We start from the raw sequence: 72,089 nt of genomic DNA, 5'->3' as shown, positions 1-72,089 counted from the left end.
TTTGTATCTCGTCTCCTGTGGGTTATTCCAGTATTGCTGTGTTGTTGTCTGCTTTCTCTATATTAGGAAGGGATCGGTTTTCCAAAGTCACCCGAAGGACAACGAAAGAGGAGTGGAGGGAGGAGGAGGAGGGTGCGCTGAGGTGAAGTGCAGAGGAAATTGAAGCAAAGGGAGGATAATACAGGCTGAGTAAAGGAGGATGAGAAAACATAATTCCATATTTATAGCACCAGCTGCAGTAGTAGTTTCTTTTGAAAGGTAAAAGATTCAGTTCAATTCAAGTCAACATTATTATTATATTATTATTATGATGGTGCATTCCAAACAAAGAAACATTAGACAAAACAAAACATTCATAGTGAACCCGGAAGTCAAATATTGCAGTATTAACCGTTTGAGATGCATGGGAGCACAGCATGTAGCCTAGTGCTATAGCTATTAAATAACTGGTGGCTATTAAAGCAATAAGGCCCAAGAGGCCATATAGTTTACAGTGACTTCTCTTGCTATGCTTGTTTTACGCTTTATATATAAGTTGATCAATTGTGTTGATTGATTGTGGTCAGCGAGACTAGACTCATCCTGTAAAGTCCTGTGAGACATGCGTGTGAATTAGTGCTATACTAAGAAACTTGACTTGACTTGAATCGCTATTATCAATCGATCACGGAGGGTAGAAAAACAGACATTTATTGATCCAGCCACCTGTAACCGACTCTCTCTGACTGAATCTATACACGTCTGTATAGAACCACAGTGAATGAAAGTGAGATGGAGAGAGAGAGAGAGAGAAAGAGAGAGAGAGAGAGAGAGATAGAGAAGGATAGAGTACTCCAGCACCCCCCTCAGTTGTGTGTGATGGACTAATCCTTCTGCAACCCCTGGTGTGGACAAACTAATGCTTCATAATCCATGCAACTCCATATCAACACTGCACAGCTGCAATGGCACAGCAGCATGATATGGAGAGGCAAAGTGACCGCCTACTTCCTGCTTCAGCACTGTACCAGGAAGTACACACAAAGTGTATGTGTGTGATTAAGAATGTACAGAGACAGACAGGGGCACGGTGGCGCAGTTTCAGCGCCATCGCCTCACAGCAAGAAGGCCCTGGGTTCGATTCCCGCCTGGGATGCTGTGTGCGTGCTGAGGGTGTGTCCCCGTTCCCATGTCCTCGTGCCTACGGCCTCAGGTGGGGTCGTCAGAAGGGCCTGTCTGTGTGGAGTTTGCATGTTCTCCTCGTGCTCCCCTGGGGTTTCTCCAGATAGGAACCCCCCTGCTTGTCATTAGTGTTTCTCAAAATTAAAAACCCCAAATCAGAACTTCCTGATTATCTGTGGGATAATCTCCATGAAAAATACGCTACTCTTTTCTAGATTCTAAAAATCTCCATTCCATCTCAGAAACCTGATAGGCTATAGCAACGGGCAGATCGGTGAGTATAGTCCTTGTGAGTCATACCCTCACACTTTTATTTCAGGTTTCTATAAAAGCATGATTACACCCTTGTTTCCCACTATAGACACTGTTGCTGTGGTGACCGAGTGTGTCATTGAGTGCAGGGGCGGGTCCTGTGGTGAGGGAGAGTGATGTGCTGCGCAGGGCCTAAAGTGATCTTTCTGTTCTCTTTGACAATCCTGTTGTGCAGCTGCTGTTCTGTGCAGAATGGAACTTACCGCTGAGCCTTGTGGAGGTTGTCATGGAGTTAATAATCACCTTATTTCTTTGGTCTTGCCCATTGGTTGATTCTGCTGGCAATCAAACATGCATGCCCTTCTTTTGGCTAGTTTTAAGGCCATGTTCACACTAGGAGGCCAAATCTGATTTGTGACCTTTAGTGACCTGTTAATGACTTTATCCAGATTGGTTTTATGAGTCTGGACGCTCCAAGTCTGATTTGTGTCACTTGTCCCAAACCACATATGGAGGTCGTTTCCAATCTGCTTCAAATGTGCTTTTGACTGATGTGACTTGAGTGCGGACGCACAGATCCACCAAATCTGATTTGAACGTGACTCGCAACTCGTCATCAATACGCTTCTGCGCAGGAAAACCACGTCACCAAAGTACTGACGCCTACGTCGTTACCATAGCAACCCATGCAGATAGGCTGTTTAGGTCTGGACACACAGACGGTAATATTGTAAAGTAACGTATTACTTTCAAATGAAAGTAACTAGTAATATGTAATTACATTTTGAATGTAATTTGCCCAACACTGGCGTGGAGGAGTTAGTCTGTAATAATCAGTGTTGGGCAAGTTACTTTCAAAATGTAATATACTGCATATTACTAGTTACTTTCATTTGAAAGTAATAAGTTACTTTACAATATTACTTTAGGTGTAGAGTAACTCGTTACTTATTACACTACTTTTACCAAAACAACAGCAGCAGTAGAATGACATCGCTGCACCAGAACATCCCGAAAAATAATTTCAACCACCTTGAAGTCAGTGTAAACAATCCAAAATTCTAAATGTTATTATTTTCCTTTGTTATTGTCATCTATAGTGGTTATTTGCATAAAAACACATAGTTTGATTAGGAAATGATTGTATCTTTTTTAAATATGTGCTTTAATTTAATAAAATGTAACTTAATTTGTAACTTGAGTTACTTGACAAAGTAACTGGTATAATATTACTGAAATCCTATAAGTAATAAGTTTAGTAGTAATAAGTAGGCTTCAAGATTCAAGATTGAATCTTGAATCTTGAATATTACTGAGTTACTGCTAAAAGTAATATATTACATGTAATATGTTACTTTTGTAATGAGTTACCCCCAACACTGGTAATAATGAGTCATACCCTCACACATTGCTACCTTTATTTCAGCTTTCCATAAAAGCACGATAAAGTGACGCACGCAGTGTCCCACGATAGAAGCGGTTGCTGTGGTGACTGATTGTGCCTGAGTGTGCCTGAGTGTGCCTGAGTGTGCCTGAGTGTGCCCTGTGAGTGTAAGATGGTCCTGGTGAGGAACAGTGCTGCTCTGGTGCTCCAAGGTGATGTTGCCTTTGACAGTCCCTCTTGAGCATCTATAGGCCTAACTGTGCAGAACGAAACTGAGGCTACTGCTGAGCCCTGTGGACGTGTTGTGGGTTTCATTCAGTGAAAGATCTGTGATGGAAGGAGCTCCACTTGATAAACTCAATGACATAGCAGTGCTCAACACACACTCTACGCTGTACCATTTAGATGAGGTCAGTACATCTCTTCTTTTAACATCTAAATGGGGCTTCTGTATGGACGCTCGCCCTGGATTATTACAAGGGATTATCCCATCACATCCTATGTATGTGAACCACTACATGAAATTTAGGTGGAAGAGAGCTATGGCTTTGAGCTGATGTAGCTGCTAGCTAGCACCCTCTGCTGGCCATGTTGGAAGTCTGCAGCTGATTGCATTCTAAACAAATCTCAACAGATTTGAATAGCATTTTTTTCCCTGTGCCGTTTTTGACTGGGAACTGATCATTTCATAGGCTACATCTGGCTTTTATTAGATATAGTCAGCTGTAAAAGCTAATATCAGTACTTGCTAGTAGTTGAATGTTAGCATTGCTTAAAACATAGTAGTCATTTAGACTGATGCAGTGTCAAATGTCATAATCAACCAACCTCATCCATATAAGTACATCCGTCCAACATTGACGGCATGATTAGTGATTGGAAATACTTGATTGAACAAATGATACAACTCAGGTGTTTGACACTTACAGAGGAAAGATGGCAATCAAAATCAAATTCAGCTTTTCTTTATACTTGCTCCATTCTCCAAATCCTCATTCCCAGCAACATCTGCAGCTCTATCTAGTGTTAACTATTAGGCGTCACACCTCAAATGAGCCATGAGAGCCAAAGTCACACCCTCTTCTGTTCTGGCTTAATAGGCATACGAACCAAGGGATTTCATCCACCATTTATTTTCCATAAACATGTGGTAAAATGCTTATAAAATATTTTTACTTGGTCAAACCAAGCGATTCGGCTATATTTAGCATCAGGAGAGACCATAGAACATTTCACTCGGACCAAAACTTAAAAAGTAGCGGATAGAAACAATAAGTCCGAGTGAAATGTTATTATAGGCTATAGTTGAATAGGATTTTATTGAGCATTTCACACAGAGAAAATGACACAAATCAATGCAATTCAATGTGTATTTCCCCTCTAGCAACCAGCATTTGACTGACACAGCTACTCTGCCTTGGCTATAGTGTCTTCTTGGGCGACAGCTTTTTGCTTCTGCACAAACAAGTCTGACCAGGAAGCAGAATCAGATAATCATCACATTTCTGGGAGACGTGCGTTAGCTCTGTCAGGTTGCATGCCGTTTGGCTGAGTTCCTGATGTGCTGACCTATATTAAACCCAGTGTTGGGGGTAAGTCATTACAAAAGTAACATATTACATGGAATATATTACTTTTAGCAGTAACTCAGTAATATAACTTATTACTTATAGGATTTCAGTAATATTATACCAGTTACTTTGTCAAGTAACTCAAGTTACAAATTGAGTTTTTTTTTTTTTTAAATCAAAGCACATTATTTAAATAAAGATACAATCATTTCCTAATCAAACTGTGTGTTTCTATGCAAATAAGTAACCACTATAGATGACCATAACAAAGGAAAAGGATAACATTTAGAATTTTGGATTGTTTACACTGACTTCAAGGCGGTTGAAATTATTTTTCGGGATGGTTCCGGGGCGGCGATCTCATTCTGCTACTGCTGTTGTTTTGGTGAAAGTAATGCAAAAGTAGTGTAATAAGTAACAAGTTACTCTACACAGACAGTAATATTATAAAGTAACTTATTACTTTCAAATAAAAGTAACTAGTAATGTGTAGTATATTACATTTTGAAAGTAAGTTGCCTAACACTGATTAAACCCTCTATTCAAGAGAGATAGTAGGTTTTTGTCTGCAGTGGAAACAAGAATAGCCTACTAACCACTAAAACTACAAAACTAGGCTCATTTGGCTACTATTAACCACACCCACAAACTTTGATAAAATTGTCATGTCAACAGTTTATTTTTTGAGACAGGGGGCGCGGTGACCGTTTCAACTTGACAACAGAAACATTCTAAATGGAGCCTATAGATTAATTTCGATAAATTATATAGATACATTTCGCCTATAGATACACAGATGTTAGGAACATTAGTTATCAGACAACAAATCATCATTATTGTGTCAAAATCACCTCAATAAACCTTACCAATGTGGAGTCACAACATTCCTGAAACCAGTTTCCGTCATGTGACAGACATCCAGGTGTCTGCTGCCTAAACCTACAGTGTGTCTGTTCATATTACGAAAGATTGCTGTGAGGTAGTGTGAGGGAAAAATTATTGATTGATTGCCCCACCCTGATCTCTGCTGTGAAATTAGCTCATAGAAGTTCCATCTGATACCCAGTACATTTCGAGATCAGGGTGGGGAGGGCACCCTATTATCACTATAGACAGTGTGAAGATGAGAGCTTGGGCTCTCTTGACTCATTATGGATCAACAAAGCATTTAGACATTTTACCATGACATTAGAATGCAGCATTATAGAAATGCATATAATTAAATTCAACTTGTATGTCTGATCACTGTAAATGAGTTGATTTGGTGGAAAATCAAAGAGAAAGGGCCTGGCTATTTGCTGGGTTAGGATGTAAATGAGTTGATTTAGTGGAAAATCAAAGAGAAAGGGCCTGGCTATTTGCTGGGTTAGGACGTTGCATAGATCCAGATTTCATTGCGGTGAGAAATGAAGATATTCATGGGATTCTCGTAGCCGGCCCCGATGTACCGGTGCGGCTCAAAGGATTTCCCAGCTTGAGCCAAGGCCTCACGGAGCTTATTCGCAGTGTTCCTGCCACGGTCATGGTTTGGAAGACCACCAAAGATGCTGAAGAAGATAAAATGAGACAAGAAAAACATTATTATAATAATAATATATATATATATTGGCATTTGAGCACGTTTATCTCCCCAGCCATTGCTCCGATCGCCTCCAAAATTTGACAAACACTTTTCAGGCGTCTGGTTTTTAGGCCTTTACACTCACAGAGCCATTGTGACATCATCAACATCCCTTCCCTGCTTCCCACTGATGATGTCACCGATGATGTAATCAGTAATGCCACTCGAGCAATTGTGATGTCATCAGTGAGATGTCATCAGTGATGTCACTTAAGCAAGTTTGCTGCTGAGTTTCACCTGTCTGATTTTGGGGGCAGATCTCTGCTTTGTTAAGATCAACAGTCATGGTCAACCCAGACATACCTGAGGCCTTTTGACTGAGGGCCTGGTATGACCTGGAGGGCTACGGTCTAAACAGCCAATCCCTGACAGAGACGAACGAGGTCAGCGGGCAGCAGAGGCAAGGGTCAACTGGAAAACACTGAGCGATGTTAAGGATGATGTCATAACCACTGATGATGTCATGTCATGCCCCACAATCGTCAAGTGATGTCATACCCACTGATGATGTGGATAACGTGGTATGAGTTGACATGTTTTGTCACACAACCCCAAAAAAGTGCACTCATCGCACATCATCTCCAGAGTCTCCTCCCTAGAAATCGAGTGCCCACTAGCTGCTACATGAAACTGCAGCTAACAGCAGCTAGGGCAGCATCTAGCTAGCAGCTGTGGTTGTAGTCCGGTCGAAAGAAAATAGTTCCTAGATGAAACTGCTCACAAGGTCTGTGGATTATCTTGGGGTAACCGGGTCATGATTTCGGCTGTTGAGTTTTTCAACAAGCCGAGTGCCATCCAGTTCCATTGTATTGGAGAGAAAGCAGACATCTCTTGGGCCAATATATCCAAAACTCGGCAACTAACACAAAACAATCTAGATGGATAAATAGCACTAAAGTTGAGAGGAAAAAATATGTATTTAGAATTTTAGGGTGAGCTGTCCCTATAAGCATAAGCCTGATCAAGATGGATTTAAGAGAATGAAAAACATAATGTAGTAGCCTAAGCTATATACATTCAATCAGGTGGGTAAACGTTTTTGACTGGTAGTGTATATATCTTAAATAAAATTCCCATGTATGTATTCATTAGATTGTAAACTGCTATGCTATAACAATTCTATACAAATAAAATGTATGATTATTATAATAAATCCAAACGGAAGGTTACCTGGATAGACAACAATTTTAAATAGTCCTTGCTAACCTGACGTAGACAGTGGCAGCAGGGATGAATTGCAGTGTGACGTGGGGGTCGGCGTCGGGGTCAGCGTCGGGGTCAGCGTCGGGTTCAGCGTCCGTGGGCAGTGTCAGTGTGTCAGGAGGGACAAACCAAGACATGAACACGCTCTTCTCAGAGCCATCGTCGCCCTCCGTGATGTTGATCACTGCAGGCCACGTGGTGGTGGGGATCTCATGACCTGCAACAGGCAACAAGGGCAACAACATCTACTAGACACATTTCAAGGCAATGTGGACTGGCAATATTGTGGCAACCTGGCAATCTTTCATTCTTATTTCATGAGAACAAGTTAGCCACTGCTGGCAAACTTGAATGGCAAAGAAGGAACTCTTGTGTATCTTTGTTTGATCTTTAGTGAAGTGACTGAGGTTATCATGGGATCTGAGATATTCTCAGCAGCATTCGTGACAACATGTCAATTACATCAATAAAAAGTCTTGTTCAAAGACAGAATGTGGGGAAAAAACTTCAATCTTTAGAATAATGTACAAGTACATGAGGACTTGATAATAAACATTAAAATGCAGGGATTTTCTCACGAGTCAAGATGAATAACACAAACTAAAGTGAAAGTATTGTGACTTAATAAGTGATACCACATTCTCCCTTTAGTTGGTTTACAATAGCACATTTACTGCACTATACTGTACATTACAGATTAGATCTTGACAGTATTATCTAACTATTGTATTGTATTGTATGATGTCCACATCTGTCCGATTTCAGATCCTACATACCAGCTTCCGTCTGTCTCTCGCAATAATCCTTCAGCCTGTAGTAGCCCTCCATCAAATCACTTCTCGCAGTACTCGAGAGCTTGGTGGAAATCCAGTAGCTGCCAACGTACAAACGCTCCTCAAACTCCTGTAGAAAATGGGGGAAACCAAACTTTTTTTTTTTTTTTTTTTTTTTTTTTTTTTTTTTTACAAATATTCTATAAAACAGGTAGACGTCCTACATTATGTGAAAATTGCATTGGGCTGGTAGAAACCTATAAAAATTGTGAAGAGGGAAAAAAAAGTACATTTGAATCGATAAACCTACCGGGCTGTTCTGAATCACTGCAAACTCAGGACAGCCACGTTCATGGCAAAATGCTGGTGCATCCCAGCCTCGCACCTGTGTGGAAAATGTCACCAGGACCAGAGCTGCAAAAGGCAACATGATGATCACCACCGGGTGTAGTGTACCCAGTCCTCCTTGGCTCTCCAAAGTGACAGCACAGTTACTATCCTGTGGGTTTCATATACTGTAGACGGGAATGTCTCCTCCCACATGACTAGTTCACCAGGTAGACGCAGACACTCCCACACTGCTGTTCACCTTGAGCAGGCAAGAGGAGTGATTTCACTTCCTCCCTAAGTCACAGTGTGGCAGAAAGTCAAACGTACATAATTGTGTTTGGAATAGAAACACATAAAGAAATCCCACTTTGTTCATGAAAGGTTAAGGGGTGAAATGCAAGTGATAGATGTAACACAGTCAGAATTGAACATCATTTACCTGAATGGCTGGATCAAATGTTCCAGCCCATGGCCTCAAGTGTCAACTGGAAAAACCAGTCTAAAAGTATGTTTTTTTTTACACACGCACACACACGCACACATGCACGCACGCACGCGCACACACACACACACACACACACACACACACACATGCACGCACGCACGCACACACACACACACACACACGCACACACACACATGCACGCACACACACACACACACACACACACACACACACACACACACACACACACATGCACGCACACACACACATGCACCCACGCACTACAGGCAATGATAGGCCATGCAGGGAGATTATCTGGCAAGTCTGGCAAGTCTGGCAAGTCTGGCACTAACCGCCATGCCAACAACAAGCAAAGCAGATAGGTTGACCAAGACCAATCAGATAGGACGAACGTGACTACGTCATTTGCATAACTGCATGTACAATACAGTAGCCTACTGTGGGAAGAACTCAGGATCTTCTGTTATGCTGTATAACGTGCTTATCTGTGTGTGTTTAATCTGTTTGAAGGAAGTAGGCCCGCACACCAGAACGTTTCAATCAGCCAGTGATTTTCATCAGGTTCATACAATGTGTTCAAGTAGACTCCTTTTTATAGGAGCTGGTTCTCAGTCGACACCAGGTGCAACCAGTTGGTTTGATTGAGTTGCCTGGATTGGATGATGAGTTAATGAGTTAATCAAGAGGAACGATACATTGTTCATATTTACAATCAGAGCATATGACGGGGGCACGGTGGCTCAGTGGTAGAGCTGTCGCCTCACAGTCAGAAGGTCCTGAGTTCGATTCTCGCCTGGGACACTGTGGGCGCTGTGGTTGTGTTCCCCCCCATATCTTCAGTGCCTACTGCCCAGGTGGGGTATCTCGTCGTAAGGGCCTTTCTGTCTGTGTGGAGTTTGCATGTTCTCCCCGTGCTCCCCCAGGGGGTTCCTCCGTATATAACTCCCCCACTAAAAAAAAAAAAACATGCAGAAGATCAGATCGTCATCGTCATCCGACCAGTGACGACAACATCCGAAGTTGGTCCCCGGGCGCTGTACGAGAAAGCGACCACTGCTCCTGGCCTGCCCCCTGGAGGAAAGGACAAGCCTGGATGGGTCAAATGCAGAGGACATATTTCACCGGCCACCATCAGCATGAGTGTGTGTAGTGGCCGCATGCATGTGTTGTAGTGTGTGTTCGTGTGACAATAAAGACGGGCTGCCGTCTGAAAATCGTTTTTTTATATGAAATACCATGATACATCTTACACATCCTGTATAAGACATAAAACAGCAAATGAACAAATAAACAAGTGAAAAAATAAACAGTAGGATCTTCATATCAATCAGTACTGGAATAATGTTTAATCTGTTCACAACTTATAATGTTGTGATATACAATGACTACAAGTAAGCCTACTTCAAGCATGGGAACAAAGACAGAACCAATCTATTCAGAAACTGATGTATTTGCTGTCCCGCCCACTGCTGTCTTGCGTATTGTATTTTAAATGTACCATTGCGGTGTTGTTTACTGTTTGTGTGTAAACCCAGTATGCGAGTTTGGAAGAAAATGTCCGTCAAACTCGAAAAATAAATTCATTTTAGATTAACTATATCGTTTTTATTGATTTACAATACATAAACAGCATTTGCCACACCTATAACTATGCATCAATATCAAACAATATACTCTCAACCTGTTGCTATAGCATACAGCTTCAGCTGTTATTGACCTCTCTAGGTTAGCCGATAGCAGGGGCGGACTGGGATTATAATTCAGGCCGGGCATTATATACCAAGCAGGCCAGGCCTATACGGGCCGACGCGCGTGCCGTTTTTGGGCCGTTTGAAGCCCAATTTGGGTCGTTTGAAGCCAGATTTGGGCCGTTTGAAGCCCAATTTGGGTAGTTTGAAGCCAGATTTGGGCCGTTTGAAGCCCAATTTGGGCCGTTTGAAGCCAGATTTGGGCCGTTTGAAGCCCAATTTGGGCCGAGTCCAATTTTACAATGAGATGCACCCACTTTAACCCTGAATAAAGTAATAAAACCACTAGTAAACCAGTAGGCGGCGCCTGGCCTGCTGTTCAGTGAGTGGCCTGACTGGGGGCACAAAAAAAAAAAAAAAAAAAAATTGCAGGCCAGGCCAAGCCTGGCCGATAGCATCGCTAGCTGTTGAGCATCTTTTTCTTGACTTGCTATACAATAGTTCTGTAACTGTGAGGAATATGTTCTAATCGTATAACAGCTAGTTCATGTTACTTATCTTTTTTTCATTTCACATTAAAATAGGAATATTAGGCATTAGGCAATGAAACAGACTGGCATGATGTGGTTTATTGGCCTTTGTTCAATCACTTTGGGGGGGGGGGGTGGCATAACAAAAACAAGACAAATTTAGCGATGTTATAATGTACATTATACAGACTGGTGAGACAGACAGGTCATAACATCCTTTCATTCAGGCAGCAGAGATCCAGATCTCATTGTGGTGAGTATGGAAGATGTCCATGAGACTGTCGTACACAGCACCAGTGTATCTGTGGTCCTCAAAGGGTTTCCCAGCCTGAACCAAGGCCGCGCGGAGCTGCTTCATGTTCTCCTGGCCAAGAGCATGGCTTACAAAACCCTTGAAGATCCTATATAGAAGATAGAGTTAGTTGTTATTTAGATGTTGAAAGACAGCATGTGAAAAACACAGCATGAGTTGTGTCTCCTCTCCTACTACTCTCAATCTACTTTTGCATTTGATGGAAATCAATGCTTTGCTGTAACTCGAGTGCATGGATGTGCCAGTGGGAAACAAACCCCCAATCCTAGGTATGTAAACATGTACTTTAGTGTACTTTAGTAGTGTATATAAAAAAGAAGAAGTTCCCACATTACTATGTCTTCATTAGTTTGCAAACCCTGTTATACTATAAATAAAAAATGCTATACTGTACAAATAAAATGTGTGAGTATTATAATAAATCCAAACTTAGGGTCATATATATATATATATATATATATATATATATATATATATATATATATATATATATATATATATATATATATATATATATATATATATATATATATATATATACATATATACATACATACATACATACATACATATATACATATACACACACACACACACACACACACACACACACACACACACACATACATACCGTTTATATATTATATATATACATACATACATACATATATACATACATACATATATACATATATATACACACACACACACACACACACACACACACACATATATATATATTATATATGTATATATATATATATATATATATATATATATATATATATATATACACACACACACACACACGCACACACATATATATATATGTATATATATATATATATATATATATATATATACACACACACACACACACACACACACACACACACACACACACACACACACACACACACACACACACACACACACACACACACACACACGTGTGGTAGGATAAAAATAGCTGCTGCTAACCTGACGTAGACAGTGGCAGCAGGAATGAATTGCAGTGTGACGTGCGGGTCGGTGTCCGTGGGCAGTGATGTGCCAGGAGGAACAAACCAAAGCATGGACATGCTCGTCTCAGAGCCATCGTCTGCGTCTGTGATGTTCATCAGAGCAGGCCACGTGCTTTTGGGGATCTTATGACCTGGAAGAGGCAACAATGGCAACATTTTTTTGTGAGTGCTGCTGCAATGCATTAAGGTCTGAGATATTCTCAGCAGCATTCTTGTACGTTCATTAATATTTAATTAATTTAATAAAGACCTGCGTCTTGTTCAAAGACAGGATGTAAAATAAAAAAGCTTCGATCTAATGTGTAAAAGTAGGCTACGTATGAGGACTTGAGGTATACTAAACATTAAAGCAGGTATTTTCACACAAACTAAAGTGAAAGTATTATGACTTATATGACTTATGTGAGTATTATCGCTGATACCACAATCTGCCTTTACTTGGTTTACAATAGCACATTTACTGCACTATACTGTACATGACTACAGATTAGATCTTAACAGTATTATCAACAGGGTTGCGGGAGTAACGGACAGTGTTGGGGGTAACACATTATTACAAAGTAAGGCATTACTGTAATCACATTACATTTCTCGGTAATGAGTAGTGTCGTAGGTAGTACAGTACAGTACTGTAAGTGCTTTTCCCATGCACTCGATTGCACAACACAACAGCTGACTGTAAAAAATGCTAAGTGCTAGAATGTATGTCCTGGAGGGACGGGGGGAGGAGTGATGGAGGGTTAGGTTTAGGCATGAGGAGTGGCGATTGGTCGGTTCAGGCCAAGGCATCTCGCAAACGCAAAAGTAATTTAATGAGTATTGTAATGAATTACTTTCAACAGGGAGTAATTAAGTAAAGTAAGGGATTACTTTTTCTAAAGTAATGTGTAATAGGCTACATGACTTTTTTGAGTAAAGACACCCAACACTGGTAATGGAATACATCAGGGGTGCCCAATACGTCGATCGCGATCGACCGGTCGATCGCGAAGGTAGTGTGGTCGATCGCATGGCATTGAGGGGAGATTTTTTTTTTTTTTTTTTTTTTTTTACTGTTTTTCCACTGTTTCCACTGTTTTTCCACTGTTTTTCCACTGTTTCCACTGTCTTTCCACTGTTTTTCCACTGTTTCCACTGTTTTTCCACTGTTTTTCCACTGTTCCACTGTTTTCCACTGTATACTCAGTGTATATATATATATAAATAAATATGTTTGGTAGATCACTTTGACTTGGTCATTTTAAAAGTAGCTCCCAAGCTGAAAAAGTGTGGGCACCCCTGGAATACATGCATTCAGAATGTGAGTAACTTACATTGGTGGTATTCTGAATAGTTACTATTACTGTACTGTTAGTTACTTCAAAATATATTACTTTAAGGGATTACTCTATTTGTTTTGTTTTATTTTCTCTAAAATCCATATGAGGCACGCATTTCTGTAGTGGAATACACTTTAAAAGTAACCCTCCCAACAGTGGTTATCAATGCAAACTGTTGTCCGATTCAGATGCTGATACATACTCTCGCTGTAAGCCTTCAGTCTGTGGTATCCATCCATTAAATCACTTTCCGCAGTAGGACTCGGGAGCTTGGTGGAAATCCAGTAGCCGCCAACGTACGAACGCTCCTCAAACTCCTGTAGAAAATGAGGGGGGGGGGGGGGGGGGTAAATCTACAAATATTCTAGAAAAGGAGTGCACCTACACTATGTGAGAATTGTATTGAGCCGGTAGAAGCCTATACAAATGGTAAAAAAAAAAAAAAAAAAAAAAAGCAACATTACAACACTAGCTTGGTCATCAAAAAATATGAGTACAATTGAATCGATAAACCTACCGGGCTGTTCTGAATCACTGTGAACTCAGGACAGTCATATTTATGGCAAAATGTAGGTGCATCCCAGCCTCGCACCTGTGTGGAAAATGTCACCAGGACCAGAGCTGCAAAAGGCAACATGATGATCAGACCTGGTCCTCCTTGGGTCTCCAAAGTGACACCGCAGTTACAGTCCTGTGGGTTTAATATAGACAAGAACGTCACCTCCCACATGCCTAGTTCCCGTAGACACAGACAGGATCAGGGATTTCACTTCCTCTTAGTGACAGTGGCAGAAAGTCAAACATGAAATCTCACTTTGTTAATGTTAGAGAATGGAATTTTAACCACTCCTCCATCCGCTATATGATAATTATAACAGCTTAGATAAACCAAATGAATGAAACCATGAGCCAGGAACTGTATTATAGAAGTATATTAAAAACCATACATTCTCCTATACACTGTGTGATAGAAGAGACTGAATCTCAATGTACACATTCTGATATGTCATACAGAATCCAAATATTCAGTAAATGACTGACAGTTGACATATGCTTTATAGTGTAAGGCAGGACAGAGAGAAACAGAGAGAGGAGGCGGGGGATAAATGTGTGCGTGCTGCTCCAGTCTGACAGGGAGACTGTTATCAATTGTTATGGTACACGACGCACTGCCCAAGGTTTCAGCAAAGGGAGAAGGCCTCAATGCCACTGGGTGAATATGTGTGAGATGTCGTCATGTTAAAGGAACACTCTGCCCATTTTCAACCAGCTTTGTATCATTAGAACATCAGTAGTATATCAGAAAACTGTAAACTGTTTTGAAGTCTGTCATTTCATTTGACAGTTATTGAGTGTTAAAGTGTGGACCAGTGACATCACTGGTCCACACTAACTCAAATTAATAACTCATTAACTCAAATCAACTCTCAATAACTGTCAAACTAGATGAATGATGAATAGTTTGACAGTTATTGAGAGTTGATTTGAGTTAATGAGTTATTCATTTGAGTTAGTGTGGACCAGTGATGTCACTGGTCCACACTTTAACACTCAATAACTGTCAAATGAAATGACAGACTTCAAAACCGTTTACAGTTTTCTGATATACTACTGATGTTCTAATGATACAAAGCTGGTTGAAAATGGGCAGAGTGTTCCTTTAACTTACATGGAACTTATATTTTTCTCCAACAGTTAATGAAAAGATGGAGGAGAAATATGTGATAGATGTATTGAATGGAGTCAAAATTCAACAGCATTTACCTGAATGGCTGGTTCAAATGTTCAAGCAATTGCATCAAGGGTCTACTCTGTCTGCAGGGGTGTCCAAACTTTTTTGAATGGGGGCCAGATTAGATCATGTGAAAATACATGGGGGCCAGCTGCTTCTCGCATCATATAGGCTATTAAAAAAATCACATACAATTACAAGGATTTTACCGTTTCAGATTTCAGTGGAAAACTATTAGAATTCCCAGCGCTCCTGAAAGTGGCGGCCCTCGCTGTCAAATGTACGCTTCTTTGCTGTGGCCGTGTCTGCCACCCAGTGGGAAACGTCTGTTGTTCGTTTGTTGTGCCCCTGGGCCGGATTTTGGACATGCCTGGTCTACTGGAAAAGCCAGTCTAAAAGTATGTTTTCACACACACACACACACACACACACACACACACACACACACACACACACACGCACACGCACACGCACACACACACACAGACGCACACACACACACACACACAGACACACACACACACACACACACACACACACACACACACACACACACACACACACACACAGACACACACACACAGACACAGACACACACAGACACAGACACACACACACAGACACACAGACACACACACACACACACACACACACAGACACACGCACACACACACACACACACACTACAGAGATAATCATTAAGCTACTGCTATCGCCATGCCAACCACAAAGCAGATAGGAGGAAGGCCAACACGGTATGACGAGCATGCATACGTACATTGGCATAAGAGCATGTACTGTGGGAAGATGTGTGTCAGATGTACTCAGGATGTGAGAGAACACACACAAGTATTTTTGTTATGAAATGGCTGCAGGGTTATTGTAGTTTTACAATGTTCAGATGTCTTTTTTTATTTATTAAATTTGATATCACTTTCTGTTTCGTTTCAGTTCGTTTTCAAACGGCGTTTGCTAGTTTAACTGGAGGTTTCTTTTGTTTATTTTTATTTTTTCAATGACCATGCCTGGATGAAGTGTGTATGGACTGCCTTACAGTAGCTGACAAAACTGTCTTTGGATGTGAAATAGATATCAGTGTATTGATGATCATCATCATCATCATCATCATCAACCTTTATTTAATCAGGCAAGTTCATTAAGAACAAATTCTTATACTTGATATAATACTTGATAAAGTATTGTGATCAGGGCCTATTCACATTCTTTGTCTACCTCACTCACACCCAGTAATAGAACTGGCAAAACACTTAAACTGACAAGAAATGAGGTTCATTTTTATTTAATAGTTTTAGAGGCAGCTTTTTAGTTTCCAGTTAATCATTAGGTGTCGTACTTTTTGTTACCTGTAAGTCTTGTCAGCTACTTCTGAGTAATATCCCCATATGCACAATCTAAACGCATCGTTTGACAGCATGATTGTTCCCTTAACTTAGTAATACTGATTGATTGCACATTGATAGGCAAGGAAACACACTGAAATGTTGGATTTATTGTTACTTGTCACACACGCACACACATTTTAATACCTTTATTTGTGTTCACATTTAGACAAAAAACCCTTGAACACAAACAATAATAGATGCACAAACAATGGGAAATCTCATAATGACAAATGTATCTAGTCTGAAATCTATGGCTAAAGGAAACGGCACCTCCTCCAAATATGGCGACTGCCAATTATTGCAGAAATGGAGCAGAATTTGGCCATGAGAATTGGCTCTTGGTCTGGGCAGTCCTGCCCTCTGCAGGCCACTTACAACCAGCCTATGGACATTACCAAGGCTTCCAAATATGAATACAAGCAATTTACAATTGTACCGAAGCTGTAGAATAGCATCCTTGAGCAGTTGGTACTTCAAAACATAGGTGATAAAAGATTATTCCAGACTGGAATCAGAAGCACACCCCACTTCCAAAATGGTGGCCTCTCTACTGTCCTCATTGACGACGACAACATCAGGTGTATTAGCTGTCACATTTGAAAATATGTCATATTCAGTATTACACAGTTTGAACATGCAGTTGAAACATGGGAGTGTTTATAGATTTCAACAGAGGATGGAACAGACCTTATGTCTTTAACTAACAGGTCAACAATTCTGTCATGTCTTGCAATGTACATTCCCTTATATACAAAGCAACCATTCAGAATAATCATATAATAATAATGATAATTCAATGACTGGATTATGATCATCGTGCAGACAATGAGGAGAAAAAGTGTTAGGATACCAGACAGAGATTGAGCCTGGATGGGAGGACTTGTAATCTGGTTTTAACTGTAAAAATGACCTCATCAACTGCATGATTCTTAAGTATTGAGTGTGAAACATTGATTCTTTTCTTCACATGATTCTTTTTTTTTTTTTTTTTTTTAATGTTTTTTTCCCGATTTTTTATCCCATTTTTATCCCCCGTTTAGTGCTCATTTGAATTACTCAATCCTGGTTGCTACTCCATCCTCTGCCGATCTGGGGAGAGCCGAGACTGATTCCATGCATCCTCCGAGACATGGGCAGTCAAGTCAGCCGCTTCTTTTCACCTGCCCGAGGAAGCTTCACCGGTAGGACATAGCACATGGGAGGTTCACGCTATTCCAACCAGTTCCCCTCCCTCTGAACAGGCGCCCTTAACGATCAGAGGAGGAACCATATAAGCAACCAGGATGTTGCATGTTTTTGTGAAGGGGGTTCCTATATGAAGGAGACCCCCGGGAGGCACGGGGAGAACATGCAAACTCCACACAGAAAGGCCATTTTGCCAACCCCCACCCGGGTGGTGGGCACTCGAGGACATGCGGACGGGCACGCATTCCTTCAGTGTTCACATCGGCCCAGGTGGGAATCGAACCCACGACCTTCGAGCTGTGAGGCGATAGTGCTTACCACTGCACCACCGTACCTCCCCAACTGCATGATTCTTAAGTATTGAGTGTGAAACATTATGATCTGCAGCAGGGAGGCAAGCAAGCTTTCCCTGTCATTTTAAACCAGTCCAATGTCGTTGTCTCTGTTGTTGTAAAGGGACCTTCGTGTACTAGCTGGTGCTAGATGGTGTCGAGTGTCAATAACAGTAGCCCTTACTGAGGGCCGGCCACACACACACACTGCAAAATGCATTATTTAGATTGAGTCTTAAAATGTTGTCTTACTTGAGGCAAGAGACTAATCTGACAGACTCACCAGTAGCGAGCACACTCAATCCGACGAGGAAAAACTCAGGTGCAAGTCAAAAACAAACTATTTAGAAGAGAGAAAAACACACATTCACACAAAAACATGACGCAAATCAACCATAACCATTCCTTTCCGCTCCATTTCACCCTGAGTGACTCTTCGCGGATTTCACTCTCATTTTCAAAGGTTTCTGTCTGAACAAACAAGACTTAAAAGTAATTTGATATCAGAAAAGTCAGAGCCATCAGAATACATTTTCTGCAACACTCAGTGATACTTTCATACATTCACTACTGGCTGGCTTTGATGCCTTCATTGTTGTCACCGTCTTCATCATGTTTCACCACCAATATGATGGGATTTGCAGCTTGCCACAATACATCTGCCAACAATTTGGGCTTTAATTGTATTATTTTTTCATAGTAGAATAAGTCTGGCAGTAGCCTACAGTATGGAAAGGGACACGTTATAGGTCCTACCGGTGTGGTGGGGAAAGTGTCTTTACTTTGTTACATAGGCCTACCTTATGAAAAAGTCATTGGGCTATAAAATTAACTTTCCCCAACATGAGAATACTTTTGCACTACCCATTTTCAACGACTGCATCATGCGGTCTCCACAAGACGCTGCAGGATGTTCACCATTTTCTCATTTTACGTTTACAAAAAGAAAAGAAAGAAAAACAAAAGTAACCTAATTCTAATTTTCAATCTAGGCTACTACTACGATGAGGACTCACAACTCCATCTTTATCCCTATACCAGCATTTGCGTGTGTATCCCTTTAAGACTGAGAACCGCGTGACGCGGTCTTATAGGGATACACACACAAATGCTGCATCAGGTATGAATGGGTTAAATGAACCCTCACTGCCAACCACTTTCATGTGCACGATGAGGAGGCACAAAAATACACGTTTTGAAATCGCCTGTTTTACCGCAATTGTGATTTAATCGTACTGTTCAGTGTTCAGCTGCTGGTAAATCCAATTGAGTGTGATGTGTTCTGCTGAATATGAGGGTGGATTAGTGTTTAGTCCAATACATTTTCTTTTTGCAGCAAAATCAAGCAATTGTGATTGAATCGTATCGTGAGTGATGTTCTCAGTATCTCTGTCTCACATCATGCAACTCTGGTTCCTTCCCTTTCAGCCCCCGCCTGTTAAACACCAGCAAGACATTTCACAGCTTTTGCATATCACCTTACAATCAGCTTACTCACAGAAAACTAGTGTTAGCAAAAGCTTTATTAAACAAACAGTCAAGCCCTTAGTCAACAAATCAGCGAGAACAGAGAAAGGAGTGATGGAGGACTAAAACAACAGAATTAAGCTGATAATAATAGACACGTTTTTTTTGTCATGTAGTATAATACAGTACACATATATGTGTTTACTATTCATTTGTATCTTCTTGTATCAAGAGGTAACGTAACAGGTGGAGAACTACTAGAAAAACGGAATGTGGGGAAATGTTTACTGTCCTCTAGTGGGTTGTGTAAATTTGAGTTAAAGATTGTCAATACTAGGAGATATGTCACCGCAGGCTCCGCCCAATTGCGCCAACTGTAAGAAATGGTACTGGCAGTCTCCTATGGTCATGTGGTCACCTCTCCCCTGAAGTATAGGTGGATTATGACATGATGGGCCCCTCCCTCACAGTGCACATACACCAATTTAGGCCAGAATAATAACTAAGACTCTGGGCCGGATTATCCATATATCACACCGGGCGAGTGCCCAGGTGCACCAGCCAATTTGCCTTGTATCTTCAATACTAAAATAATATATGAATAATATATGAATGAGAATCGCGATCACATTTGAATGTGTCCAGTTCAAGCATTTTGTGTGGTGAGAGAAAACCTGTTCACATGGGGGAACTTCGGGAAGGTAGGCTGAAAACTACTTCCCCAAGTCTAGTCTACAGCTATCTTGTGGAGGTCTCTCGCCCACAGTTAACAGGCGCAGGGCTTAAGAAAAGCCTGACTGTGGTGAACACACTTGAGCCTCTTCTAAACATGAAGTCTATGATTCTACTGAAAGACAATAAATGATAACATAAAATTATTGCCCAGCTTAATGGGTGCGTTCGTAAATGTCACTCCGAGCGCACTCTGGCACAAACTGGACTGTTGGTAAATTGGGAGCGCTGTTGGAATACAGCGTTCAGTTATTCAGAGCACTACACTCTCGTAGTGGCAGAGCAGCACTCTCAGCATTGCGTCTGAGCAGACAGAGCGCTGGAAGAGAAGAGAAGGGGGCAGAGGAGTTGAGAGCAGATAAGAGTGAGCCGTTTGTATGTGTAGCAGTTAGATAACTGCTAGCCAGTAGCCAATGTTTCAAAAACTAATGACCCGTTCGCTCTGCGTCTTTGAACAGCCGCAGTCTCATTTTAGTGAAGAGCGTCAGATTGGATTTACGAACTAAGTGACCTGAAACTGATTAAAATGAAAGTGACATGTGGATGTGAGTTTATTGCTCTGTTACTACTGAACAGTTTAGCTCTGCAGCTTCACCTGCTGCTGCTGCTCTTCTCACCACAACACTTATGCCTTTTGAGATGATGATGCAGGCGAAAACTTCTCCCACAAACACTGCAACTGAACGGCTTCTCGCCTGTGTGGACTCTCATGTGTGTCTTTAAGGTTTGTTTCAGACTAAAACTTTGACCACAGTCCGAGCAACTAAATGGTTTGTCGCCTGTGTGGACTCTCATGTGTGTCTTCAAGTGTTCTTTCCGACTAAAACTTTGACCACAGTCCGAGCAACTAAATGGTTTGTCGCCTGTGTGGACTCTCATGTGTCTCTTCAAGTGTTCTTTCCGACTAAAACTTTGACCACAGTCCGAGCAACTAAATGGTTTGTCGCCTGTGTGGACTCTCATGTGTGTCTTCAAGTGTCCTTCCCGACTAAAACTTTTCGCACAGTCTGAGCAACTGAACTGCTTCTCGCCTTTGTGGACTCTCATGTGTCTCTTCAACTCTATTTTTTTACCAAATCTTTTTTCACAGTCCGAGCAACTAAATCGTTTCTCACCCGTGTGGACTCTCATGTGTGTCTGCAGACCTCCCTTGGTGTCAAATCTTTTACCACACGCTGAGCCACTAAAGACTTCCTTCCCAGTATAAGATCTCTTACGACTTATACGAACTTCATTGTTTTCAAGTGACTCTAAACCAGACTGAGGTTGCCCAGACTCCTTCCAATCATCACCGTCTTTAGTCTCAGGGTCAGAAGAGTCTGCAGTCTTGCCAGCACTGGTTGCTTGTAGATGACTAGGTGGATCTAAGTTCCTGGCTGGTTCTTCTGATACTCCACAGACCTCTCCATCAGCTTCTGTTTTCATTTGTTCAGTTGAGCTGCTGGCTAGAGGCTCGGCGTCAATGTCCTCATCACTTTGGCTTTTATGAAGCAGTGAGGACTGAGGTTTCTCTTCATCATCTTCACTCTTTACAGGGACAGCAGTGAATGGGGACTTGGTGATATGGGTCTCGTCCAGCCCTTGAAGCTGCTCTCCCTCCTGACTGGTACAGACTTCCTCCTCCTGTTCCTCTTTAATGTGTGTGGGCTCTGGGTCCTCCTGTTCCTCTTTAATGTGTGGGGGCTCTGGGTCCTCCTGTTCCTCTTTAACGTGTGGGGGCTCTGGGTTCTCCTGGTGCAGACTGGGGCTGACCTCCTGCTGCTCAGAGGAAACCTCTTCTTTACTGACATACAGCTTCTTGAGGTCTGGAGGTACAAATGAAATACAGACATATTCACATTAAGGAAAACTAACTCAACATGTTGTCACCATGACTTCATAATGTTAATGGTAAAATTATCGAGGGGTACCAACTTAGGACTTGCACAGTGATAAGAGTGAATGGGAACTCGGTGAGATCAGCCTCCTGCGGCCCTTGAAGCTGCTCTCCCTCCTGACTGGTACCGACTTCCTCCTGTTCCTCTTGAATGTCTGGGGGCTCTGGGTCCTCCTGTTCCTCTTTAATATGTGGGGGCTCTGGGTCCTCCTGTTCCTCTTTAATATGTGGGGGCTCTGGGCCCTCCTGTTCCTCTTGAATGTGTGGGGGCTCTGGGTCCTCCTGGTGCAGATTGGAGCTCCAATCCTGCTGCTCAGAGGGAACCTCTTCTTTATAGACCAACAGCTGCTGGACATCTGGAGGTAAGACTGAAATACACACATGCAGGCGTACACACGCACACACACACAAAAAGCTTAATTCATGGTAGGACACTTGACATTTTTGATGTGTCTCTCGACGGAAATAAACGAGTCACGCGCCATTTTTAATTTATACTTCAGCGACAGGTTTCAGTTGTCTCCACGGTAACAGCGAGACGGCCCCACCCCCAGCAAAAGTGTCCCCTCCTCGGCTTTACTCCGTGGCCATCCGAGGGGCAACAGTTTGTTTTCCTCTGAGTTCAAATCACTATAAAAACATCTTGCGTGGGACGGGTCCCCTAAATAAATAAAAAAGTAGAATAGCCACGGACCCTCGTATCTGTATATCACCGCATCGGGTTTGACAGACAGCGGCTCGCCTCGCTCTTTTCAGAGAATCGTTCCCACTCCTCCAGACCTCCGGCCACACGGGGAGTCCTCTCCGTTTCCCTGCGGAAAGCAGCTGCTGGCTGCCCGGCAGGTTGGCTGCCACACTGCCACACCTAACAGAACTGTCTCTCTAGCCAGGCACAGTGCACAACGAAATATGACGGTGTCCGCGACATAACATTCTCGAGAGAGACAGTTTCAAGTGTCGAGAGAGGCAGCATCAATTGGGCTTAAAATGATGCACAACCAAGACCTAAACTACCACCTGCATGCTGACAATACTCAAATACATCCATAGCACACCTGATATTGCAGCTGCAACGGCAACACTCAACTGTCTGCAGCATCAAATCCTGGATTCAGAGCAGCTTTTTGAAACTAAACGCAGACAAAACAAGAAATAATCCTCATCGGCTCCAAGTCCACATACAGACACACAGAGCACTAAATGATGATGTCATCAGTGAGTGATGTCATCAGTGATCAAGTCACACCAGATGATGTCATCATTGTTCGAGTGACTTTGCATCATCATTAGGTAATTAGGGCAATCATTAGCTAATTAGGGCAATTAATCGGCCCACCTAATATAGAAGAGACAGTGTTGGCTTGAGAGACTAACAGGAAGCGTAAACACAATCGGAACCGATTGTATTTACACTTCCTGTGGCAGAGCTTATCTCTGCAGCCTGCTTCCAGTGAGTCACACTAGCTTTGACCAGAGAGACGATATCTGGTTTGAGCAGGTAAAACAGCCTGCGTTTTGAACAGGAAGTCGTAACACAAACTGGTCCTGTGGAGGGTCCCCCTCCTGAAAATACATTCAAAACAAACAGGTAAACTACTGGACAGACCCTCCACAGGACCATACATTGATTGACACTAACTTATACATCGGGAACTAGGTTTTGTCAGTAAAGTTTTTGAATGTCTGAAAAATTCACAGTGGCCATTTTGTGTGGAAAAGGCATGGGTAAACACAGGTGCAAGCAAAACACTAATGAGGGTTTCCAACTTCCATGATTGGAAGAAATTTCACAGAAATACGAGGGATCAGCCGAGCAGCATTTTGGTAAACAAACCCCGTCACTGGGTGGCAACGGCAATGGAACCCTATGGAGCGTGAGTTTGAGCGTCTGACTCTAGCCGGCTGACCGTGTTTACAATTTAAAAACTGCGACAGTTCACACAACTTTAACACGACATGCATATATTATACATCAAACTCTTGAGCTAATTCTGCTCTCACTCAGAATGTCAAACTCAAAATATAAGCAATGTGATGTATAGTTTTTGAGATATTAACGTTTGTTTGGCACAACTCATAGTAGTTAACTGCCGCGGGGCTACGCATTTTGGGGTGGCAAGTGACGTCACGCTGATTCGTCTTATATCACACAATGTGTATGAGTAATGTGAAAATAACATTCACATTTCACCAACCTGCTCTGTCTAAGGGCACTTTAGGATTTAAAAGAGCATCCAGCAGCTTTCGTTGTCGGTCGTTCTCCTTTTTTAAAGCAGAAGCTTCCTCCTCGTACTCTGCTATTGTTCTTTCAATCAGCCCAGATATCTCTTCAGCAGCTGCAGTTAGTCGCTGCTTCACCGCTGCTCTCAGCTTCTGGACTTTAGACATGTTCACACAAGTGACAGGAAGTGAGTCCATAAGATCCAGCTTCTTCTTCTTCTTCTTCCTCGTCTCCATCTTTAGCCTATGAAACATACAAGTGCAGTTTAGTTTGCAGGTGTTTCTCCCCTTTGTCAGTTTACACAGGGCTCCAGACTCACTTTTTCAAATGGTGGCACAATCAAAAACATTTGGTGGCGCAACATTCTGCTGTGGCACATTTAAGATACTATTTTGCTACGAACTGCAGTGGCCTATATTTGTATATTTGTTACTACAAAAGTGCATGAAAATGCTTTGAAAGCAGAAATACGATGCCACCTTCATTTCAAAATAAAGTTATAGTTTTTCGTTCATACATAAGAACAAGTCAATGTGTAAACAGTATACAGCAGGGGTCTTCAAAGTCTGAGCCTGTAGGCCTCCCCTCAGACAAAGCTAGGACCCCTCCCACACACACACACACACACACGCACGCACTGACGCGCACGCGCACACACACACACACACACACACACACACACACACACACAGGGTAAACACAGGTGCAAGCAAAACACTAATGAGGGTTTCAAACTTCCATGATTGGAATTTGGAAACCCTCATTAGTGTGTTGCTTGCACCTGTGTTTATTCTGCCTTTTCGACACAAAATGGCCCCCGTGAAAAGGGTTATAATCTGATTTCCGCGTTTACATGCACTCATACAGTGAGTAGGCTACATAAACTCACCTCAAGTGTGTGAATGGACATTTACTGCAAATTATGAATAAAACTGATGATTCAGCAGAAAGCTGTGTATTGTTTTTTTCATAAACTGATAACGGCCTTTATAAAGGATATCGGGTTGCTGTATACATGACACGTGTAATCAGGCAACTCTAGAAATCCAGTTAATAATAATAATCGGTTTATGTGCAATAATGTAGGCATGCTAGTTATAACCGATTCAAGCTATTTCTTATTTCCACTGATAAACTGTGCCCCTCGTCGGCACTACTATTACAAGGCCACGTTGTCACTTGTATGCTCACTTTTATCAGCTGAAACTACAAATATTCAGGACAAGTTGTCATATCACAAAACCCCGAGTTTGACTGATGGAGAGGTCCGCACCTGCGCAGCGCACCACGGTGAGGTGCAGAACAAGACAATATTTAGACTTACTTGACACCGTGCAGCAAAAATGTCGCTACCGCGGAGCTATAGCTAACCTTCTGTGACTGTGTGTGAACTGAACTTAGATAACATCAGGTGTTTCGACTGACATGCGCGCAAGTAAAGTAACGATAAGTGAGCCCCACTGTAGGCCGATAACGTTAGCTAGCTATGCTAACTGAACAATGTTTTGTATGAGATGAAACGAGACCAATTAATGTGAACAGCCATTCAAGATAGTTCGCCACAGTCGACTCTTCTGTCGGTTAATCCATGTTGTACTCTGTATGTGATATGTAGGATATGTGCTTAAAGACTCACGGCTTGTTGTCGGACGAGATGTTGCATTTGGTTCGGAACAGCTCGTTGTTACGCCGGTCTAAGCTAGTCTCACGTGGTCAGACTCTGGCTGCCTGCGACCAAAGATGATGCGAGACGTCTGAGCCACGCCCACGCAGGATGCTCACAGCTCAACCATGTCATGTGACAGCCAATTGCCAAAAAGGGAGCAGCACCTTACGACACCTGAATTACAATTCGGTAGATATGCTGAAAAATCTTGTTTACATTGCAGTGGTTCTCAAAGTGGAGTCCGGGGACCCCCCAGGTGTCCTTGAGGAGGGAGGGGAGAGCAGGGGGTCCCCAGGAGGAAAAAGTGGAGTAATTTATTTTCACTATAATTCTATTCGAACCACAAGTTACACAATGACAGAATTCGAGTTTCATGCACTTTCTGTATTAAGATATAAAAGCAAAAATCTTTTCAGATATCTTTTCAGATGCTGGACAGCCTTGGCTTGTAGGCTACTGCTTTGCATATTGTACATCATAGGCTACTTGGTGGCCATGTTCAAAGAGAATAGATAGGTTATTGATATATTATATATTGAAAATTCCACAAAGCATATGTTTGGGTATCCTACATGGTGGTACAATGTGTTTTCACCAGGAGTTGCAATCTGATGTGGTGGATCTTCTCATTACTCAGTGTTACTGATGTGGGCAGTGACACACACACACACACACACACACACACACACACACACACACACACACACACACACACACACACACACACACACACACACACACACACACACACACACACACACACACACACACACACACACACAGATACACAGGTCGCTCTGTTTATTAATCATATGTTTATGTTTGATTATGTAAATCCATGTTAATCGTCACCAACCAAATCAGTGCACTTAAATTATGACGGAATTATTTGATTTGCCAAAATCATCTTTAGTTCTAAAATGTTTGCCATATTGTTTGCAGGCCCTCCCAGGTTCCTGCTCAATCCAGCGGCAGTCTCAGAGGATCACATGGTCCAGTTCGGCTTCCTGGGCATTCTCATGCCCGTGGCCATCCGCACCAAGAAGCCCCTTGCCTGGACCTACATCTGGCACCTTGGGTGTGGAAGCAGCTGTGCTCCATCCCTGACCTCGTGGAGGTGGACCTGCTCACCTACCCGTCCCTACAGAGCATCCTTCACCTGGAAAACAGCGGCATCACAGAGGATAATTTCCCTGTGGTGAGATACTGTGTGAACTGGATTATTGCAGAGTTCTTTAGTTTTGTTGTACATTTTCATACTAAGATGAAAGGTATTTTAACTATCTACTGTATTTCATTGTGTGTTCCTCAGCCTCTCTCTTCCTTTCATGTCTACTCTCTCCCCCTTTCCCCACACTTTATCGGTTTCCCTCTTAAGATGATCCCACTGGACTCGTTTGTGGCCAACAGCACCGATGGAAAGCTGGTGCCGGTGGTTCCTGGAGGTGAAAACATCTCCCTGACCTTTGCCAACTGGACTGAATACGTGGAGAGGGCTCTGCAATACAGACTGCATGAGATGGACTCACAGGTTTCAAGGATTAATTGCTAAGGAGCATTATGTGTATTTATCAGGCCTGCCAACCTGCAGGCATGTTGCATAGTGTCCCATAGTGAGATATCTCACGCCTAATCAGAGACCTGGGTTTCCTTTGTATATGTATATATATATATATATATATATATATATATATATATATATATATATATATATATATATATATATATATATATATATATATATATATATATATATATATATATATATATATATATACATTAGTAGTTACTAGTAGTTGCATTAGTAGTTACTGGGAAAGTAAGTTACAGCACCACACTGTATCATAGTCACAATATTCTTGTCCGTATCTTTCACCACAGTGAAATTCTCACACCATGCCCATGCAGGGGAAATGCTTCTGCAATTGTGGGTGTCAGCTTGTCACAGCCAAAAATGAGCATTTCTGCTGCAGCAAGCATAAAACCATATAGCAAAACATCAAAACAAACAATATACCACAGATACACAGTTTACATAGACAAGTATCCAACATACTTTAACCCCCCATCAGCGTTCCATGCAAATCAGCCATGAGCAGTTTGAGCTTCAGTTTGTGTGTTCTTTTTTTCTTGGCAAACGTTTATACAAAATTATTTTTTCATCTTCCTTTTTTCCAAACTTGTTAGAATCAGAATCAGAAAGACATCTACAGTAATGCAACGTCAGCACCACTCAGCTGTGCCGGTTATTTCATGTGTTTGTTTAACATGGCACTGCTTCCTGTTTGGAGAGTACTCGAAGGTCCAAACACCGCCCGGCAAAGTTGCTCCCCATTTTAAATGTGACCTGTATGCGGATAAGTTATCTGGATGTTATTTGGATAAGGAAACATGCATGTTAATGCAAGGTGTAAACGCACAGTGATCAGGATGTGATCAGATCTGCCTGACCACATCTGGAGGGAGTCTGGCTCACATTGTGTCCAGGTCCACCATTCTCCAGATAACTTATCTGGATTCAGGTCACATTTAAAAACCAGGTGTAAATGGGGTGTTAGTGTAAAAACTAATCAAACGATAGGTCTTTAAGCCACTAAATCTGGACTGCTCTGTATTTATTTTCTCAGAATTGGAATGCGTGTTCCATCATCAGATTCACTCCCAGATTGCGTTCTGGCCCCATGAGACCCAGTTAGCCTAGATAGTCTCCCGGTAGTCCCGATCAGGTCCCAATGGCCAGTCTCTGGCGATGTGTAGGCTACATTATTTTAAATGATGGCTGTTATAAACATCACAAACCATGCATCCCATTGAAAGAGAAAACCTTTCCACAAGCATCAACTGGACCAGATCGTTCCAGTAAACAGGTTTTCTCTTCCCTCACAAAATGCTTGAACTGGACAATTCCCCCCCGCCCTTTTTTTATCAAAGGTTAATTTTGGCCACGTATGCATTCTGAGAGTAGGCCTAATATATAAAGAAAAGAATCAAGAAAATATGACAAAGGTATAATTGTGGTTTGAATTTGTGGTGGCCCCACAACGAGGCAAATTGGCTGGTGCCCCTGGGGCACTCGCCCGATGCGATATAATCTAATAGCCTGCTGATCAGATGATGGCTCTGTCACATTTTCCGGTGTGTCATTGCGACCTGTACAGTATGTATACTGGCTGTAAACAATAATAATAATAATAAACAATAAAGGCTAATCTAATCTAATCTAATCTAATCTAATCTAATCTAATCTAATCTAATCTACGGTAATCTAATTGTTTAAGAGTTGTATCACATGGAAAGTGACTGGCTGTCCATCACCGCTTTGACAGTAAATGGGTGGGTTCCACACATGGGAAATATGAGTCCCTCCCACAACAGTTAAATACAGTAGCCTAGTCAAGACTGCATCTAGTTAAAGTAATACATTCTCCAGGAAGAGACTGCTAGCAGATGAAAGTAAGTGGCAAGGATCAAATAACTATAGATTGGGGTGGGGATAGAATCATACAGAACTGAGTATTTTAATAATATACGTTATGGTACAACTTATCATGTGTTGTTTGTTTCCTAGTCTAACGTATTATGGTAGTTCTCTTCCCGGTGTTTAGTGGCAGGAGCGAAAAAATTAAAAGGACACCTTCCTGCACGACATGGGGCTCCAGCGCGCAAAAAGCTACGATGCATCATGTATGATAAAATCGTCTTTCGATCTTTTAAATAGTCTTGATCTCTTTAGTTGTTTAAATGCAGTAATGTGAAATGTCACTGTGGTTAGGCTTAAGGTTAATTCTAAAGCATTTTCTTTTCCATTTTCCACCCTTCACAAACAGAAAACGATAAATACATTATGATTTCTGTTCTGTATTACCCACAACATATTGGACTTCATACTTCTTACTTTCTCAATAATGTGAACATAAAATGGTGGAAAAGGCAAGTCTTTCTTAGAGGACTGACTTTAAAGGAACAGTTCACCCAAAATCGAAAATTCTGTTTGTCATCATATAGGCCAGGCCCCCAAAGTGGGGGTCGGGACCCCCCGGGGGACGCGGGACACCACTAGGTTGGTCGGGAGATGATTTCCAGAATGTGTTAAATTGGCCTAAAGAATGTGTGAACTACAAAATGTGTGAAATACAATTGATAAACGATTAAAAAGAGCACATTTTAACCATAATTGTTACGTTTTGTTTGTTTTGTTTACGAAATTCTCATGTTGTGCACACAAACGTTTGCATGCTTCAATCACCTCCGGGGATAGTGCGTGCATGTGTGCGTGTGTGTGTGTGTGTCTTGTGATGCCTCCTAGTGGTAGAATTTTAGAATTTTCATATGGACTGGGAGCCAGTTGCACCTGACCAAGGTTAGGTTGCTGGACTTAAAAAAGGTAGGAAATTGGCAGGGGCTTGGGGCAAAATTCCCATGAAAAAAATCTAAAATTGCTCTTTGAGTTGGGATGACGGGGGCTTTTAAGTATTAAAGGGTTTGATACTTTCTGTATTTTAATGTTTTTCTATATTTGCAAAGTACAACTTGAAAATGGCCAGCTAGGCAATCGGTAGCCTACCTGCTAGCATTATTTACCTCAGTGACAGACAGCGTAAGCTAGCTGGCCAGCTTAACCTCGCATCACCAGGCTCTGGTACCCATTACCTAAGGTGCTTCATCTGGTGGTCTTTCTGCTTTGTCCCCTAAGGATGGTTTCATATGGTGTTAGTTCATTGTATTTTTGTAGCTACATAGCTAGATAACGCGGCGCATCACATTTATTTATGTTACTATGACGCCCTGTTTTCAGAGCAGAATTGTTTTTTTGGACTCATCGTTGTTGTTGTGAGAAACATGGCAGTGCCATTGCCAGTTAATACTCTCCATTACTCCAGGCCAGAGCAATTTAGAGAGAGAGTGGCGTCAGCGGAGGACCAAAATGTGTGACTCATTAGCCAATGAACAGCCAGGAAGGGGTCTCGCGCTACTTTTGAATGCTAAAATAAAGCTGATCATGTACAATTTGATTAAAAAAAAAACTTTCAAAGTACAACGCAAACTGTCCATTTTGCTGCATCTCGACAGTGCTGCTTAATCCAGAACCTTACTTCCTGGAACTCTTGAGAGTAAAAAACTGGTCCATTGGAGGGAATGGAGATGTCGCGACTCTTCTATATACATGGCTCTGCTCCAGGCATTTTGGTAACACAGTACCACAGCCCAACTCTCCTCAACATGTAATGCATAGTGAAGTGACATCTATTCTGTCTGTGTTATCTGTTGCAGGCAGCTGGGGTGGTTGGCCTCCTGGTGTTTCAAAACCCAACCCGTCCATACCCGATTCTGAATCAGTAGTAGCAGCCCTATGGCCCTATTCAGGGGGACAATCAGGGATTTTCCTGGCGCTGATCCACAGAAAGATGCACAGGTCCTGAGGAAGGCCATGAAGGGCATTGGTCAGTGCTTTGAAACACATCTGAAAACACACAGAAGTTCATCAGTCTTTGCTATTTGTTAGGTCAAAGCAGAATGAACTGCATGCACTTCACTTTCTGCACCGGAGTTATCTCAATGAAATTAACACTGCACTGGACGTAGTCTAAGTGGGAACATGTGTTGTTTTTCAGGTTGTATGTCTGTGTAACTTAAGGGTATTTGGTGATATTTTTATAAGCAATGGGAAATGAGGGCTTATTTTTGATCTATGAACCATCATGTTTGATATTGTGCAGGAACGGATGAACAAGCCATCCTTGACTTACTGGGGAGTCGCTCCAACAAGCAGCGTTTGCAGATAATCAGTTCCTTCAATACCGCCTATGGGAGGGTAAGAATCACCATCATGCTTATTGCTAAGTTTATGCTGCCGTGTGTGTGTGTGTGTGTGTGTGTGTGTGTGTGTCTGTCTGTCTGTGTCTGTCTGTCTGTCTATCTAGTCTTCTAGCTATAAAAGGGAGCATCTGTGCAAAGTTTCAATTTTTGTCCAACTGATCAGTGATGTCATAAGGGAACACACACACACACACACAAGGAGGCATTGTGACATCACTGATGATGTCATCAGTGATGTCATAAGACTGATGATGTCATCAGTGATGTCATATGGGGCACACACACACACATACACTGATGATGTCATCAGTGGTGTCATATGGGGGCACACGCACACACAAGGAGGCAAGCAGACGAGCTGCGGGCGAGGCCGCACAGCGGCTGAGCTGCGTATGCGAGTTGCAGGGCCCGCTCGGTGAGCGAGCCCACGTGGTGGGCGAGCCTAGGTCCTAGTATTATAGTTCCGGCCGAGCAATTTGATTGGACAAGAGGGATCCTAGCCGTGCTGATATTCGTAAGCTTACTCTGGAGTTACTTCCAGTGTTGTTGCTACGCAACGCGGGGGATACGAGGCTCGCTCTCTTATGGGTTACGCCCACTGACGCCAAACTCAAAAAACCTGAAAAAAGAAAATGTGTATTTCTTTAAAAAATATTCTTACAATCGTGGGCGCCATGTTGAAATGACGTCAAATGACGCGCTGGGAGCAACTGGGGGTTGAGAAATCATACATTATTTGAATGGTAAATGGTAAATGGCCTGCATTTACAGTATATAGCGCTTTTATCCAAAGCGCTTTACAATCAGTAGGTACATTCACCCATTCATACACGGATGCTGTTTGGCCTTTACTTGCTCCCACTGGGTCTGCTCATTAGTAGTTTTAATATCACTTACCATCTGTATGCGGATGACATCCAGCTCCACTTCTCATTTAAACCCAAGGAGGCGAAACAACTATCTCGCCTCCTAGATTGCATTAGCGCCATTAGTGCCTGGTTGGCGGAAAATTTCTTACAGCTAAATGCTGACAAAACCGAGGTCCTGATCATCGCCCCAGATAATGTTGTCCCTGTGATCCTTCAGAGCATTGGCACTCTCTCATCTTCAGTCCGGTCGAATCTGCGTAACTTAGGTGTAATTTTTGATCAATCTATGTCATTTGACCATCATATAAAACAACTCTCAAAATCATGTTTCTTCCACTTACGTAGTATAAGTAAACTCCGATCTTTAGTCTCCACGACAGAACTGGAGATGCTTATTCATGCATTTATTTCATCACGTATAGACTATTGTAATGCCCTGTTCCCCTCACTTAGTAAATCTGCCCTCGGCCGCTTGCAAGCAATTCAGAATGCTTCAGCAAGACTCCTCACAAGATCGAATAAATACTCTCACATTACACCCCTTCTGAAATCACTCCACTGGCTCCCTGTTCCATTTAGGTATCAGTTCAAAATTCTCACACTCACCTACAGAGCACTCCATGGTCAGGCTCCAGCTTACCTGGCTGATCTACTCATTCCCCACTCTTCTGTTCGCTCCCTCAGGTCAATTAATCTTCACCTCCTGTCTGTCCCACACACCCGCCTCGTGACCCGTGGTGACAGAGCTTTTGCCGCTGTTGCCCCTAAATTGTGGAACTCTCTGCCGCCTGCTATTAGGTCTGCCCACTCTGTTGACTCTTTCAAGGCCCAGATTAAAACTTACCTGTTCAAACAGGCCTTCACCTGACTCCCTGTGTAGTGCACACTCTGTCGTGCACTTATGTGTACTTTCGCCCCATGCACTAAGCACTTATTACTGTATTTTGATTATTGTGTTCTTGCCATATCTTGTTTGCATTATTTTTAGCTGTGTATTGCTTTCCATTTGTGTGGCTTAGTGCCTTTTTACTCTTATTTTTTATGTCTATCTATGCACATGTAAAGCACTTTGTGACTTTTGTCTGTGAAAAGCGCTGTATAAATAAATTTACTATGGCGGCAGGCTACCACGCAGGGTGCTTACATACCATCGGGAGCAATTTGGGGTTCAGTATCTTGCCCAAGGACACTTCGACATGCAGACTGGAGGAGGCGGGAACCGAACCACCGACCTCTTTCATCCAAAGCGATTAGTGGACAACCCGCTCTACCTCCTGAGCTACAGCCGCCCCTTGTTTGCTGTCAAAAGGGTGTAACTGCACATACGCCCTTTTGACACCTAGCAAAACCCCACTTTTGACACTGACCAAGCCTTGTGGGTAGAGGATTCTAACAGCACTTAGCTCAGCTCAAAATGCATGCTGACATACAGTAATTAATGCTAGCATGATGGCAGCATGATCACATAATTGCCTACTATCCTATATTCTAATTTGATTTTTGTTAGTAGCAACTGTCAATTTGCCACTTCCCAGTTCTAAACGAATGCAGCATTAGACAACAGCATCACTCCCTCTCTTGTGATATTGCTTAATTATATAATAGCAGTAAACTTAATAACTTAATGACTTTGAACCAAGTGTGTAGAATGGCCCATGTTGTGTGAGTGTGTGTTTAGTGTGAGACTGCTCTGGTGGACTCAAGACAGACAGTTGTGTCATCTGAACAGAAGAGTGACTGATGACCGTCGTGTAGTGTGATTGTATAGCTCACTGCAAAGACAGTAAAAGTAGAGTTTGTTTGCTGTCAAAAGGGTGTAACTGCACGTACGCCCTTTTGACACCTAGCAAAACCCCACTTTTGACACTGACCAAGCCTTGTGGGTAGAGGATTCTAACAGCACTTAGCTCAGCTCAAAATGCATGCTGACATAAGTAATGCTAGCATGATGGCAGCATGATCACATAATTGCCTACTATCCTATATTCTAATTCATATTCTAGGTCAATATTAGATGAATGTATGGGGCGTCCGGGTAGTGCCGTGGTAGATTCCCTGCCTACCAACATGAGGGCCTCTCTGTTACTGCGTAGCCAGAAATGAAATTGCAGATGGCTGAATAAAAGTGGATGGGCCACACAATTGATTCCATAATTGACATAATTATTGCTGTTGCCTCACAGCAAGAAGGTTCCCGGGTTCGAACCCCGGTCCGTCCCAGGTCCTTCCTGTGTGGAGTTTGCATGTTCTCCCCGTGTTCGTGTTCGTGTGGGTTTTCTCCGGGTGCTCCGGTTTCCTCCCACCACCTAAAGACATGTATGTTAGGGTTAAGACTCCTGTCAGTGCCCCTGACCAAGGCAATGGCAAAGGAACTGGAGTTGGTCCCCGGGCGCTGCACTGTGGCTGCCCACTGCTCCTAGTTCTAGGAAGGTTCCCAGTAGAGGATGGGTCAAATGCAGAGGATGAATTTCCCCATGGGGATAAATAAAGGATAACTTAACTTAACTTAATAATTGACATTACTTACGTCAAATGCACGAGCGTGTGCAGAATAAGGTGAGAGTCCAACCAAAGAAAGTGATTGAAATCAGTGTTTACATCACACAATTTTACACGTGTTAACCCACCCACCCCTCCCTACCAGACACCAACTCTTGTCTTTTTTAGGACAGGGGATCTTTAGGATGAGAGAGCAGGTCAACAGTATATGCCATATCGAAGTAGTAAATGTCATCTGAAAGCTGGGAACCTGAATTTCTTTTAACAATCTGTTTATTGGAAACTGTATGGAACAGTGGATTTTCACTGGAAACAGTGATGTCTGCGTGACCGGTGGAGGCTACGCAGCTATCGGCCACTATCGGAGCCAAGTTCAGCCGATAACGATAGTTTGTAAAACGTCCTATCGCCGCCGATTAATCGGACAAATGGATTAATTGGTCGACCTCTACTTCAGAGAGCTTGGTTGGTGCAATTGGGGAGTTGTATGAATCCATTATAGGTTGAGATCAGAAAGAGAACTTTAATAAGACATATCCCCGGTTCTCTGATAACATAGTGAGGTATCTCAGCACACTCTCCTCTTTGCCTTGAGCGAGGAAGACACATGCTTGAGAATGCCATTCCTATGGGCTGCAGTTGTTTATAAAGGTGGGCTATCCTGTCTCTGCTGTGATTGGTCTGTCTTTGACAGACGGGGTGTCATTGGAGCTTCTGTGGTTTGATCGCTAGAGGGCGCTCTTCTATAGGCTGAGATACCTCGCTGTGTTTGTTTCAGTATGTTTTCAGAGAACCAGGGATATATGCAAATAACCGAAAGTTTTGAAGTATTCCAAGCATGTGTTGTTTCTTCTTCCAGGATCTGGTTAAGGACCTGTATTCAGAACTGTCTGGGAACTTCAGGAAGGTGGTCATGGCCTTGATGAAGACCCCAACTGAGCTTGATGCCTACGAGCTCAAAACCGCCACAAAGGTTAACGCTCACCAAGAAAACCTGGCAACAATTTTCTGTATATCTTTCTTTTCAATGTGAAATTGCTTATAATCCACATTATTACATATTTTTGGGACATAAAAAGATCATTTGCTGAGAAATGTTACGAGGCAGATGAAGCATTTTGTCATTTGCTGTACCGGTATTTCAAAGCTCCTCCTTTTCTTTTCTTGTTTGTATTTACATGATCTGTTGTATATTTGCATGAACATTCACCTCAAAATAGAAATGTTTTGACTATAAATCTGAAGTAGAGGGCTTGAACTAATCTGTTTTGTCCTCCTAACAGGGAGCAGGAACCGACGATGCCTGCCTAATAGAGATCCTGGCTTCTCGCTCCAACGCGGAAATCAAGCAGATTAACCAGGTTTACCAAACAGGTGAGACGCCCCCAGGCTAGAACTACTGCTCTCCTTTATCACAGTGTATCAGACCCCTGTGCTGAAAGATTAACGTGTTTTTTTTTTTCTTCAAAAACTTTTTTTCATCACTATTGTGTCATTACAGAGTACAAGAAGTCTCTGGTGGATGACATCCTTGGGGACACCTCCGGCCACTTCCAGACGCTCATGATGACACTTGCCCAGGTCAAGATACAACCCTTAGTTCCCGTATACCTAACGTCTATTACCAATTGCATACAGATAGAAATATTTCTCTTTGTACTTTTAGGGTAATCGTGACGAAGAAGAAAATGTGGACGTCTCTTCAGTCAAGCAAGATGCTCAGGTAAAGTCTGCTCCATTCTCATTCATAATGACAGCATGACAATGTATCCCCAATTCTTACATTGCATATTACCTGATTACCTTTTGACTGTAGAGATATTTAGTTGTGTGTACATATCGATGTTCTCTTTGTAGTCCCTCTATAATGCTGGAGAGAACAAGGTGGGGACTGATGAGTCCAAGTTCAATGCTATTCTGTGTGCCAGGAGCAAGCCCCATCTCAGAGCAGGTACACAAACACATGATCATAAGCAACATGATAATCGGTTCAGCATTCATTCATAAACATCTGAGAAAATAACTGAGAATCTGACCACAAATACCAGTGCAAATACTATTTTGGCTGTAGGTGTTTGTAACTGACAACTTGTGTGTGCCGTGTAGTGTTTCTTGAGTACCAGCAGATGTATGGCAAGGATATTGAGAAGATTATCAGCAGCGAGATGTCCGGGGACCTGGAGAGTGGCATGTTGGCAGTGGGTAAGAATCTGCACACACATACTTACATACCCAGGAGACCACACCTAGTATACACATACAGGTCTGGTCTTCAAAGGGCGACACCCATGTATTGGTAACAGTGTTGCGGGTAACTCATGACAAAAGTAACATATTACATGTAATATATTACTTTTAAGCAGTAACTGAGTAATACAACTTATTACCAATATGATTTCAGTAATATTATTATACCAGTAATTCTGACAAGTAAGACAAGTTAAAAAAAAGTTTTTTTATCAAACCACATAAATAAAGATACAATTATTTCCTAATCAAATTGTGTGTTTTTATGCAAATAACCATAGATGACAATAACAAAGGAAAAGGATAACATTTAGAATTTTGGACCGTTTACACAGACCTCAAGGTGGTTTAACTTCTTTTTCGGGATGGTTCTGGGGCGGCGATTTCATTCTGCTACTGCAGTTACTTTGGTGAAAGTAATGCAAAAGTAGTGTAATAAGTAATGAGTTACTCTACACAGACAGTAATATTGTAAAGTAACTTATTACTTTCAAATGAAGGGAACTAGTAATACTGTATATAGTATATTACATTTTGAAAGTAACTTGCCCAACACTGATTGGTAAGAGCTAGGTGCAGATATTTACTACATGACAAGTGCAGAGGCTCGTCTACGTCTGTCTGATAACAATAACCCATTAACTAGGATGATGACACTATACTGTAACAGCCTCCCGGAATCATTATGGAATTTTATACCACACAATATTGATTTAGGTGGCTTGATGTTCCTAATTGAGAGGCAAAGTGAACGTCACTTCCTGCTTCAGCGCTGTACCAGAAATGTTCTTCCTCAATTTATTTTCCCATAGATTTAGTAAAATGCTTGTAAAAATAGTGTTACTAGGTCAAACTTAACGTTTCAGCTATATTTAGAATGGGGAGAGACCATAGAACATTTCACTCAGACCAAAACTTAAAAAAAACATTGAAAAAATATTTTCTTTAAACTTCTTTTTTTTTTTACGTTTTGGTCCGAGTGAAATGTTAAGCGATCTCTCCTGTTTCTAAATATATCTGAACCGTTTCCCATAAAGTGAATCAACTCACTCATATTATTTATAAAACCGGGGTTATATAAATAACCTTAGCTACGTTTTCTCTGTTTCAGTTAAGTGTATTCGGAATGTCGCTGCCTTCTTTGCTGAGAGGCTCTACAAGGCCATGAAGGTGAGACACACCCATCTTGTTTAGATCGATAATATTCCATTTCCATACATTATGTACTCTTTGTGTCACCCTTACTGTGTGTGTGTGTGTGTGTGTGTGTGTCTCAGGAACCCACGGACAGCGCCCTGATCCGGATCATGGTCACCCGCTCTGAGGTTGACCTGTTGGATGTCCGCCAGGAATATGTGAAAAACTACGGCAAGTCGCTTCACACGGACATCTCTGTAAGTGTCTCCATCCCATACACCACCTGAATAACCAGAGCACCACGGATGGATCGATGGGTGGGAGGGAGGGACAATCGGTTGCTGATGCTTGTGTTTTATTGGCAGGCCCAGGGAGACACGTCAGGGGACTATAAGAAACTGCTACTGAAGATCTGTGGAGGCCTTGACTGAAAAGGAAGCAGAACATCTGCTACATCATTGAAATCTCCCACAAATATATGTTTATGGGCTGACCTACATGTATACTAAACAACACAATCTGCAAAACTGTATGATGTGCCACTGCTCTCAATGCAATGCTTAGCCTATCTAGTAAGAACTTCATATGACCACTTTCTTTTTTTCTGTGAGGTGAAGATACAGTACAGTACATGCCCTAATAAGATTAGATTTATAAGAGTACATTTGGATTTAAGAACTATATATTTTTATTAGAAGTATATCTGAATTGTGCAGATGTTATATCTAAAGTCATGAGATTGTTTATCTGCCAGTCAGTTAATTTTCTAATGTTAAGCAATACTGAATAAAACATGAGATGTCAGAATACCTGATAGCCAAGTACCAAAGTAACAAAGTCAGTTAGATTCTTAGATTTCATTATACTTGTGCTGTATTCGCGGATGGGTTTCATTTGAATCTACATTTATTTGTATGTGTGTATGTATATATATATATCTAATATATATATATATATATACTGTATATATATATATATATATGTATATTCGTATACATTCGTATATGCCAGTCAGTGTAACATGCAACCTCAAGCGTCCTGACATTTCATAAATTGTTGGTGCTTTTATCGTCAGGTGTATCAGAAAATAAATATTGGCAATCCACATTGGGAGTATTTCTGCTCCAGCACATGTGAAAATTAGCCTGGTAAACCAGCCAGTCACGTGAACTCACACTTCATTTCATTCTACCAGAACCATGTGAGTTCACGTGACCGGCTGGTTTACCAGGCTATGCGAAAATTATAGAGTAAGACAACTCTAACTGGACAAGAAACAATAAACCATCTCTTATAATATATTTAGACTCAAATGTCAAATTCATAGGAGGTACGGTGGTGCAGTGGTAAGCACTATCGCCTCACAGCTCGAAGGTCGTGGGTTCGATTCCCACCTGGGACGAGGTGAACGCTGAAGGAATGCGTGCCCGTCAAATTCATAGTCATGTCTATTAAATGCCTTTAGTGGTTCACAGACAAGCTAAGCATAAGAGCAATAAAATGGTTGTCATCATAAAGCATATTAGCAGCTTTGAGGTGCAATATATCCTGCATCATGACAGCTATGAAAAGATGAGGTCTTGCCAGTGGATCCAAGTTTGCAGAGGGCAGCGAGCCTTTTTGATGTTTCCTACTGACAACACCCTGAGCGAGCTATATCTCAGGAAGTAAAGCTCATAACTCAAACTTTATACTGTACTGTAATATAAAAATAATAGAAACAGCAACTTTGCCACTCAGTTCATGCATAAATGCTCATAATGTACATGGTTCACTATGCTATATCAATGAACATACAATACAAATTTTGTTAGACATAAAATACATTTATTTAGGCCACATAACAGAAAGTGGTCTCCTTCATTCTCCCGTGGTAACAACTATATAAAAAGTCTCACAGGTATTGGCACACCCCATCAATATAGGATGAATCAGTGTGACATCACAACAAAATGCACTTCCGGGTGGCACTGCAGCAGTTAACTAGTATGAGTTGTGCCAAACAAACGTTAATATCTCAAAAACTTAGGGTTAAAGCTGAATTGAGTGTCGAGCTTAAAGTATATGAAGGAGCATTTTTAGAGTTCAAAAGAGTTGAAATTGTAACATTGGAAGAAAAAAAAACATTTCAAATGCTGTATTCATTAATTTGTTTCAGATCTGATTTTCAGACTTTACATTTGTCAATAATTTGGACTAGAACTTTGTAAAACAAAAACTTGTATAACAATATGATTCTACTGAAAGACAATAAATGATAACATTGTATTATTGCCCAGCTTGATATTATGGGTGCATTCGTAAATGTCACTCCCGAGCGCCCAGAGCGCACTCTGGCACAAACTGGACCGTTCGTAAATTGGGAGCGCTGTTGGAATACAGCGTTCGGTTATTCAGACTGAGCACTACACCCTCGGGGTGGCAAAGCGCACTCTCAGCACTCCGTCTGAAGGAGCAGCAGAGTGCCAAGAGCAGATGAACTGCTAAAATGGTCAAACAAACAACACAGAGGAAGAGAAGGCAGGAGAGGAGCTGAGAGCAGATAAGAAAGAGTGAGCTGTTTGTATGTGTAGCAGTTAGATAACTGCTAGCCAGTAGCCAATGTTTCTAAAACTAATGACCCGTTCGCTCTGCGTCTTTGAACAGCCGCAGTCTCATTTTAGTGAAGAGCGTCAGATTGGATTTACGAACTAAGTGACCTGAAACTGATTAAAATGAAAGTGACATGGGGATGTGAGTTTATTGCTCTGTTACTGCTGAACAGTTCAGCTCTGCAGCTTCACCTGCTGCTGCTGCTCTTCTCACCACAACACTTATGCCTTTTGAGATGATGATGCTGGCGAAAACTTCTCCCACAAACACTGCAACTTAACGGCTTCTCGCCTGTGTGGACTCTCATGTGTGTCTTCAAGTGTTCTTTCTGACTAAAACTTTGACCACAGTCTGTGCAACTAAATGGTTTGTCGCCTGTGTGGACTCTCATGTGTGTCTTCAAGTTTTGTTTCTGACTAAAGGTTTGACCACAGTCTGCACAACTAAATGGTTTGTCGCCTGTGTGGACTCTCATGTGTGTCTTTAAGGTTTGTTTCAGACTAAAACTTTGACCACAGTCTGCACAACTAAATGGTTTGTCGCCTGTGTGGACTCTCATGTGTGTCTTTAAGGTTTGTTTCAGACTAAAACTTTGACCACAGTCTGCACAACTAAATGGTTTGTCGCCTGTGTGGACTCTCATGTGTGTCTTTAAGGTTTGTTTCAGACTAAAACTTTGACCACAGTCCGAGCAACTAAATGGTTTGTCGCCTGTGTGGACTCTCATGTGTGTCTTTAAGGTTTGTTTCTGACTAAAACTTTGACCACAGTCCGAGCAACTAAATGGTTTGTCGCCTGTGTGGACTCTCATGTGTTTCTTCAAGTTTGCTTTCAGACGAAAGGTTTGACCACAGTCCGAGCAACTAAATGGTTTGTCGCCTGTGTGGACTCTCATGTGTGTCTTCAAGTTTGCTTTCAGACTAAAGGTTTTACCACAGTCCGAGCAACTAAATGGTTTGTCGCCTGTGTGGACTCTCATGTGTGTCTTCAAGGTTTCTTTCTGACTAAAACTTTGACCACAGTCCGAGCAACTAAATGGTTTGTTGCCTGTGTGGACTCTCATGTGTGCCTTCAAGTGTCCTTCCCGACTAAAACTTTTTGCACAGTCTGAGCAACTGAACTGCTTCTCGCCTGTGTGGACTCTCATGTGTCTCTTCAACTCTATTTCTTTACCAAAACTTTTTTCACAGTCTGAGCAACTAAATCGTTTCTCACCCGTGTGGACTCTCATGTGTGTCTGCAGACCTCCCTTGGTGTCAAATCTTTTACCACACGCTGAGCCACTAAAGACTTCCTTCCCAGTATAAGATCTCTTACGACTTATACGGACTTCAGTGTTTTCAAGTGACTCTAAACCAGACTGAGGTTGCCTAGACTCGTTCCAATCATCACCGTCTTCAGTCTCAGGGTCAGAAGAGTCTGCAGTCTTGCCAGCACTAGTTGCTTGTAAATGACTAGGTGGATCTAAGTTCCTGGCTGGTTCTTCTGATACTCCACAGACCTCTCCATCAGCTTCTGTTTTCATTTGTTCAGTTGAGCTGCTGGCTAGAGGCTCGGCGTCAATGTCCTCATCACTTTGGCTTTTATGAAGCAGTGAGGACTGAGGTTTCTCTTCATCATCTTCACTCTTTACAGGGACAGCAGTGAATGGGGACTTGGTGATATGGGTCTCGTCCAGCCCTTGAAGCTGCTCTCCCTCCTGACTGGTACAGACTTCCTCCTCCTGTTCCTCTTTAATGTGCGGGGGCTCTGGGTTCCCCTGTTCCTCTTTGATGTGTGGGGGCTCTGGGTCCTCCTGTTCCTCTTTAACGTGTGGGGGCTCTGGGTTCTCCTGGTGCAGACTGGGGCTGACCTCCTGCTGCTCAGAGGAAACCTCTTCTTTACTGACATACAGCTTCTTGAGGTCTGGAGGTACAAATGAAATACAGACATATTCACATTAAGGAAAACTAACTCAACATGTTGTCACCATGACTTCATAATGTTAATGGTAAAATTATCGAGGGGTACCAACTTAGGACTTGCACAGTGATAAGAGTGAATGGGAACTCGGTGAGATCAGCCTCCTGCGGCCCTTGAAGCTGCTCTCCCTCCTGACTGGTACCGACTTCCTCCTGTTCCTCTTTAATATGTGGGGGCTCTGGGTCCTCCTGTTCCTCTTTAATATCTGGGGGCTCTGGGTCCTCCTGTTCCTCTTTAATATGTGGGGGCTCTGGGTCCTCCTGTTCCTCTTGAATGTGTGGGGGCTCTGGGTCCTCCTGGTGCAGACTGGAGCTCCAATCCTGCTGCTCAGCGGGAACCTCTTCTTTATAGACCAACAGCTGCTGGACATCTGGAGGTAAGACTGAAATACACACATGCATGCGTGCACACGCACACACACACAAAAAGCTTAATTCATGGTAGGACACTCAACATTTTTGATAACTGTCTCTCGACGGAAATAAACGAGTCGCACGCCATTTTTAATTTATACTTCAGCGACAGGTTTCAGTTGTCTCCACGGTAACAGCGAGACGGCCCCACCCCCAGCAAAAGTGTCCCCTCCTCGGCTTTACTCCGTGGTCATCCGAGGGGCAACAGTTTGTTTTCCTCTGAGTTCAAATCACTGTAAAAGCATCTTGCCCAGCACGGGTCCCCTAAATCACATAAAATAAAATAGCCACGGACCCTCGTATCTGCCCCTCGGATGGCGCCTGTAGGTGGCGCTTCTAAGGGCAGCCGCATGAAGTTGCTCTTTAAATTATTTGACATGTTTTAGCATATTTTTAATGTTTTTAAAGTGAACTCTGTGCAATATTCAGATCAACAGAACCCTGTTCAACCACCAAGGAACATCGCCCTATCAGCATTTAAGGATGCAGAACGTTTGCTGAGATCTTTAATCCGCCATCCGAAAAAACATCATCACGCACAGAAAGTCTTTCACACTGGTCCGATGCGTTTTATTATTATGTTCGTTGTTCTATTCGCAATACGAAGCAAATAGTCCTCTCCTGTATCCACGTTACAACGTGACTGACAGATAGCAGCAGCAGCTGATCTGCAGCAGGCAGCGGTGATGTGGACTGCAGCTGGTCGGGGAATGTAACCTGGACACAGAGCTCGATCGTAGGCCTACCTTCACTTCGCCAAGCCGGCTGTGTTGCGCTGTGGCCGGGGAGAGAGAGGGGCCGGTGAGGTGAAGCGAGCCGCTCAGACTGGAGTGGATTCCAGCCGAGCGGGACTCTGCAACGTACCCTGCCCCTCCGCGGCTTATTTTCAACTTGCATGTGTGACAAACTGTAAAATGTCCACAATGAGGAGGACATACATGCTGGCGTGTGTTTCCTTTTGGCTGCTTGGGGTGCGCGCACGTCACGTGAATGCGTGCATCGTGCAGCTGCAGGTAATTGACCAAACAAAAAAAGGGGAAAGCCGACCGGCGCGCAGAATTTGGACTGACCGGCGCCGGTCACCGGTCGAGGCCGATCAGCTGAAAATCGGCCATTTCCAGTCACGTGCCGATCGATCGGTGCATCCCTAGATTTTATCCATTGTAAATATTCTCGTATTTCAGTTACATAAACTGCCAAGAGAATATTCAATAAAGAAAACTTGAACTTGAAATATCCCCGCATCGGGTTTGACAGACAACGGCTCGCCTCACTCTTTTCAGAGAATCGTTCCACTCCTCCAGACCTCCGGCCACACGGGGAGCCCTCTCTGTTTCCGTGGGGAGGTTGGCTGCCACATCGCCACACTAACGGAACTCTCTCTCTAGCCAGTCACAGTGCACAACAAAATATGACGGTGACCGCGACATATCATTCTCGAGACACTTTTTTCTGTCTCTTCTGACGTCATATCTGTCATTCAAGAGAGAGTTTCAAAAGTGTCGAGAGAGGCAGCATCAATTGGGCTTAAAATGATGCACAACCAAGACCTAAACTACCACCTGCATGCTGACAATACTCAAATACATCCATAGCACACCTGATATTGCAGCTGCAACAGCAAAATTCAACTGTCTGCAGCATATCAAATCCTGGATTCAGAGCAGCTTTTTGAAACTAAACGCAGACAAAACAAGAAATAATCCTTATCGGCTCCAAGTCCACATACAGACACGTCACAGAGCACTAAATGATGATGTCATCAGTGAGTGATGTCATCAGTGATCAAGTCCCACCAGATGATGTCATCATTGTTCGAGTGACTTTGCATCATCATTAGGTAATTAGGGCAATCATTAGCTAATTAGGGCAATTAATCGGCCCACCTAATATAGAAGAGACAGTGTTGGCTTGAGAGACTAACAGGAAGTGCAAATACAATCGGAACCGATTGTATTTGCACTTCCTGTGGCAGAGCTTATCTCTGCAGCCTGCTTCCAGTGAGTCACACTAGCTTTGACCAGAGAGACGATATCTGGTTTGAGCAGGTAAAACAGCCTGCGTTTTGAACAGGAAGTCGTAACACAAACTGGTCCTGTGGAGGGTCCCCCTCCTGAAAATACATTAAAAACAAACAGGTAAACTACTGGACAGACCCTCCACAGGACGATACATTGATTGACACTAACTTATACATCGGGAACTAGGTTTTGTCAGTAAAGTTTTTGAATGTCTGAAAAATTCACAGTGGCCATTTTGTGTGGAAAAGGCATGGGTAAACACAGGTGCAAGCAAAACACTAATGAGGGTTTCCAACTTCCATGATTGGAAGAAATTTCACAGAAATACGAGGGATCAGCCGAGCAGCATTTTGCTAAACAAACCCCGTCACTGGGTGGCAACGGCAATGGAACCCTATGGAGCGTGAGTTTGAGCGTCTGACTCTAGCCGGCTGACCGTGTTTACAATTTAAAAACTGCGACAGTTCACACAACTTTAACATGACATGCATATATTATACATCAAACTCTTGAGCTAATTCTGCTCTCACTCAGAATGTCAAAATATAAGCAATGTGATGTATAGTTTTTGAGATATTAACGTTTGTTTGGCACAACTCATAGTAGTTAACTGCCGCGGGGCTACGCATTTTGGGGTGGCAAGTGACGTCACGCTGATTCGTCTTATATCACACAATGTGTATGAGTAATGTTAAAATAACATTCATGTTTCACCAACCTGCTCTGTGTAAGGGCACTTTAGGATTTAAAAGAGCATCCAGCAGCTTTCGTTGTCGGTCGTTCTCCTTTTTTAAAGCAGAAGCTTCCTCCTCGTACTCTGCTATTGTTCTTTCAATCAGCCCAGATATCTCTTCAGCAGCTGCAGTTAGTCGCTGCTTCACTGCTGCTCTCAGCTTCTGGACTTTAGACATGTTCACACAAGTGACAGGAAGTGAGTCCATAAGATCCAGCTTCTTCTTCTTCTTCTTCCTCGTCTCCATCTTTAGCCTATGAAACATACAAGTGCAGTTTAGTTTGCAGGTGTTTCTCCCCTTTGTCAGTTTACACAGGGCTCCAGACTCACTTTTTCAAATGGTGGCACAATCAAAAACATTTGGTGGCGCAACCTTCTGCTGTGGAATATCGCACATTTAAGATACTATTTTGCTACGAACTGCAGTGGCCTATATTTGTATATTTGTTGCTACAAAGTACATGAACATGCTTTGAAAGCAGAAATACGATGCCACCTTCATTTCAAAATAAAGTTATAGTTTTTCGTTCATACATAAGAACAAGTCAATGTGTAAACAGTATACAGCAGGCGTCTTCAAAGTCTGAGCCTGTAGGCCTCCCCTCAGACAAAGCTAGGACCCCTCCCACACACACACACACACACACACACACACACACACACACGCACTGACGCACACACGCTCTTAGTTTCAATTCCTGGATGCCTATGGAATCATGATTATGTTATTTTATAAAACGGCTCTCTCAAATCAAGCAATCTGATTGGTTCACAGCCATTGTGTAAATCCAATAACCGAGTCCAATAACCCATGGCCATGGGTTATTGGACTCGGTTATTGGTTGCCATGGCAACTCTCTTACTAAAAGCCTTTGGTTTAAAAAAAAACAAATGGCGGAGACAGCTGTCAGATCCTTGTGAATCGATCTTCGCTTATAACTTTACTAATACTTCGCAGAAAATGATGTTTTGTACAAGAATAGACGCGGGCTAATGTCTTAACCCCTCTCTCGCGCGCCCTCACTCTTAACCCCGCATTTCTAAATAAGACGTAACGTTACTTGGTGTCGGCATACGGCTCTGGTGTCGGGCTTTGCAAAACGCTCTCAGCTTCTCAGCAAGCGCCAGGATTGGCCAATGTCGACTTCAGTCTCCAGAACGATCCAATCAAATCACCCGCACGTCTATCTTCTTGCTAGAGGTCCCGCCTTACAGTAGTGTTTCAACTGACTCTATCAGAATACAATGCCAGTCGGACTTATAGTATTATTATTATTATATTATTATACTTGGAAACCGTTTTATAAAAGCAATATAGCACTCGAGCTGCGTGGTGTTGTGGAATATATCCCGCTGATAAGCTGTTATCCCACTCGGCCGATAACAGCTTATCAGCGGGATATATTCTCCACAACACACTTGCTCTTGTGCTATATTGCTTAATTATCGGATAGACACTCAATAATGGAGGCAAAATATTGCTGTTTGGCATACTGTACATACAGTATTTTCTAGACACTTTGTCCTGCGTGAGGGCTGCCTCTGAGTAATCATAGAACCCAATCACTGAAATCTTGTGGAACATCTGTCATGTTTGTTGGAAAGTGCCTGCATTGCTGCCAAGATGCCAGAGCTGATGTTACTCACGTTACTGCCACCATCGGATAACTGAGAAAAATCAGGTGAGTGGCAATAGACCCTTCTCACGGGGGCCATTTTGTGTCGAAAAGGAAGGGTAAACACAGGTGCAAGCAAAACACTAATGAGGGTTTCAAACTTCCATGATTGGAATTTGGAAACCCTCATTAGTGTGTTGCTTGCACCTGTGTTTATTCTGCCTTTTCGACACAAAATGGCCCCCGTGAAAAGGGTTATAATCTGATTTCCGCGTTTACATGCACTCATGTGAGTACATAAACTCACCTCAAGTGTGTGAATGGACATTTACTGCAAATTATGAATAAAACTGATGATTCAGCAGAAAGCTGTGTATCGTTTTTTTCCATAAACTGATAACGGCCTTTATAAAGGATATCGGTTTGCTGTTTACATGACACATGTAATCAGGCAACTCTAGAAATCCGATAATAATCGGTTTATGTGCAATAATGTAGGCATGCTGCTAGCTATAACCGATTCAAGCTATTTCTTATTTCCACTGAGAAACTGTGCCCCTCGTCGGTACTACTATTACAAGGCCACTTTGTCACTTGTATGCTCACTTTTATCAGCTGAAACTACAAATATTCAGGACAAGTTGTCATACCACAAAACCCCGAGTTTGACTGATGGAGAGGTCCGCACCTGCGCAGCGCACCACGGTGAGGTGCAGAACAAGACAATATTTAGACTTACTTGACTCACCGTGCAGCAAAAATGTGGCTACCGCGGAGCTATAGCTAACCTTCTGTGACTGTGTGTGAACTGAACTTATCGTGCATTCCTTTATAACTGGGGACTGGTAATCTTACGACTTCAAAGGTCATGAGTTGGGCGGTGACATCATCAGAGCTGGTATTTCCCATTCCAAACTCGTAGGAGTCTCAGCAGCCCCAACCTCAAAAATCGAAGATGGCTGCGCCGCGCAACAACAGTAGTAGTAATCATAGTAATGTTGTTTAGCACTTCTGTTTTGTTTGTGTCTCATTAAATCAGCTGTACACACAGCACTGCCTAACATCTATCTGTGTGGACATGAGGCTGCAGTGTTTGTATGCGCAAAATGCCGCGAAATGCCATGTTGTCAATTGTTATTGCTAACAATGGCTAGCCTGGCTAGCGACTGGATCTGACCAATGAACAGTGAACTTCCCAGCTCAAGTTTTCTGCAAATGGAACGCTAACAAAACGGATGTGATGTCATTTAGCCTCCACATCCCAGTTATTTTGCGATAAAGGAACGCACGATCAGATAACCATTGTTTCGACTGACATGCGCGTAAAGTAACGATAAGTGAGCCCCACTGTGGGCCGATAACGTTAGCTAGCTATGCTAACTGAACAACGTTTTGTATGAGATGAAAGGAGACCAATCAAATGTGAACAGCCATTCAGATAGTTCGCCACAGTCGACTCTTCTGCCGGTTAATCCATGTTGTACTCTGTATGTGATATGTAGGATATGTGCTAAAGACTCACGGCTTGTTGTCGGACGAGATGTTGCATTTGGTTCGGAACAGCTCGTTGTTACGCCGGTCTAAGCTAGTCTCACGTGGTCAGACTCTGGCTGCCTGCGACCAAAGATGATGCGAGACGTCTGAGCCACGCCCACGCAGGATGCTCACAGCTCAACCATGTCATGTGACAGCCAATTGCCAAAAAGGGAGCAGCACCTTACTAACCTCGCGTCACCAGGCTCTTCTCGGCGAGAAAGAGCCTGGCTCCCGCCCACAATTGATTTTGTCACCCTACTGGTTCCGGCCTAGAGCCCGCCCTAGACCGGATGGCAGCGTTTCTAGCTCGTCAACTTTCACGTTAACTTGACAATTTGACCCAAGTATCAGAACGGCAAACAACAAAACAAAAGATGGACGTACCGAAGTTCTTTTAGAAACATTGCGGATTCACAATCTCACATCTTTTAAGCCAATACAGAAGCTTTGCATCAGACAATTAATCGAGGGAAGAGACATCAAGCTAACAGCAACACAGATGTTTTTTGGCGCACTGCCTTCCGGTGTTCATTCTGGTTCCGTGGTTTACGCCCCATGACAAAAAGCGGGGTGGAAGGTGCCCAGACTAGCACCTTACACACCTGAATTACAATTCGGTAGATATGCTGAAAAATCTTGTTTACATTGCAGTGGTTCTCAAAGTGGAGTCCGGGGACCCCCCCCCCAGGTGTCCTTGAGGAGGGAGGGGAGAGCAGGGGGTCCCCAGGAGGAAAAAGTGTAGTAATTTATTTTCACTATAATTCTATTCGAACCACAAGTTACACAATGACAGAATTCATGACCTTTTGGGGAGCCTTGGCTTGTACTGCTTTGCATATTGTACATCATACTTGTGACCATGTTCAAAGAGAATAGATAGGTTATTGATATATTATATATTGAAAATTCCACAAAGCATATGTTTGGGTATCCTACATGGTGGTACAATGTGTTGTCACCAGGAGTTGCAATCTGATGTGGTAGATCTTCTCATTACTCAGTGTTACTGATGTGGGCAGTAACACACACACACACACACACACACACACACACACACACACACACACACACACACACACACACACACACACACACACACACACACACACATACACACACACACACACACACACACACACACACACACACACACACAGTACCTGTGTGTAAGTGTAACACACACAGCAGTAACACACACAGATACACAGGTCACTCAGTTTATTAATCATATGTTTATGTTTGATTATGTAAATCCATGTTAATCGGCACCAACCAAATCAATGCACTTAAATTATGACGGAATGTCTGATTTGCCAAAATCATCTTTAGCTCTAAAATGTTTGCCATATTGTTCGCACGCCCTCCCAGGTTCCTGCTCAATCCAGTGGCAGTCTCAGAGGATCACATGGTCCAGTTCGGCTTCCTGGGCATTCTCATGCCCGTGGCCATCCGCACCAAGAAGCCCCTGGACCTACATCTGGCACCTTGGGTGTGGAAGCAGCTGTGCTCCATCCCTGACCTCGAGGAGGTGGACCTGCTCACCTACCCGTCCCTACAGAGCATCCTTCACCTGGAAAACAGCGGCATCACAGAGGATGCCCGGATGAAATTGTACAACTGTGGAAAAGGAGATATTATGAGCTTTTAAACTGTGTAAAAAGCAACCTGTATATTGTAGATAATGTAGATTATAATGATGATGTTGTTGTCACCCCTGACGAAATCCGCAAGTTAATACTGAAGCTTAAAGATGGTAAGGCCTGTGGTCTTGATGGTATTACTGCAGAATATTTAAAATTTGCAAGTGGGAAACTGTGCCCTCTGTTGGCCATGTGTTACACTGGGCTGTTTGTACATGGGGTGCTACCAGAATCAATGCTCTCTGGTGTCCTGGTGCCTGTGGTTAAGGACAAAGTAGGGAAGCTGAACAGCTCAGACAATTATCGGCCAATAGCCATAGCAAGTGTCATGTCCAAGGTCATGGAGTCAGTTATTCTGTGTAGACTTGAGAGGTTTATTCAGTCTGCTGACAATCAATTTGGTTTCAAACGAAAACTTGGAACTGACCTATGTATTTTTGCTCTCAAAGAAATTTTAGATAAATTTAATAGGCACAATTCTACTATGTTTATGTGTTTTATTGATGCTTCTAAAGCTTTCGATCATGTTAATCATGAGAAATTGTTTTCTAAATTGTCTAAAAGTGGGGTTCCCAGTTTTTTAGTACGCATTTTAGTATACTGGTATGCCCGACAGACAATGAGAGTAAAATGGGGGAGTGTGACATCGGCTCCCTTTCATGTGTCCAATTCCGTCCGCCAGGGGGGAATATTGTCACCAATTTTGTTTAATTTATATATGAATGATTTGTCTTTGCTGTTAAATACATCAGGTACGGGCTGTAGGGTGGGTGACTTGGTTATTAATCATCTTATGTATGCTGATGACCTGGTCGTCTTTAGCCCTTCTAGTGCTGGTCTCCAACAGCTCTTGAAAATTTGCACACAGTACGGGGCTGTCTCAGATATTATCTATAACGCCAAAAAGAGCAAGCTCATGATTATTAGAAGTAGAGAAGACAAGCGGGCAATTTTCCCTGACTTCTACCTGTCTGGCACTTTGCTCAGCACGTGTGATGAGATTACATATCTGGGCCATGTTATCTCAGACGACCTCTCTGATGATAAGGACATCCTAAGGCAGCGACGGAAGCTGTATGCCCAAGCAAATATACTGTGTCGCAAGTTCTCAATGTGCTCTATCTCTGTGAAGATCTCACTTTTTAAAGCATACTGTACACCCCTGTATACGGCTCACCTGTGGTGTCGTTATAGACAAAACAGCATGAGAAAACTTACTGTGGCTTATAATGACTGCATGAGGCTGCTACTAAAAGTTCAGAGGAGCTCTAGTGCAAGCATTATGTTTGTCAGTATCGGGGTACCGACTTGCTCTGCCGTTCTCAGAAATTTAATGTATAGATTTATGTGCAGGGCATCTGAATCTGTAAATGACATCATTGCTGTACTGACCAATCATGAACGCAGCTCGGGCAAGTTCTTTTCCAGACTGTGGAACCACTGGCGAAAATGTCTGTATACTAGACCCTGAGTATCTTGGTATCCTGTGTGCTGTTATCAACACTTACTATTTATTGTACTGCCTTTTTATTGTTTTTCTTTTTATTATATTATGGATCTCCCTGGGTCTGAAATAAAGTTTGAATTGAATTGATCATTTCCCTGTGGTGAGATACTGTGTGAACTGGATTATTGCAGAGTTCTTTAGTTTTGTTGTACATTTTCATACTAAGATGAAAGGTATTTTAACTATCTACTGTATTTCATTGTGTGTTCCTCACCCTCTCTCTTCCTTTCATGTCTACTCTCTCCCCCTTTCCCCCCACTTTATCGGTTTCCCTCTTAAGATGATCCCACTGGACTCGTTTGTGGCCAACAGCACCGATGGAAAGCTGGTGCCGGTGGTTCCTGGAGGTGAAAACATCTCCCTGACCTTTGCCAACTGGACTGAATACGTGGAGAGGGCTCTGCAATACAGACTGCATGAGATGGACTCACAGGTTTCAAGGATTAATTGCTAAGGAGCATGGAATAATTGTGTGTATTTATCAGGCCTGCCAACCTGCAGGCATGTTGCATAGTGTCCCATAGTGAGATATCTCTCAGGCCTATAATCAGAGACCTGGGTTTCCTTTGTATATGTATATATATATATATATATATATGTATATATATATATATATATATATATATATATATATATATATATATATACAATAGTAGTTACTAGTAGTTGCATTAGTAGTTACTGGGAAAGTAAGTTACAGCACCACACTGTATCAGAGTCACAATATTCTTGTCTGTATCTTTCAGCACAGTGAAATTCTCACATCATGCCCATGCAGGGGAAATGCTTCTGCAATTGTGGGTGTCAGCTTGTCGCAGCCAAAAATGAGCATTTCTGCTGCAGCAAGCATAAAACCATATAGCAAAACATCAAAACAAACAATATACCACAGAAACACAGTTTACATAGACAAGTATCCAACATACTTTAACCCCCCCAAGACGTCAGCATTCCATGCAAATCAGCCATGAGCAGTTTGAGCTTCAGTTTGTGTGTTCTTTTTTTCTTGGCAAACGTTTATACAAAATTATTTTTTCATCTTCCTTTTTTCCAAACTTGTCAGAATCAGAAAGACATCTACAGTAATGCAACGTTGTTTGTAGTTGAAACAAAAACATAAATACTGTAGGCTACATGAATGGAAATGTTTGATCATTAATATCTACTTTTAGAAATTATATAGGCTGAAATCAAATCACTGTGCATAATTGTGAAAGTGTCTTTATTGACAGATGATTTACCCTTTGTCACCACCTGGTGAGTAAATATATGTGTAACTAAAACCATTAAAATTGACAACAGGTCTGCAACTTTTTTTCCCCATGTATCTACTTGGCTGGTTGGGAACCCCTGTGTTACATAACTGGACAGTCATGTCATTCAGGGTACAGCTCAAAAAACACGTTTTGGTATCACTAACCAAATCAATATTGAAATTGATCGAATCCGAATCGAATCAAATCGAAATTAATCGATTTGCAACCTTGTGAATCGGAATCGAATCGATTCTAGAAATTTGAACCAATACCCAGCTCTATTCACTATGCTATATCAATGAACATACAATACAAAATGTGTTAGACATAAAATACATTTATTTAGGCCACATAACAGAAAGTGGTCTCCTTCATTCTCCCGTGGTAACAACTATATAAAAAGTCTCACAGGTATTGGCACACCCCATCAATATAGGATGAATCAGCGTGACATCACAACAAAATGCACTTCCGGGTGGCACTGCAGCAGTTAACTAGTATGAGTTGTGCCAAACAAACGTTACTATCTCAAAAACTTAGGGTTAAAGCTGAATTGAGTGTCAAGCTTAAAGTATGTGAAGGAGCATTTAGAGTTCAAAAGAGTTGAAATTGTAACATTGGAAGAAAAAAAAACATTTCAAATGCTGTATTCATTAATTTGTTTCAGATCTGATTTTCAGACTTTACATTTGTCATTAATTTGGACTAGAACTTTGTAAAACAAAAACTCGTATAACAATATGATTCTACTGAAAGACAATAAATGATAACATTGTATTATTGCCCAGCTTGATATTATGGGTGCATTCGTAAATGTCACTCCCGAGCGCCCAGAGCGCACTCTGGCACAAACTGGACCGTTCGTAAATTGGGAGCGCTGTTGGAATACAGCGTTCGGTTATTCAGACTGAGCACTACACCCTCGGGGTGGCAAAGCGCACTCTCAGCACTCCGTCTGAAGGAGCAGCAGAGTGCCAAGAGCAGATGAACTGCTAAAATGGTAAAACAAACAACACAGAGGAAGAGAAGGCAGGAGAGGAGCTGAGAAAAGATAAGAAAGAGTGAGCTGTTTGTATGTGTAGCAGTTAGATAACTGCTAGGCAGTAGCCAATGTTTCTAAAACTCGCTCTGCGTCTTTGAACAGCCGCAGTCTCATTTTAGTGAAGAGCGTCAGATTGGATTTACGAACAGTGACCTGAAACTGATTAAAATTAAAGTGACATGGGGATGTGAGTTTATTGCTCTGTTACTGCTGAACAGTTCAGCTCTGCAGCTTCACCTGCTGCTGCTGCTCTTCTCACCACAACACTTATGCCTTTTGAGATGATGATGCAGGCGAAAACTTCTCCCACAAACACTGCAACTTAACGGCTTCTCGCCTGTGTGGACTCTCATGTGTCTCTTCAAGGTTTCTTTCAGACTAAAACTTTGACCACAGTCTGCGCAACTAAATGGTTTGTTGCCTGTGTGGACTCTCATGTGTGTCTTCAAGTTTGCTTTCAGACTAAAGGTTTGACCACAGTCTGCGCAACTAAATGGTTTGTTGCCTGTGTGGACTCTCATGTGTGTCTTCAAGTTTGCTTTCTGACTAAAACTTTGACCACAGTCCGAGCAACTAAATGGTTTCTCGCCTGTGTGGACTCTCATGTGTGTCTTCAAGTCTCCTTTCTGACTAAAACTTTGACCACAGTCTGCGCAACTAAATGGTTTGTTGCCTGTGTGGACTCTCATGTGTGTCTTCAAGTTTGCTTTCAGACTAAAGGTTTTACCACAGTCTGCGCAACTAAATGGTTTGTTGCCTGTGTGGACTCTCATGTGTGTCTTCAAGTTTGCTTTCTGACTAAAACTTTGACCACAGTCCGAGCAACTAAATGGTTTCTCGCCTGTGTGGACTCTCATGTGTGTCTTCAAGTCTCCATTCTGACTAAAACTTTGACCACAGTCTGCGCAACTAAATGGTTTGTCACGTGTGTGGACTCTCATGTGTGTCTTCAAGTTTACTTTCCGACTAAAGGTTTTACCACAGTCCGAGCAACTAAATGGTTTGTCGCCTGTGTGGACTCTCATGTGTGTCTTCAAGTGTTCTTTCAGACTAAAGGTTTTACCACAGACCGAGCAACTAAATGGTTTGTCGCCTGTGTGGACTCTCATGTGTGTCTTCAAGTGTTCTTTCTGACTAAAACTTTGACCACAGTCCGAGCAACTAAATGGTTTGTCGCCTGTGTGGACTCTCATGTGTTTCTTCAAGTTTACTTTCAGACTAAAGGTTTTACCACAGTCCGAGCAACTAAATGGTTTGTCGCCTGTGTGGACTCTCATGTGTTTCTTCAAGTTTGATTTCAGACTAAAACTTTTCGCACAGTCTGAGCAACTAAATCGTTTCTCACCCGTGTGGACTCTCATGTGTGTCTGCAGACCTCCCTTGGTGTCAAATCTTTTACCACACGCTGAGCCACTAAAGACTTCCTTCCCAGTATAAGATCTCTTACGACTTATACGAACTTCATTGTTTTCAAGTGACTCTAAACCAGACTGAGGTTGCCCAGACTCCTTCCAATCATCACCGTCTTTAGTCTCAGGGTCAGAAGAGTCTGCAGTCTTGCCAGCACTAGTTGCTTGTAGATGACTAGGTGGAGCTAAGTTCCTGGCTGGTTCTTCTGATACTCCACAGACCTCTCCATCAGCTTCTGTTTTAATTTGTTCAGTTGAGCTGGCTAGAGGCTCGGCGTCAATGTCCTCATCACTTTGGCTTTTATGAAGCAGTGAGGACTGAGGTTTCTCTTCATCATCTTCACTCTTTACAGGGACAGCAGTGAATGGGGACTTGGTGATATGGGTCTCGTCCAGCCCTTGAAGCTGCTCTCCCTCCTGACTGGTACAGACTTCCTCCTCCTGTTCCTCTTTAACGTGTGGGGGCTCTGGGTTCCCCTGTTCCTCTTTGATGTGTGGGGGCTCTGGGTCCTCCTGTTCCTCTTTAACGTGTGGGGGCTCTGGGTTCTCCTGGTGCAGACTGGGGCTGACCTCCTGCTGCTCAGAGGAAACCTCTTCTTTACTGACATACAGCTTCTTGAGGTCTGGAGGTACAAATGAAATACAGACATATTCACATTAAGGAAAACTAACTCAACATGTTGTCACCATGACTTCATAATGTTAATGGTAAAATTATCGAGGGGTACCAACTTAGGACTTGCACAGTGATAAGAGTGAATGGGAACTCTGTGAGATCAGCCTCCTGCGGCCCTTGAAGCTGCTCTCCCTCCTGACTGGTACCGACTTCCTCCTGTTCCTCTTTAATGTGTGGGGGCTCTGGGTCCTCCTGTTCCTCTTTAATATCTGGGGGCTCTGGGTCCTCCTGTTCCTCTTTAATATGTGGGGGCTCTGGGTCCTCCTGTTCCTCTTTAATATGTGGGGGCTCTGGGTCCTCCTGTTCCTCTTGAATGTGTGGGGGCTCTGGGTCCTCCTGGTGCAGACTGGAGCTCCAATCCTGCTGCTCAGAGGGAACCTCTTCTTTATAGACCAACAGCTGCTGGACATCTGGAGGTAAGTCTGAAATACACACATGCACGCGTACACACGCACACACACAAAAAGCTTAATTCATGGTAGGACACTCGACATTTTTGATAACTGTCTCTCGACGGAAATAAACGAGTCGCACGCCATTTTTAATTTATACTTCAGTGACAGGTTTCAGTTGTCTCCACGGTAACAGCGAGACGGCCCCACCCCCAGCAAAAGTGTCCCCTCCTCGGCTTTACTCCGTGGTCATCCGAGGGGCAACAGTTTGTTTTCCTCTGAGTTCAAATCACTGTAAAAGCATCTTGCCCAGCACGGGTCCCCTAAATCACATAAAATAAAATAGCCACGGACCCTCGTATCTGCCCCTCGGATGGCGCCTGTAGGTGGCGCTTCTAAGGGCAGCCGCATGAAGTTGCTCTTTAAATTATTTGACATGTTTTAGCATATTTTATAATTTATAATGTTTTTAAAGTGAACTCTGTGCAATATTCAGATCAACAGAACCCTGTTCAACCACCAAGGAACATCGCCCTATCAGCATTTAAGGATGCAGAACGTTTGCTGAGATCTTTAATCCGCCATCCGAAAAAACATCATCACGCACAGAAAGTCTTTCACACTGGTCCGATGCGTTTTATTATTATGTTCGTTGTTCTATTCGCAATATGAAGCAAATAGTCCTCTCCTGTATCCACGTTACAACGTGACTGACAGATAGCAGCAGCAGCTGATCTGCAGCAGGCAGCGGTGATGTGGACTGCAGCTGGTCGGGGAATGTAACCTGGACACAGAGCTCGATCGTAGGCCTACCTTCACTTCGCCAAGCCGGCTGTGTTGCGCTGTGGCCGGGGAGAGAGAGGGGCCGGTGAGGTGAAGCGAGCCGCTCAGACTGGAGTGGATTCCAGCCGAGCGGGACTCTGCAACGTACCCTGCCCCTCCGCGGCTTATTTTCAACTTGCATGTGTGACAAACTGTAAAATGTCCACAATGAGGAGGACATACATGCTGGCGTGTGTTTCCTTTTGGCTGCTTGGGGTGCGCGCACGTCACGTGAATGCATGCATCGTGCAGCTGCAGGTAATTGACCAAACAAAAAAAGGGGAAAGCCGACCGGCGCGCAGAATTTGGACTGACCGGCGCCGGTCACCGGTCGAGGCCGATCAGCTGAAAATCGGCCATTTCCAGTCACGTGCCGATCGATCGGTGCATCCCTAGATTTTATCCATTGTAAATATTCTCGTATTTCAGTTACATAAACTGCCAAGAGAATATTCAATAAAGAAAACTTGAACTTGAAATATCCCCGCATCGGGTTTGACAGACAACGGCTCGCCTCACTCTTTTCAGAGAATCGTTCCACTCCTCCAGACCTCCGGCCACACGGGGAGCCCTCTCTGTTTCCCTGGGGAGGTTGGCTGCCACATCGCCACACTAACGGAACTCTCTCTCTAGCCAGTCACAGTGCACAACAAAATATGACAGTGTCCGCGACATAACATTCTCGAGACACTTTTTTCTGTCTCTTCTGACGTCATATCTGACATTCAAAAGATTTTCAAAAGTGTCGAGAGAGGCAGCATCAATTGGGCTTAAAATGATGCACAACCAAGACCTAAACTACCACCTGCATGCTGACAATACTCAAATACATCCATAGCACACCTGATATTGCAGCTGTAACAGCAAAATTCAACTGTCTGCAGCATATCAAATCCTGGATTCAGAGCAGCTTTTTGAAACTAAACGCAGACAAAACAAGAAATAATCCTTATCGGCTCCAAGTCCACATACAGACACACAGAGCACTAAATGATGATGTCATCAGTGAGTGATGTCATCAGTGATCATGTCACCACATGATGTCATCATTGTTCGAGTGACATCACATTATTATTAGGTAATTAGGGCAATCATTAGCTAATTAGGGCAATTAATCGGCCCACCTAATATAGAAGAGACAGTGTTGGCTTGAGAGACTAACAGGAAGTTGTAAACACAATCGGAACCGATTGTATTTGCACTTCCTGTGGCAGAGCTTATCTCCGCAGCCTGCTTCCAGTGAGTCACACTAGCTTTGACCAGAGAGACGATATCTGGTTTGAGCAGGTAAAACAGCCGGCGTTTTGAACAGGAAGTCGTAACACAAACTGGTCAAGTGGGCGGGGCTACATAAGGTGAACACCTACCACCCTGAAAAATTCACAGTGGCCATTTTGTGTCCAAAAGGTATGGGTAAACACAGGTGCAAGCAAAACACTAATGAGGGTTTCCAACTTCCATGATTGGAAGAAATATCACAGAAATATATTACACAATGTGTATGAGTAATGTTAAAATAACATTCACATTTCACCAACCTGCTCTGTGTAAGGGCACTTTAGGATTTAAAAGAGCATCCAGCAGCTTTCGTTGTCGGGCGTTCTCCTTTTTTAAAGCAGAAGCTTCCTCCTCGTACTCTGCTATTGTTCTTTCAATCAGCCCAGATATCTCTTCAGCAGCTGCAGTTAGTCGCTGCTTCACCGCTGCTCTCAGCTTCTGGACTTTAGACATGTTCACACAAGTGACAGGAAGTGAGTCCATAAGATCCAGCCTCTTCTTCTTCTTCTTCCTCGTCTCCATCTTTAGCCTATGAAACATACAAGTGCAGTTTAGTTTGCAGGTGTTTCTCCCCTTTGTCAGTTTACACAGGGCTCCAGACTCACTTTTTCAAATGGTGGCACAATCAAAAACATTTGGTGGCGCAACATTCTGCTGTGGCACATTTAAGATACTATTTTGCTACAAACTGCAGTGGCCTATATTTGTATATTTGTTACTACAAAAGTGCATGAAAATGCTTTGAAAGCAGAAATACGATGCCACCTTCATTTCAAAATAAAGTTATAGTTTTTCGTTCATACATAAGAACAAGTCAATGTGTAAACAGTATACAGCAGGGGTCTTCAAAGTCTGAGCCTGTAGGCCTCCCCTCAGACAACGCTGAGGAAGGTCTCTGACTGAAACGTTCGTTGCTGCTGCCCAGGTGTACTGAGGAAATAAATCAACAAAAAGACATTTGGAGTGCTGGCTTTTCTCTTGTTCATAATTCGTGCTTGCCTTGCACCCAGTGAGTTTTTAAATATTTTCGAGTGTGCTTGCAACCTGACTTTCTACTCCCCTCAGACAAAGCCAGGACCCCTCCCACACTAGGGGTGTCAAAATTAATCGTATAATCGATGCATCGCGATGCGGATGTGTGAATCGAATCGAATCGTTGACAGATGAATCATTGAATCGTTTATGTTTAAATTTCTGTTGACATTCAGATTTTAAAGCACTTTAAAGTAAAAAAGGGACTTGATATTTATCTGACTGCTTGTATTAATTGATGAAAAAGTAGCCATGTGCAGTAATAGTACAGAAAATTGAGTATTTGATACTTGGAGCTGCAATACCCTTGGAGCTGTATCGAGATGCATCGTGGAATCGAATCGTTGACAGATGAATCGTAATCGTGAGGCCAGTGAAGCTTCACAGGCCTATCCCACACACACACACACACACACACGCACTGACGCACACACACTCTTAGTTTCAATTCCTGGATGCCTATGGAATCATGATTACCGTATCCGATAGACACTCAATAATGGAGGCAGAATATTGCTGTTTGGCATACTTCAGACTACACCAAACACATAGCCTACTAACATAGCTAAAAAAAAGAGTCTGTCTGAAGGCATTTGCTTGTTTGTGACTCTGTGGGAAAAACAGTCAAATTGTCCAAAACTGAATCTGAAGTGATGAACTATCTCTTCAACCAAATCACAAACATTCAGGCTCATGTGATCTCATATTTAGATTTGACTCACCATGCAGCAAAAATGTGACTACCATGGAGCTATAGCTAACCTTCTGTGACTATGTGTGAACTGAAGTTAAATATCCATCAGGTGTTTCGACTGACATGAGCGTAAGTAAAGTAACGTTAAGGTGTGCCCCGCTGGGGGCAGCTAACGTTAGCTAGCTATGCTAACTGAACAACGTTTTGTTCAGTTAGTTTGTCGGTGCATTTTGTCGCCACAGTCGACTCTTCTGCTGTTAATCCATGTTGTACTCTGTATGCGATATGTAGGATATGTGCTAAATACTCACGAATGCTTGTTGTCGGACGCACTTCCTTTGGTTCAGCTCGTTGTTACACCGGGCTAATTAAGCTAGTCTCACGTGGTAAGATAATGTATTTATGTATGTTTTTCTTCTTTTTCTTTTCTTGTCTTGTGTCTGAGCTTGTTCATTTGTCTTGTTCATGTATTGTTAAAGAAAAACTGAAAATAAAATATTGGGGATAAAAGAGAGGGTAGAAAAATGCACTGACCACCCCCCCTGAGCAGTGGTCCTCAAACTTCCCTGATTTCTGAATCAAAGTACCCCCTTTACCTGTCTACAACCTTTAGCTTAGAAAACTGCAAGAGAAAACTATAGCATAGATGCAATGAATAAATGATAACCCCCCTTTTGAAGAATATTATAACATTACAAAATAAGACGGACGACGTTGAGGGGGGACGGGACAGGGTGAGAGGTGGATCGGGTTTTACAGAATGTAGGGAGACAGTGGATGGATAAATCCAGAAGGAGGCGGTAATGCAACATAAAGGATGCAAACTGCCATAAAACACCACAGAAGAAGAAGACGGATGATGTCATCAGTAACACACATGCTGCATAGCTAATTGTTTTGCACTATACTGGATACAGATGGGGGGCAGAGTGATGACAGATCTCACAATGTCAACACTGACATCACAGTGTCCAGTGAACTGATTTCAACTGAGGCGGGGCACTCGGTCAGCGATTTATGACATCACTGATGGATGATGTCACAATGCCAACAACTGAACAGCGTCACCTATCCTGAAGTGAGAGCAGGCACATTATCATTCTTAACAACGAACTGGCGTGCTCACCCCAACGTTTTAAAGAAAGTCACTGGGTGCCGATCCAAAAATCTCAAAATAATTAAATCAAAAACAGCACTCACAGATGTCCAAAAGTACAAACTTTTAATGCGCACAGCAGCAGCAAAACGGACGCGTTTCAGCCTTAGGCTTTCCTCAGCGTTACATTATCATTCTTCCAACTGCTCGATACTTGTTGGTATTTGAATGCAGTGCTAGAGTGTTTTATATCTATCCAACAACTCAACCTACATGACAAGCCTTCCATGATGAGTGTTTTATTATATCTATGAAGAACTCAACCAACTACAGGTCAAGACATTACAGGTCTTTCAGAGGCTGTGGCGGACTCATTTTTAAAGCTAGCTTGATGATACTTTTACCATATGAAACTAGGAGACATATTTTAGATTTAGAATGTAAATTGTCTATAAAATAATATAATTTAATGTTATTTCACACAACATCAACATTTATTTTTGGCCAGCCATCCATCCAGATTAATTTTGGCCCTTCATAGGAAAGAATGTGGGTTTGTGGGCACCTCTGTGCTAGTTTCTATCTATAAGCAACTCAACCAACATGACAAGCCTTCCATGGTGAAGACTCAGTTTAGCCACCTTTTCATTTGCAGAACAGTTGTATCATTTACATCGACATTAACTTGATCAAACTGGTGTAGGTCATGTGAGTCTTGCAAGGGGAAAAAAATCATAGATCTTTTCTGAAAATATTAATTTGGATTTTATTGGTAGTCTATTTAGGCAATATTATACTACATTTTGATTTACCGCTACATCACTGTATCTCTTGTTGGAAAATGTATCCTAGTTGTTTCTCCTTTACATGGACACTAGAGGCCGCCCTAACTAGTAAAAAAGTGCTACTTGGTTTTTCCTTCTATCTGAGGATTCGAAAAGCCTGCTTCCCTATCAAACTTTCAGGTTACTACTGTCCTTCTCCTTATACATGAATGATGTAAGCAACGCATTACCAGCTTTATCTTTTAACGTGTTGTTAGGCTTTCTCCAATAATTGCAAAGAAAGAGAAAGATGAATTTGGTATTTATGCGTATTTACTACTCTTTTCATGCACGACCATCAGCCCTTAATAAAAAAAAGTGTGGACTCCAGCTGTACACAATAGTACCACACCTCCACTAAGAAGCTCTGGTCGTTCTCTCGCAGGTGGCTGTAGGTCTCCAGCAGGCTCTGGAGATGTTTCCACAGCCTGGTCCTCTGCTCTGTGTCCTGAGGACGCAGTCTGCAGACAAAACACACACTTCATTAGGACTCGAATATTCCTCAGATTACCAGATCCAATGTTACGGATACACAGAGCCACACAACCAGGGAGCAGGACGTACTCTTTCCTGAGGAGGTTACTGCTGAGGGTGACCATGCCAAACAGCACCTCGATCATCTTCTTCATCACATAGATCTTCCTCCTCAGATCATCCTCTCCCTCCTCCCCGTCTCCATTCACAGCGATGTAGAGACACTCCTCAAACTGGGATGGACACAAAATGCAAATTAGATTGTATCTAGTGTGTATAGAATGACCAAATAAATGGCTGGGGGCACCTGCGTAATGTAGAGGTAAAAGCACTCGCCTACCGGAGACCCGGTAGGCAGATTTCTGTCTGTGAGATCCCCTGGCAGTGTGTGTGTGTGTGTGTGTGTGTGTGTGTGTGTGTGTGCGCGCGTGCGTGCGTGCACTGTACCTGTACAGTACCTGGAGGATATCGTTCACTTTAAATTAGGGTACACAAAAAGAGTAACAAATGGACAGGTAATGATTCAGTACTCATAAACTACTGACTATGATGCACCACTTAATAGTAGGGTACACAAAAAGTAAGTTGGGTAAGTTATAAGTAATTAAGTAATGAGTAGCCAAACTAACAATGAACTATATACTCACAAACTGACCATTGACTAACCATTAACTAATGAGCAATTACTCTACTAAGGAACTAACAACTAATCATGAACTAACGATTAACTACCGTCCACCTCCACCGACTCCTGCAGGCTACGGGTGTACTCACTGTCACACACGCACACACACACACACACTCACACACACAGACGCACGCACGCACACACAGAGATGGCGAAGAGAGGGGGTGGCCGCCGAGCCTCCCTGGGGCCCCCACACACCCAGGACAGGGGGGGGGGGGTGCGGCTGAGGCGCTGGGCCCTGAGGTCTGGCTCTGGGGGGGGGGGGGTGGGAACTGTGCTGAGTGCGGGAACCCAACGCACTCAGCACAGTGCTGAGCTGACCTGAGATCTGCTGCAGGGAACCCAACACACTCAGCATGGTGCTGAGCTGACCTGAGATCTGCTGCAGAGAACCCAACGCACTCAGCACGGTGCTGAGCTGACCTGAGATCTGCTGCAGGGAACCCAATGCACTCAGCACGGTGCTGAGCTGACCTGAGATCTGCTGCAGGGAACCCAACACACTCAGCACGGTGCTGAGCTGACCTGAGATCTGCTGCAGGGACTCCGCCAGCTGCTGGACTTTGGCCGGGATGGTAGGTTGGCCTCCAGTACTACTGGATTGAATCATTAGGTAGCTAATGCCAAAACAGATATTCCACAGTTTCCACAACATTTGCTCTCATGTACTAGAGTTATGAATCAATATTAAAAAATAACAGTACTGTAAGGAATGTGTTTGGCTCCAGTGTTAAACCACAGAGCGTGGAGCAGGTGATTCTACTACTATGAACAGCTGTGTATTTTGTCCATGTGTTTTGGTCAATTCCAGTGAGTCTCACCTGTCCCATCCTGCGGGTCCACGGTGCTGCTGAGGTCCGACTCGCTCACCTTCCTGTCTGCTGCCAGCCGAGACAGATCCTCAAACAGAGAACAACAAGACACACTAGAATAGCAGCTAACAGCACCTCTATCGTTTATGATTCATGCACTTGATTTGTCTTTGCAAAATACTGGGAATGACAGAATGAATCACGTTCACAGAATCAAACGCAGCTCACGTTGATCAAACATTCTATATGAATTCAATGGCCCATTCTGCATCATCAAGTGATATTTGTTGTTGATATACCTACTCTTCATCATCGCCACAGAGACTCAGGAGCAGTTGACCTCCAACACTATCTGCCCTGGGCATTTCCTGTGAACACATGACTTCAGCTGCATTCAGACACTAGACCCAGAGCAGCCAGTAGGCTATTGGTGGTAGAACATGCCCAACCAAAGTGAGATATCACTTTAACGATACAGTCAATGCTTTAACCTGAGACTACAAATACACTTTTTTAGACAATCTTTTCTGCTGACCTCCTCGGCTATAGACAATCTTTTCTGCTTTTTTCAAAATCACATTCATAAATCTAAGTTTTCCTTTCAAACTTTTTGTAAGAAATCTATCAAAACAATACATTACAACAACCCTATTCAAAAAAATATGAAAGCTATTAATCAATCATAAAGATAATTTAGGCTTAGTCTGTTACAGCGAACCTACATTTTGTGCAGTGTGTGTGTGTGTGTGTGTGTGTGTGTGTGTGTGTGTGCGTGCACTACACTGTACTGTACAGCACAACCATCACTGAATTGTTTTCGTTCAAAGAGGGGAGACTCCTCACATTTGCTCACATGTGCAATGATTGATGGATGGAGTTGTATTTGGCTTATAAAAATTATAATATAATTGACATTCACAAAGCTTTATTGAGTTTAGTCTTGCACTTCTAACGACTCTTAAACATTGAATACTAATGTACAAAATAGGCTATTGATAGTATACATCACCACACGGCCATCTTGGTAGGAAAATAACAGGTGATTGTAATCGATTATCAAGCGATTACAATCAAATGACACGCTAACAAATCCGACTTCCGGTGGACTCTGCGGTGTGCGCAAATCCATACAGGAAGTTGCGTCACGGCGGCGTCACGGCATCTGTGCGTGAGAACCAATCAATTCATGCACGCGCATCACCAGAAATTTGAATTGAGTGAAGCAGAGACAACGGACACAGCTGCCCAGGAGACACAGTGACACCTGCCCGGACCGGTCGTTTTGTGTGTGTAGCTGAGCGAAGATAGATTGTTGTTGAACAATTGAAGATTGTTTTGCGATTTAATTGCTGGTTGTGATATGGAGCTGCAAGAGGTAAGGCAAAGATTGTTTATGTTGTCATTTTCAGATGCAACTAGTTTAGCTAAACTGCTTTTTCTTGTTGGGTTAGCTAGCGAGCAGCGATGGCTTCTTCCAGTCACCTGTCGCTACCGTTAGCTAGTTGTTCGGTGAAGATGGACTTTTTGAGTAGCGGCTTTCGGCACTGTTTTTCGGGCAGCGACTTTGCCGACTTTACGTGACCAATTTGCCGAGAATGTGCGTGATTTAGCGCTGGCAGGGAGTTAAAAAGGGTTAACCGTCGTCTAAAATCTCTTTCTTCGATTTACGGACGGGGGCGCTGCTGTGGGGGAAATGGCGGCCGGGGGAGATCAGAGCCGGGGCGCTTTAGGGGCGCTGAGCCGCCGTGTGTGAATTGGAGGCGGCTGTTGTTGCACCGAACGCGGTCCAGTTTTTAGCAGAAAATTGTGCAAAATGTAAAGCGGCAGAAAAGAGAAAACCCTTGTTGAGAGCACTTAGCAACAGCAGGCTCAAATTACTGACTTAGCTCAAAAAGTGTCTTTATGCAAACAACGAAAGGGTAAATGGCGTTTTGCCAATCTCCACTTCAGCACTTTGGTTAACTAACTGCGACTGTTTTTCGGGCTTTGCTTTACGAGAATGTGCAGCGTGATGATTTAGCGCTGCGCAGAAAAAGGCTTCATCGTGTCTGTCATCATCACTTTCTTCCATTTACGAACGAGGCGCTGCTGTGTGTGTGGGGAAGACAGACAGGCAGGCGGGCGGGCAGGCAGGCGGGCGGGCAGGCAGGCAGGCGGGCAGGCAGGGGGAGGTCAGAGCCGGCGGGCTGTGTGGGGAAGGCAGCCAGCCAGGCAGCCAGCCAGCCAGCCAGGCAGGCAGCCAGCCAGGCAGGCAGGCAGGGGGAGGTCAGAGCCGTGTGGGAATTGGGGGCCGAGGCTGTTGTGAAAGCAGCAGAAAACCCTTGTTGAGAGCACGCTGAAGCAACAACAAGCTCAAATTGCTGACTTAGTTCAGAAAGTGTCCGAGTTGACTAGTGTGGGGGCCGGCTGGACTGTCAGTCAGATACAGGCCTATAGGTGCCGTCTGGTTGTAAACACACCTGCCTACATTTTGACATGTACCCAGTATCTATGTGAGAGCAACTGTGAATGTGAATATCTGTGGTACAGATCATCAACTTCCAATAATTAATGACTGAGGTCACCTCATGAGGGCGCAACAACAAAGACAACGACAACACTGACTGGACTGAGTTGAAACTTCAAGGGAAGCTTACATGTCTCCCTGCAGCAGGTCACTGTCTGTCATGCACTATTTAAAAGTGTAGCTCTTGATGAGAACATTGTCATCTTCTTCACTATAAAAGCTAGACTGGAGGTTTTACCAACCAAGCTCCATCTTTCCATCTGGCTTACGTCCTGGTCATGAACAGATAACTGAAACCATGTCTCACATTAAATGGTTGCCCTGCATACAAAGGGCTTTCATATTTGGCAGCCTTTGTCGTGTACATAAGCTGGTTGTGAGAGGCCTTCAGATGGCTGCTCTCCCAAAGAGAAGGGCTAAGCAGTTAGCGAGGTATTGTTCAATATCTGCTATAACCGCTCAATATGTAGGAGACGCTGCTTTTTCTACCCATGAAGTGGATAGTGACCATTACAGTATCTTGTCTTACAGTATAACTGTATTTGTCGACCTGCCATTGTCCTGTGTGTTGTTATCCTATGTGTATGCATGGATTATTGTGGTTGCGGATTGGACACTTATGACCCCCAATATCTGATTGCATTATTAGGGTTTATGTCCTTGGCATACTTGTATTCATGTGGACATAAATCATTAATTCAAATGTGTGTGTGTGTGTGTGTGTGTGTGTGTGTGTGTGTGTGTGTGTGTGTGTGTGTGTGTGTGTGTGTGTGTGTGTGTTATTAGTCATTAATTTGAATTACATTATTCCCCTCTTCATCAGCTTGTGATGCAGCATAAGCCTGGTGGCCAGTTCCACCCTCTCTCCACCAAGAGACCACAGAGTGGAGCCGGAACACGAGCCTCCATCCTGGAGGAAAGCCCTCCCAGGAAGGTCAGTCCTCATAACTACTCTACTCACTCACTAAAGTCATTGAGCCATGAGCAACATGGTATGTGAAACATTTTAGAAAAGTTAAAAACAGGCACATCCAGGTGGAATCCGGCCGGTGCAGAGCTGGAGAGAGGCTGGAACAGTGAATAAATAAAACAGCTCGCACACTGCATGGGCTCCAGTGAAAATATTTATTGCACCGTTGCTGGTGATGTTTCAAGCAGACTGATGAAGAGCAGTCTGCTCGGAGCAGTCTGCCCGCCCATAAATCCACACAAATTATTTCCTAGTATTTATAGATCTGCGCCCGCAATAAACGCTATAAACGAGCGAGTCTTGCTTTGGGGAGACGTAACATACTTACGGTTTCTGCTGCCGTCAGTGTGATCGCTGCAGTCCAGGACTGCTTTTCACCCGCCCGCTGCCGCAACGCATCCGCTATTAATCTCACAATGTTTATTTTTATGATTTAGGATATCTGCGCTCAGTGCGGTTAGAACTGCGGCCCACGCATCACTGATATAGAGTAATGAAGTGTCTCACTCTTTGCTGTTGGCCTGACTGACTCTGTTCTGCTCTCCTCTTCCCATCCCAAATGCTAATGTTAAACACAGCACCGATACCATAGCCTGCACTCGTGCTTCATAGCCACTTGACTGTGCTAGATGTCTGACTCAATAGTGACAATGTGTGCGGTGGAATTTGCTTGTTTGATCAGAAACAAACAAGTTGTTTTCTTTATTTTCAGACGAAACAACCTCTTAAGGGTTTGGCCACGAAGGCCAAACTTTCTGTGCAGCTCAGGTACTGCGAAGACATCCTGAAGGAGATGTGTGAAAGGAGGCACATAGAGTACGCGTGGCCCTTCCACTACCCTGTAGATGTCGTTGCTTTGGGCTTGTACGACTACCATGACATCATCCGGCAGCCTATGGATTTGAGCACCATACAGGTAAGATGCTCCTGCTGATGATCATCTAAATGGAGAGTTTGACATTCTGCTCTATACAAATGTGCCAATATTTACATCATGACACTTCAACATGTTTCCTCAGAAAAAAATGCATCGACGAAAGTATGCAAACGCCAAACAGTTTGCTGCTGACGTCCGACTGATCTTCTCGAATTGCTACAAATACAACGCACCTTCGGACGATGTTGTCTTAAAGGCAAGACGACTCCAGGTATACTTTCATCTATATTGTTTAAAAATATATATTGTTTTTTGCATTATGTTCATCAACAGTAACGATTTAAAATGGGAATGAAATGGTCACACTGCTGGTGGTGGTGGTCAGTCCAAAAGCGAGTAATCTGCGCGAATAATGCAATAAAATAAAAAATAACTTACTGTAGCTGTTGTAAAATCAGTGCAAACCACGACATCTTGGGGCTTTAGTACTGTAGTAATATTACAGCTAGTACTGTACTATAGTACGGTAGAAATATTACAGCTAGTATATTGTTTAAAACAATGTGTTGTTTGCACTGCCAGGTTGTGTTTGAGGCCAAATATTCAACGCTTCCAGAAGAACCACAGAGTCGCTCCCTGCCTGTTCATCCAGTTGAGAAGAGAAAAGGAGGTGGACCTGGAAGTCCCTCAACCACAGCGAGTACGGACAGAGGAAGCTCCTCTGATTTGCAGAGTTCGGCCAAAAGTCTGGCTGCTCAGGTGGCCGATCTAAAACAACAGGTTGGTGTTTGTGTCTGTAAAAGTGAAAAGCCCTTTTGAGAGTTTACTCACCACTTGACTCTTTTGCTTAATTGCCTCATCTCATTAATGGCTGCCTTTTCAGTTAAAGGCGCTTGATGACCAACTGCAGGGACTCACCCAGGCACAGGGGAAGGAGAAGGAGAACAAACAAACAAAAAAGAAAGTGTTCAAGACGGGGCTATATCACCCGACGGACAAATCGCTGTTTGCCCCTCTGCCACCTGTCGCCTCACACGTCCCAGCAAATGAGGTGAGAGAGGACTCGTCATTAGACCAGTTCATACCTTTTTAAAAGTATGATTTTTTAGATTGAGAGAAATGTGTATCTACAGAGATTTGCTTCAGCAAGTGCAGAAGATATCACACATTCTCCCAGATCTTCTCAAACCCCCTCTCACTGTTCTCATTTAAAATCTGACCTGTGCTTTGTTGCTTTTCTCCACACCATCAGAAGGAACATGTCCGAAGCACGGCTGTGAAGAAAGGTAAATTGTAATTACTAGGACCATTTTTTGTGGGGGGGATTAAGATCATCTTTGCACGTTGATCTGAGATAAAACACTGCGACCTTGTCTGTTTTGGTATATATATATATATATATATATATATATATATATATATATATATATATATATATATATATATATATATTTTAAACGACCCCCCTACCCCGCCCCCGTTGTTGTTGTGTGTTTTTTTGCTCCATCTTTTTAGATGAGGAGTTTCATTAAATCCATCTCTTCTTGACTTGGCATTTTTCTCTGTCATCCCACAGGAAAAGTGCAGCAGGGTGGTGTATTGAAGACTGCTGAGAGCTCTGTCAGGACTAAGCAGACTGCTGAGAGCTCTGGCAGGACTAAGCAGACTGCTGAGAGCTCTGTCAGGACTAAGCAGACTGCTGAGAGCTCTGTCAGGACTAAGCAGACCGGTGAGAATTCAATACCCTTACTGATGCCTACCCCACACTACAGGATTTTCAAATCCTTGAAGATTATAAAAATCTTGAGAGCCCACACACTACAGGACAGAGAGAGCCGATTTTTTTACATTTCAATCTTGGGACACACACACAATCTGTCTGTTCAAACGCAACCCCACACACTAGAAGATTATGCCGAAGATTCACCTTGGAAGCAGGGCTCGACGTTAACTTTTAAAATGCCTATTCAGTGTGCGCACCGGGTGTAGTAGTAGTAATAATGATAATAATAATAATAATAATAATACATTTGTGTCATTTCGTTTTCTAAACAAATCTTATTTTTTGTTTTTATAATGCATTTGCACTGAAAGGATTTGTTTAACTAATATTTGCGCGGACAGCCACGTCCATTCGGGGTGTAGGCCTACTGTGCACGGCCAGGCGAAAACCGTCTGCACAGGTGCCTTGTGGAGGGGCGCGTCTGCTGATTTGACTCACTTTTCCGTGCGGACACTCACCGATGCGGGAAGCGTATGAGACCTAAGCGCTTGTTGTAGGCTACATGCTTTGCAGTATAGCATTAGTTTTCCGTCCCGTTCAAAGACGCACGGGTATTTCACCTCGATGACAATTTCCTCGTTCTTTGTTTCTGTGCGGGGCTGCGAGCGGACGCGGACCA

General features: G+C 42.9%; 4 protein-coding genes across 4 annotated transcripts; 1 reads left to right on the top strand and 3 right to left on the bottom strand.

Moving 5' to 3' along the window:
- Positions 1-5,031: 5,031 nt before the first annotated feature.
- LOC310795876 (uncharacterized protein) lies at positions 5,032-8,463 on the bottom strand. Its single transcript, XM_083657967.1, has 4 exons — positions 8,276-8,463; positions 7,969-8,095; positions 7,196-7,409; positions 5,032-5,915 (listed from the first exon to the last, which is right to left on the bottom strand). The coding sequence occupies exons 1-4, from the start codon at positions 8,393-8,395 to the stop codon at positions 5,735-5,737; spliced, it is 642 nt and encodes a 213-aa protein (XP_083514093.1). The 5' UTR covers positions 8,396-8,463; the 3' UTR covers positions 5,032-5,734.
- Positions 8,464-10,452: 1,989 nt separating this feature from the next.
- Positions 10,453-14,295, bottom strand: LOC310795878 (heme-binding protein 2-like). The gene is made up of 4 exons (XM_083657971.1): positions 14,154-14,295; positions 13,839-13,953; positions 12,274-12,448; positions 10,453-11,380 (listed from the first exon to the last, which is right to left on the bottom strand). The coding sequence occupies exons 1-4, from the start codon at positions 14,271-14,273 to the stop codon at positions 11,203-11,205; spliced, it is 588 nt and encodes a 195-aa protein (XP_083514097.1). The 5' UTR covers positions 14,274-14,295; the 3' UTR covers positions 10,453-11,202.
- A 17,243-nt stretch (positions 14,296-31,538) lies between these two features.
- LOC310796050 (annexin A11-like) lies at positions 31,539-39,852 on the top strand. Its single transcript, XM_083658207.1, has 11 exons — positions 31,539-31,691; positions 31,968-32,062; positions 36,295-36,408; positions 36,719-36,809; positions 36,937-37,016; positions 37,102-37,158; positions 37,293-37,386; positions 37,542-37,637; positions 38,794-38,852; positions 38,960-39,076; positions 39,185-39,852. Exons 1-11 carry the CDS (start codon positions 31,601-31,603, stop codon positions 39,248-39,250), a joined length of 960 nt encoding a protein of 319 aa, XP_083514333.1. The 5' UTR covers positions 31,539-31,600; the 3' UTR covers positions 39,251-39,852.
- Positions 39,853-40,158: 306 nt separating this feature from the next.
- On the bottom strand, positions 40,159-49,739 carry LOC310796515 (uncharacterized protein). The gene is made up of 4 exons (XM_083658713.1): positions 49,679-49,739; positions 46,526-46,794; positions 43,426-43,755; positions 40,159-43,316 (listed from the first exon to the last, which is right to left on the bottom strand). Exons 2-4 carry the CDS (start codon positions 46,785-46,787, stop codon positions 41,599-41,601), a joined length of 2,310 nt encoding a protein of 769 aa, XP_083514839.1. The 5' UTR covers positions 46,788-46,794; positions 49,679-49,739; the 3' UTR covers positions 40,159-41,598.
- Between the last annotated feature and the right edge of the window lie 22,350 nt (positions 49,740-72,089).

The sequence above is a fragment of the Poromitra crassiceps genome, assembly GCF_964638095.1.
Source record: "Poromitra crassiceps genome assembly, chromosome: 22".
Classification (NCBI taxonomy): Eukaryota; Metazoa; Chordata; class Actinopteri; order Beryciformes; family Melamphaidae; genus Poromitra; species Poromitra crassiceps.
The sequence above is the reverse complement of the archived record's forward strand: the minus strand, read 5'-3'. Positions and strand labels throughout refer to the sequence as shown.

Bases quoted from the DNA above. Each gene is read 5' to 3' on its own strand.
- LOC310796050 (XM_083658207.1), top strand. From the start codon at position 31,601: ATGGCCCTATTCAGGGGGACAATCAGGGATTTTCCTGGCGCTGATCCA. The intron at 32,063-36,294 runs GTAAGAATCACC...TTCTTCTTCCAG, and splicing joins TCAATACCGCCTATGGGAGG to GATCTGGTTAAGGACCTGTA. The intron at 37,159-37,292 runs GTAAAGTCTGCT...TTCTCTTTGTAG, and splicing joins CAGTCAAGCAAGATGCTCAG to TCCCTCTATAATGCTGGAGA.
- LOC310796515 (XM_083658713.1), bottom strand. From the start codon at position 46,787: ATGGAGACGAGGAAGAAGAAGAAGAAGAAGCTGGATCTTATGGACTCA. The intron at 43,756-46,525 runs GTTGGTGAAACA...TGTGTATTTCAG, and splicing joins AGTGCCCTTACACAGAGCAG to TCTTACCTCCAGATGTCCAG. The intron at 43,317-43,425 runs GTTGGTACCCCT...TTGTACCTCCAG, and splicing joins TATCACTGTGCAAGTCCTAA to ACCTCAAGAAGCTGTATGTC.
- LOC310795876 (XM_083657967.1), bottom strand. From the start codon at position 8,395: ATGTTGCCTTTTGCAGCTCTGGTCCTGGTGACATTTTCCACACAGGTG. The intron at 8,096-8,275 runs GTAGGTTTATCG...CATTTTCTACAG, and splicing joins CAGTGATTCAGAACAGCCCG to GAGTTTGAGGAGCGTTTGTA. The intron at 5,916-7,195 runs GTTAGCAAGGAC...TATCTTCTTCAG, and splicing joins GCTGCCACTGTCTACGTCAG to CATCTTTGGTGGTCTTCCAA.
- LOC310795878 (XM_083657971.1), bottom strand. From the start codon at position 14,273: ATGTTGCCTTTTGCAGCTCTGGTCCTGGTGACATTTTCCACACAGGTG. The intron at 13,954-14,153 runs GTAGGTTTATCG...CATTTTCTACAG, and splicing joins CAGTGATTCAGAACAGCCCG to GAGTTTGAGGAGCGTTCGTA. The intron at 12,449-13,838 runs GTATGTATCAGC...TGCCTCTTCCAG, and splicing joins ACTGAAGGCTTACAGCGAGA to GTCATAAGATCCCCAAAAGC.